We start from the raw sequence: 70,240 nt of genomic DNA, 5'->3' as shown, positions 1-70,240 counted from the left end.
CACAGAAAAAAAAACATTAAAAAGTAAAAAAATCATTAAAATATTTTTCAAAGGATAGGGTCTCATGTGGGGCAGGCTGGCCGTGAACCCATGTGGAACTGAGAATGAACCAGAACTTAGATCTTCCTGCTTCCACACCCTTAAAGCCAAGATCATAGGTGTGTACTACAGTTGCCCATTCATGACCTCCCGAGGATCAAACCCAGAGCTTTCACACTAGGCAAATGCTCAACTAGATAAGCTGCACCCCCCAGCATGGAAAGGCCATGTCTTAATGAGAACAGTAACTCACCCCTAAAATGTTCTGCTCAGCAACGGAGATTACCTGAGCACCTGCACCAGGGTTCGGGTGCAGACGTGTGTGTGTGTGTGTGTGTGTGTGTGTGTGTGTGTGTGTGTGTGTGTGTACAGGTGTGTGTGTGTGTGTGTGTGTGTGTGTGTGTGTGTGTGTGTGTGTGTGTGTGTGTACAGGGCAAGGCCGCACTGAAAGGCTAATGCACGCTTACCTGGAAATCCTCCTGGCCTAGGCTGGTCACGGAAGAGAAATAGGGATCAGATAGCAGGCTGCTTTTGTCACCTACCAGCAGGGACAACTGAACAAATGACCCAGCCTCATATTATATGTGTAGAACTAATGAGAGCTACTAATCACGCTGGCGTGAGGGTAAAGATTCGATGAGGGAATTTTCAGATGATGAAGCGCTCGGATGTAGCTGCCTTTGCACTTACTGTGATGGGCCGAGTTACCACTGCTGATGTGATCAGGCCATGCCCACGCGGCTCAGCCACTCCCCACCCACACCCCTCTCCTCGCACCACTCATTTCCTTCCCCATCCTTTCTCTCCCCTTTCTTGCGTCTGCTCCCCCTCCCTTCTCCCCTGCTGGGCCATTACGGAGAAAGGGAGAGAAAGGCGGGCCCCAGTGCCACTGAGAAGGCAGGAAGCCCCTCTGCAAAGAAGCCTATCATTTCTCAGAGGAAAAAAATAAATAAACCTGCTTCACCTGGCCCAAAGAAACAGGCTCCACCCAAGGGCTCTCGGGGCCCTTACACTGAGCAGGCGCGCTGAGTACCTGATTGTTCCGGAATGTCAGGAAAGGCAGGGGTCAGCCCTGGCCACCTGTGTTTGTGTGGAGGAGGAAACGGGTTGTGCCCAGCTCGGAGGAGTCACTGGTCTGGGACTTGGTGAAAAGGGTTTGCTAGCCTCTGGCTACAAAGACAGTCGGGACCCCAGACCAGGCCTTACCCTAGCAGCCAGGCCTGCTCATGAGAGAGGCTCCTTCAAGGGCTATACTTCTGCCGGGTTGGATTGGCAGTGGTGAGGAAGGGTGGGGTTAAAAGTGCCTGTATTCTTTTAACTTCTTCAGGAAGGTCACCACAGGGCTCCCATTACCAGCCATCTTGAGCTCAGGATAAGATTTTTCTCATACAATTTAATCTACTCCCTGGATGGCCTCCAGTGTGTGAGCCACTGATACTCAGCGGTCTTTACAATCGATTTCCTGGAAACAGCAGCCAGCCAGCAGTCGCGTGGGGGGAGGTGTGCTACTAGGACACGTTTCGCCGAGCCTGAGCAGACAAGAGAACCCGAAGCCACCCTCTCACGTTGGGGCCCTTGTCCACCAAGAGGGGTGAGCATGTGTTTGTGCCCACCCACCCGAAAACTATTCACAGGCGGGCAGATAGGCCTGAGCGGCATGGTCCCTGCGGAATGGTCTGTGTGGTAACAATTGGAGACACCTCGACTGCCCATCAGGCAGGGCTAACACATTCTGAGAGTGGGTGGTGGCCCCTGGAACTAGGCGGGCATGTCATTTACTATAAAAGCTGGTTCATGCTCCCCAGTGAGAGGAGAGGAGGAAGGCAAGCTACTGAACCAGCTGTCAGTGCTATATCCACACACCGCGTATGAGACAGAAAGCCAGAAAAACAAGCAAGGATGCTTTGCCCCGCCCCCACCCCAGAGGAAGTCCAGCTTGGTCTGTTCCCGACAAACAACGGCAGAACAATATGTCAGCCATTTGTGTCAAAATCACCGAGGAACAAAGATCTCGACCTCACACATGTGTGCCCACATGTGTGTTATATATGTAAACGCCTGGAAAGTCTGACATGCTACATGTACACTGCCTGCATAGGCTATCGCTGGGGACGACGTCAATGCAGGTCAGAAACAGGATTGGAAGGAACTGCATTGCTGTTGCTGCTGCTGTTTTTCACTGTTTATTTTGAAGCTGGTCTCACTCTGATGCACAGGCCCGCCTCATACTCACGGTGATCCGCCTGCCTCAGATTCCTGGGTGCTGAGATTACAGATTTGATTCAGGAGCTAGCGCTCTCTCTCTCTCTCTCTCTCTCTCTCTCTCTCTCTCTCTCTCTCTCTCTCTCCATTTATGGTTTCAAAACAAAGAGCCTGAGGGAGCTGGAGCACCCTGTCTTCTGTTTGTTCTGTCTGTTGTCTGATTGCTTCCTAAGGCCCGCACTTCTTGTGTAAGACAGCTCCCTCCCAAGTTTACCAGCTTCCACTAGGCAAGGAGGAACCATGGGCGAGATCACTGGATGTCACTTGAGCTGACATCAAAAGGCTGTCACAGGGGAGGGGCCAATGGCACCTCAAAGTCATGCTGACCTTCTGCTCCAAGTCGAGTAGCACCTGTGTAGAGACAGCCAGCAGAGAGGCAGAGGGGCATGCAGTGGGGGGAGCCCTCACTGGGGCCCTCAGGAGCCCAACAAAGCAAGAGTATAATGACATCGTCAAATCCAGCTGCTTTTTCTGGTCCTCATTCCCCACTACCCCGCCAGAAGGGTGGAAAGGGGGGAAGAATAGCTTTCTTCCTGCCTCCATGTTGGCTGCAGCCTAAGCTAGAGCAGTCTGGCCTCTGGCTGGTGCCAAGCCTATCTTTAATGGAGTCAGGACGCACTAATCCCCAGTGCTAGGCTAAGATTCCTAAACTTTTTCTCTTACTTAGCATAGAATTCCATAACTGCCCTGCCTTCCATGCTGGGCACAGGGGCTATCTCCCTCCACATCTCTTTGCTCTAAGGGAAGAGTCCTTCTGTTCTGGATGTCCATTTGGCCGCCAGGGCTATGATGAGCCCCATTTTAATTTCCAAGGAGTCTTTGCTTCCTCTTTCCTTGTTCTAGAAGGAAGAGTGAGGATGAGGTCAGGACATATGGGCCACAGGCCTATTTTGCACCTAGGTTTGGGTCACACCATCTCGTTCACAACTGCTGAGCATGTCACCCTATAGATGAGGACACAGTCAACAAATATACCAGTGGGTACTCGGGTCTGTCCCCTGCAAGGGAAACACATGTCACCGTACCTGATGGCAGTCTCCTTGTTGGCAAGCTTCAGGGGAGACTACGGTAGAGGAGTTGCGTGTGCCTCAGGCAGGGCAAAGAAAAGCTAGGGAAAATCTAGCCTCCAGGACCTCCTGAGGGCGCTTGTCACCCTGGCTGCCTTCAGGCTCTTCCTGCTCTTTGTCACCATGTTTCTCAGCTAGTGCTGGCCCTGCCAGAGTTGGGGGTCAAACAGGCTATGGCCCTCCTCTTGGATTCATTATTCTCACTTCCAGTGTTACCCTTTTCTGCCAGTTGGCAAGACCCCTTCAAACCTTACTCATCCCCCTGGTGGCAATCTGCAAAGGCTAGTGGTTAACCCTATTGGATCCCTGTCTCTGCTGCCCCTGGCCAGGTGACCTGGAACACAACTCTGAGTTCTCTGTTAGTTTCCTTGAGGCGCCCATCATCAGAGACCCTCCCTGGCTGTCTCTGCCTCTGTTGCCCTTTCCTCTGAGAAGAATGGATTATTCTGTCAGCACACAGCTAGGAGGAAATCAGAGGGGGCTAGAGAGGAGGCAGGCTGTGCCCCAATGAAATGCCAGATGGTACTCTTCCCAGAGCTGGATGAGAGAAGACCAAGTTCATATGCCAATAGGGATGATGGTCGATACCAGAAGTAATGGGGCGGAGCTTTTCAAATGCTCCATTTTCTCTCCTTTACTTATCTCTGGTATCTGTGCCCTCTGACACCCATTGTTCCATATTCCTTCAGGTGCTGTGCTGTCAGCGTCCTGTAGAAAGTCCAGCAACTGGGGCAGAGGAAGGACAGGCACCTTGACAGGCCCACCAGGCAGCAGATGACACACCAACCCCCGGGCAGAGGCAGAGGGTTTCATTGAAGCTGACTTCCCAAGCCAGTTTGTTTTCTCCTGTTTTCTCTTCCTTCCTTGCTTGCTTGCTTGCTTTCCTTTTCTTCCTTCCTTCCTTCCTTCCTTCCTTCCTTCCTTCCTTCCTTCCTTCCTTTAGAAAGACAGTGAAGTGTTTGCCTAGCACAAAGTCCTGGGTTCAATCCCCAGCACTGAAACAAAGAACCAGGTATGGAGGAACACACCTGTATTCCCAGAGTTAGAGGTCAGAGGTCTATCTCAATGGTAAAGCTTTTTTGACTGCATAAGTTCAATATCACCCATGAGCTCCAGGTGAGTCTGTGATTCACTAGATCTTGTCAGAAGAAGAAGAAGAAGAAGAAGAAGAAGAAGAAGAAGAAGAAGAAGAAGAAGAAGAAGAAGAAGAAGAAGAAGAAGAAGAAGAAGAAGAAGAAGAAGAGGAAGAAGAGGAAGAAGAGGAAGAAGAGGAAGAAGAGGAAGAAGAGGAAGAAGAGGAAGAAGAGGAAGAAGAAGAAGAAGAAGAAGAAGAAGAAGAAGAGGAGGAGGAGGAGGAGGAGGAAGAGGAGGAGGAGGAGGAAGAGGAAGAGGAAGAGGAGGAGGAGGAGGAAGAGGAGGAGGAGGAGGAGGAGGAGGAAGGGGAGGAGGAGGAGGAGGAAGGGGAGGAGGAGGAGGAGGAAGGGGAGGAGGAAGGGGAAGGGGAGGAGGAGGAGGAGGAAGACAACACTCAGAACCATTATACTTGGCCCTCAGAACACTTCTTCTCTGGAATGGCTGTGCCTCTCTCACCTGCTCATCCTGATGTGCTGCTGCCAGCTGAGATGATCAACTCACACTCTAGCCAGACAGACTGACAGGAGAAGGAACCTGAAAACCAGCTGCAGAGCTGACACAAAGGGCCTCCACACAATTTCTAGCCATGGTACGTGTCTTATAAATGCCATTAGACCTGGGAGCTCTTTGATTGTCACCCACACTGGATTATTTCTTGGCCAACAGCCCTGTGCAGTGGAGGAAGCCACACCCAGTCTGAGCAGTTGAGCCTGAAGACAGTGGGCAGCCAGCCTCCCTCCGCAAGCTCCTGACTTCAGCTGCTCATAGCAGCACTGATGGTTCCCCTTTGCAGGACGCTGCCTGCCTTCTGCTGGCCTATTACAACCACATCTCTTTCAGGATTGTCTCCAGAGGAGGGGAGAGGCCATCTCCAGAGATCTTGTGTCCAGCAACGAACTTCTGAGAACCAACAGACTCCTCTCCCCCAATCCTCTGCAAACTGTAGAGGACAAGGAAGAGCCATCTTTGGGGTCCTTTCTGGGCACTAGGAAAGAAACCTCCCCAGCAACTGAATGCATGGTATAACTGCTGCTTCCTGGAAACCAAAGTACCAGGCCTCTAAGTCTTTAGCCACTCCCACCCTCTTACCCACCTCAGACCTCTGAAAATTCAACCAGGTGACCTGCTGCTCCTCCAGGCTTCTCTCTGGCCAAGCTTCCTGGCTGAATAGATGACACAGGGCAGAACTGTCCCCCACACCAACTGTCCCCACACCAACTGTCCCCCATACCTACAGGCAAGTCCTTGTCTATGCCACCTCAGGCCCCTCTGCCCTCAACACCTGCAGGCTATGGTAGAGGTAACATGCTCTAAGCAGGGACAAGGGAAACTGGGGAAACTCCAGCTGCAAGGGTCTCCAGAAAGACACTGTCCCTGGCTGCCTTCAAGCTCTTCCTGTTCCTCTCTCCCCACAAGTCCTATCCCTGCTTCAGACCTGGGGTGAAGCTGGAGTCAATCTGACCAAGGCACAAGGTCTTTGCACAATCCCGTTTTATGGCAGGTCTGGGGTGGAGCCTGAGAGGTTCGAATTTCTTCTTTGACAGAGGGTCTCAGGTAACTCAGGCTGACCCGGGACTCTGGATACTCCTGCCTCCACTCCTGAATGTCCGGGTAACAAGTGTTCGATACCATCCCACACCAGCTAGGGCATCTGCTTTTCTAGCTGTTGCTGCTACTGCTGCTACAGCCACCACAGTAGCCACTGCCACCAATGTCCAGGCACGAAGACTGCACTGTGAGAACTGTCTGTCTCTGCTGCGTGTCATTTCTTCAAGGAAAGCCTCTGGGAGTCCTAAAGAGAAATGAGGAAGCCACCAGTACACGAAGCCACAGGGACTGCTTCTGCACAGCGTTCAGCGCAGTTTCCGTTTACTACAAATCCATGCAGATGTGGAATTAGTGCCGAGCTCTCCTTGAGCCTGTGGTCTATTTCATTTAGTCATTAGTCATATTGTCTCCCTGGTACCTAGTTCTGCGCCTGGTACACAGTCTGTTCTCAAAAAAACAGTTGTTGTACAAATGAATGAATGTCCTGTACATGTAAAAATATTCAGAGACTTTCTAGTGCTCAGGTGACGGGCGCAGGGAGAGCAATGGAGGCCAGAGAAAGCAGTGACTCGGGTCTCCTGATGTCAATACTAGGTGTGTGACCTTGGGCTGGTTTCTTAACGTCTCCATGTGCAACCTGCTCACCTGTAAATGAGGGGTCACATCTGTGACTAATCTGTAAGATTACATAAGGATCAAATGAGCTAATCTGTCTAGACTGCTTATATTTGTGCCTGCTAACACGCCAAACACCATCAAAGGTGACGTCATTGTCATCAAAGTGCCGGACACTGAGTCCTCTCTCGCTTTTTACCAGACTCTGTTCAGAAATTAGTTTCTAGAGAATTCCCTCTGGCAGTCATAAGACCTAGGAGGGAAGTCTTAACTGGCAAAGGAGGTGGCCCAGAATTTATGCCAAGTGATGGATGATGGTGGACAATGGGAGTTAGGGTGAGGGGCGTCCGGGTAAGGCTAAGACACCTGTGAGGAGCTGCGGCTTCTGGCGGGTCCTCATGGGCACTAGTCAAGGCTGCGAGCTGACTCACCGCCAAGAGGGGAGGTGATTAGCACGCAGGGCAGGTACCATGAGGAAAGCTGTCTCCATGCAACCGCCTCTCGATGTGTTTCTCTGATTAATGTGGCAGAGAGAACATTGCAGCTTTTTTTTCCCCCCTGAATAGACGCCACGTGGAACCAGAGTCATTAGCATTGTGCCTCCCGCTTGCCGTGACCCTGCTGACCACCCGAAGTAGATAAAAAAGAACGCGGCTGAGGCAGCTGTGAGGCTCGGAAACCCCACTTGGTAGCTTAGCAGCCACAGGAGCCTCTCAAGCAAAAGGTTTTCCGGGGCGGCCCCACCCTTGCATCCTCTCCCATTCCCGGAAAGCATCCCTTAAAGTTCTGCTTTGGAATCTGTGCCTCCCGGGGAATGGAAGTGGGTGGAGCCATTCCAGTTCTCAAGGAGGGGTGGGGCCCAGGTGGGGCTCCGGAGGTGATTGTTGCAAGAAAGAACAATAGGAAGAAAAAGTCGGGCTCCTCTAGGGTAGAGTCATGAGGGGACTGATGGATCAGATAAGACTCGTAGGGCCAGGGGAATACCTGAAGACCTGGACCTTATCCTGGGGGCAACAAGTGGCTTAAGCATCTAGGGTAGAGGGTTCCGTTAGGGATCTAGCCTGGAAGTGGAGAGGACAGTTAGGCATCCGAGGCCATGATCCAGGGGCAGAGACTGTGGCAGTGAAACATCTCTGCACATTCCTGGACGTGGTGTCCCTAACCCCACTCCTTCCCGTCCTAGGGGAGGGTTTATTTGTAGCCTATAGACTACAAAAGCTCAGGAAACCTGAGACAGCCATCAAGGACCTGCCAGCTGGCGGTGGCGGGAGGACCTCTGCAGCTCTGTTTTGTCAGCACACTAGTATAGACTATTGTGTGAGGACCTGTCCACAAAGCCCTACTTCCCTTCTACAGCTCTCCACTATTTCACGCTCCTGCTCTGGGGTGGGGAATGAGGGACCTACTTGCTTGAACAAGAAGATAGTGGGGACAGCTTTGGATCTCAGACAGCTCTTGCCAGCCCCATGTGCCAGCTCCCCTAACCTTGCTTTCAGCGCCCTGCCTGGGAGCGGGGTCTTCCATCCTGCCCTACAGCTTCTCCTAGCCAGGAAGCGGCTCTCTGAATTCTGCCTGGGCTGGGAAAGAGATGAGCAGTAGTGCTAATTGTGGAGCCGGCAGGAGAAGCTGGGAGGAGGCAGCTGAGAGAAAAATCATCTCGTGATGCACCAATTACCGATCAGCTGGGACGTAATTGTGGGGCTGCCATGCCGACTGCTGGAGGTACCAGGCCTCCCTCTCGTTAATCAACGGTAATCCAGAATTACGACCTTTAATGATCTGCAAAGGCACTTATGCACACATGCACACATGCTCTCCCATGGACACAAGTAATTGATAATCAACCATGTAATTGGAGGCAATAATTCTGTCCGGGCCAGATGACAGGCTCCACCCTGCCGGCAGAACAGAGTCCAAATCACAGGCGACCCTAACCACCAGTGGCAGTTTTAAGGGAGGAAGGAGGAGGCCCTTTCTCTTCTTCTCCAGGCAGTAAAAGGATGGCAATTTTTTTTTTGCCTCCTGTTATTGTATCTTGTATTTTTAAAATTTTTTCATATAACTCTGTATAGCATATAAAATTAAAAATACCATGGCAAGCTAGGTGTCGCGGCAGGTGCCTTTATCTTTTTTTTTTTTTTTTTTTTTTCCGGAGCTGGGGACCGAACCCAGGGCCTTGCGCTTCCTAGGCAAGCGCTCTCCACTGAGCCAAATCCCCAACCCCGGCAGGTGCCTTTAATCCCTGCAATCAGGAGGCAGAGACAGACAAATATCTGAGTTCAAGGCCAGCCTGGACTATAGCACAAGTTCCAGGACAGCCAAGGCTATGCAAAGAAATCCTGTTTTGAAAAGCCCAAAGGAAAAAAGAAAAGGAAAGGGGGAAAAAAAGAAAGAAAAGAAGTGTTGGAAGGCTGTGTAACGGCAGACTGATGTTCATTTCCGCAAAACCCACGTAAAGCCAGACCTGGAGTGTGTGTTTGTAATTCCAACACTCCTGGAAGTGAGACTCTAGAAGCACTGAATCTGACCATGGGCTGCACATCACCCGTGTGTGGTGTATGTGTGCGTGCATACACACAAATATAAATAAATGAGACGGCTGTTACAAACAAACAAGATGGCTGTTTTAAAACTGCATCCAGGCATGGGGATGCATGGAATTTCAGCACAAAGGAGGCAGAGATAGAAGGATCTTGTGGTGGTTTGAAAGAAAACGGTCCCCACGGGCTCATAAGAAGTGGCATTATCAGATGTGGGCTTGTTAAAGTGATCAAACCAGGCCCAGTGTGAAGGTCTCTTCCTCTGCCTGCAGAGCAAGATGTAGAACTCTCAGCTCCTCCTCCAGCGCCGAGCCTGCCTGCCTGCTGCCAGGCAGCCACCATGACAACAGTGGACTGAGCTTCTGAAACTGTAAGCCAGCCCCAATTAAATGCATGTGCCTCTTCACAGCAGTAGAAACCCTAAGTAAGACAGACCTCAAGATAGAGGTTGGTCTCAGCTGCATCTCAAGGAAAGTGTCTCTGGGAGAGATGGTGGACACTTTAATCCCAACACTCAGGAGGCAGAGACACCCAGATCCCTAGATATCTGAACTTAATTGAAATGGGTATATTCCTTCCCCAGAGTCCACATCTTATCTCCTCAGGTTTATTCCATGAGAATCAGTGGCCCCCAAAATACCCCCATTTTCTCACTGGCCAGCTATTTTCCATCTTGGGGGGTGGGGGTGCTCACAAAACTCCTAACGAAGTCCAAGAACTCAAAGGAGAGGTGCAGGGTCCTTGAGGTCCCTTCCCTCCCTGAAGTTCTGGTGAATGATCGATCCGGAAGAGGAGGATTCTTTGGTGGAGCTGCATCTAAGCTGTACAGGAAGCTTCTGGGGATGTGGATGACATGAGTTCTTACCTATGGGCCTTTTGGGGATGCGACTGCCTAGATCACCTTTTGTGTAACCCTAACCAATTCCCTCAGGTCACCAAGTTGACTTGAATAATTTCTTTGGTCTGTCTTCAGCACCACCTCTGAGGTGAACAGATGCTCACCTTCTTTTCCCCCAGGAAAAAACATGCAACGTCTTTATTTTAAGAATCTCTCGCGGGCTGGAGAGATGGCTCAGCGGTTAAGAGCACTGTCTGCTCTCCCAGAGGTCCTGAGTTCAATTCCCAGCAACCACATGGTGGCTCATAACCATCTGTAAAGAGATCTGATGCCCTTGTCTGTACCTCGTGTGTATCTGAAGACAGTTACAGTGGACTTATATATAATAAATGAATAAAAAAAAAAAGAATCTCTCGCTTTGGTCACCTCTAGTTCTGACCTGCATAGGAATCACGAGGCCTTTGCTAAAATACAGACTCTGGGTCAGGAGGTAGAGGTGGGAATCCGAATGCCTCCAGGCATTGCCAGGTGACAGGGACAGAGATGGTGAAGATATCTGGTCCTTCCTGCATTAGTAAGGTTCCTCAGGGTCCAAGGCTTAAGCATGTGTAGGTTGCAGCAAGAGAAAGGGCTGTGTCTAGGACTCCTGTTCTAGGCTGGCTACAGTGTGGGCTCTGGCAGCTACACGGGACAAGACATGCGACTTGGCTGTTGATCCCAGACAAGTTAAGTTCCTGTGGGATCCTAAGAAAAAGACATGGTCAGGGCAACTCAGGGATGGGAATTCAGGAAATTTGGAAACAGCAGTGCTTCCCTCGAGGAGAAGAGACAAACGAGTGTGAGCCTAATGCATGGCAAGGCACAGGGCAGGCCGGTACACAGGGCAGGAAGACGGAACAAAACAAAACATGACATGTGCCTTGTGGTGGAGGCCTTGTAGGCTTCAGCCACACCAGGGCTGAGGAGAGGACATTAGGTTACTCCATAACATGGCCACAAACGTGTTCTGCTATTTCAGAGATAAACTCCATTTTCCCAGATCCCACACCTGGGCCTGGCTTGCTTTTGCTGTTAGGAACAGTGTGACTGACACTGAACCAGCCCCAGGGAGACTTTCACAGTCCTGGGAAGCCAGAGCCATGGAAGAAATGCATCTGTCTGTCCCAAGAGTCCTGCACTGGCCATATGGAAGGAGCTATGAAAGAGGCTTTGGGGTGCCAGGGCTACAAGGGCACCTCCATAACCTCTTCCTGCCCATTCTAGCCACTAGCTTAGGCCATGTGAAACAGACTCCCAAGATGAACCCTGCCCTAATTCCCTTACCCACAAATGATGAGAAATACAAGTCTTTGTCTCTCTGTCTCTGTCTCTGTCTCTCTCTCTCTGTCTCTGACTCTCTCTGTCTCTGACTCTCTCTGTCTCTGACTCTCTCTGTCTCTGACTCTCTCTCTCTCTCTGTCTCTGACTCTCTCTCTCTCTCTCTGTCTCTGACTCTCTCTCTGTCTCTGACTCTCTCTCTCTCTCTGACTCTCTCTCTCTGTCTCTGACTCTCTCTCTCTCTCTCTGTCTCTGACTCTCTCTCTCTCTCTGTCTCTGACTCTCTCTGTCTCTGACTCTCTCTGTCTCTGACTCTCTCTCTCTCTGTCTCTGACTCTCTCTCTCTGTCTCTGACTCTCTCTCTGTCTCTGACTCTCTCTCTCTGACTCTCTCTCTCTGTCTCTGACTCTCTCTCTCTGTCTCTGACTCTCTCTCTCTCTGTCTCTGACTCTCTCTCTGTCTCTGACTCTCTCTGTCTCTGACTCTCTCTGTCTCTGACTCTCTCTGTCTCTGACTCTCTCTGTCTCTGACTCTCTCTCTCTGTCTCTGACTCTCTCTGTCTCTGACTCTCTCTCTCTGTCTCTGACTCTCTCTCTGTCTCTGACTCTCTCTCTGTCTCTGACTCTCTCTCTCTCTGACTCTCTCTCTCTGTCTCTGACTCTCTCTCTCTCTCTCTCTGTCTCTGACTCTCTCTCTCTGTCTCTGACTCTCTCTCTGTCTCTGACTCTCTCTCTCTCTCTGCATGCGTGAGTGCGTGAGTGCGTGAGTGCGTGAGTGTGTGTGTGTGTGTGTGGTGTTGGATAGTTTTATATCAAATTGACACAAGCTCAAGTCATCTGAGAGGAGGGAACCAAGAAAAGGCATCCATAATCTCTAAACTGTAAGCCACTTTCTTAATTAGTAATGAATGAAGGAGGGCCCAGCCATTGTGGGTAGTGCCATCCCTGGGCTTGTAGTCCTGGGTTCTATAAGAAAGCAGACTGAGCAAGTCATGAGGATCAAGCCAGTAAGCAGCATCATTCCATGGCCTCTGCATCAGCTCCTGCCTCTGGGTTCCAGCCCAGCTTGAGTTCCTGTCCTGGCTTCCTCCAATGAAGGACTATGATCTGAAAGTGTAAGCCAAATAAACCCTTTCCTCTCCCACTTGATTTTTGGTGATGGTGTTTCAGCATAGAGACCCAATTAAAGCAGGAGGTGGGTGAGACAGGGTCTCGCTATGTAGTTCTAGCTCTCACTATTGGCTTCTGTCTCAAACTTCTCATACTAGAAATCAACCTTTACGTGGTGAGAGATGAGTGAAGCACTCTACCTCTCATCTCCAGTTTTTATTTTTTAATTTATTGCCTTTTTAAATAGTTTTGAGACGAGATCCCATGTAGTAGCCCAACCTGGCCTCAGACTCTGTGTACCCAAGGACGACCTTGAAGTCCTGATCCTTTTGCCCCATCTCCTAGTACTGCGATTTCGAGCATCGCCGTACCTGGTTTAGCAAACCCAGGGCTTTGTACTGGGCCGACAGTCTGGCAACTGTATCACATTCCCCAGCCCCGCTCCCTCCATTTTGATACCCATAGGCAAGACTTGTGTTCCCATCAGGCCTAGGGCTTCTGGCCCGTAGGTAAGTTTAAATGAGATCCTAGGTCCAGTGCCCTATGTGTTAGGTCTCCAACTTGTCTCGTTGTTGTCGTTGCCTTATATTTATCCTTGGTGTGTGATGTATGTGTAAGTACATGTGTGTACACCATAATATGTGTTTGATGGTCAGGGGACAACTTGCAGGAGTCAGTTCTCTTCTTCCACTATGTGGGTCCCAGAGACCAAACTCAAGCTTTCGAGTCTGACAGTAATCGCCTTACCATGGGGGCATCTCACCAGCCCTATGCCTTGCTTTTACTTGGGCTGAGAATCTCTGATCATTAGCCAAGAAGTACCCAGGTTATTTGGGGGAAGTTTTAAAAAAAAAGTCAACCTTATTTTGTGTGTATGTGTATGTCTGGGGGGAGGGGTGTGTGCCACAGGCGTACAGGGGCTCCCAGAGACCAGAAGAGGCTCCTGGAGCCAAAGTTTCAAGTATTCAGGAGGAACAGAAGTTCAGGATCATCTCTGGCTACATTGGGTGTCTGGGGCTAGCCTGGGCTACACGAGACCCTTCTGCTCATAAAAAGGAAAGGGAAAAAGAAAGGGCTGAAGAGCTGTTCCCAGCTGTATTCTGAGCAGTGAATGCCCGACCCCCCGAACTACCTAGTTCCAAAAATGGGACTCTACCTGTTTCACCTCAAACTTTCATTCCTCCCTCTCGTGGACAGACGCAGGGATGGGGGTCGGGGAAGGGGTGAAGCTGGTGCGTGTTCTGTGGTTGCCGGTGGATGCTCTGCAGCTGTTTACCCCACCGAAAACGAATGGATGGGACTGTCACTCCCAGGCAGTAGGGGGCGCACGCGCATTGTGTTCTAGAGAGACTTCCCCAGCCTCCCCAGGAAACTACAAACACGTTCTCCTCCTCTTAAGGTGGGGGGGGGGGACCTATTGCTTTCCGAGAGGATCGGACCAAACAGCAGATTCTGCTCAAGGCCCTTGAACCCTGCTATCTCACTAAACATCTGAGATACTGACATTACAGATACGGATATCGTGGGAAGGTTCTATATACGGTTTTATAATACCTAGCTGGGGCCCTACCCTTTGATGCCCTCCCCAACTTTATCTAGGAGACCATGATTCTCAGAGGAACGGCTCCTGCCCAGTTATGCCCAGGCAGTGCCTGCCTCCTCCGGGTTTGTCTCCATCCCTAAACTTCTCAGATGGTAACCTTGAGGAGGTCTGCCTGGTCTTCATTGCCGCCCATCTGGGACTCCCGAGGGCATTTCCTGCTGGAGTTAATTCCAGTCACCTGGTACACACTGGGGTGTATCCTGGATTCTGGGTGTGAGGGTCTGCCACGGGGGAACGGAAGGCTTCACGGTCTCACAATGGGGACCAGCTAGCTCATGTCCTGCACATTTGACTTGGAGGCTTGCAAAGGCCACTATACTGCAGAGGCAAAGCTGGTTTGGAAGTCTTTCTTTGGGGCTCAGCAAATCATGTTCTGGAGGGATGGGGAAATACTTCCTCCTATCCCCCTACTCCCACCATGCCTTGCCCTGACCTGCTTCAAGCCAAAGTTCCAATGCCAACTCAGAGCCATTTCCCCTGAGTTAGAGTCATTGGATCCCTGTAATTACTTCCCAGGTCTCCTCTTCTCTGTCTGTTAACCACCTCGTCTCCAACTGAGCTTGGACTCCAGAGCTCAATCTGGGGACTGGCATGCCAGACAGCAGGATTTGAAACTAACCTTACCTCAGTTTCCCCTCTAGTCTAGACCAAAGATTTGTGGTCCTGTTGCCCCACATTCAAAGGCAACAGAGTCCTCCTCCCGCTTCTTTCCTTAATATTTGGACTTTTTTTTTCTTTCTTTTTTTTAAATATTTATTCATTTATTATATATAAGTACACTGTAGCTGTCTTCAGACACACCAGAAGAGGGCATCGGATCTCTTTACAGATGGTTGTGAGCCACCATGTGGTTGCTGGGATTTGAACTCAGGACCTCTGGAAGAGCAGTCGGTGCTCTTAATCGCTGAGCCATCTCTCCAGCCCGGACTTTTTTTTTTTTTTTTTTAAGTTCAAAAAGAAATTTAAAGACCATTCCGAGGCCCTTCCAACTCTGATCTTGCTCTTTGTGGCTATCTCGCCCCCCAGTGACTAAGAGGAGTATGGCATCTAGAGTGGAATAACTGTCAGCCTTGGGAAGAATTGAGTGTTGCTATAGGAAACCCACAGGACAGAAACCTGGGACAGACGTCTAGGCGCCATGCACTTTGAAAAGGCAGCCTCAGAGCCCCCCTCCTCCTAGTTGGTTCCCGACTCATGCACTGGGTAAGCCCTCTCCTGGAGGGTTCTTTGATTCCACAGCATCTCCTAAAAGGTGCCCATTTCCGTTAGCCATGGCTGTACCACAAGGCTGTGCAGGCACAGTGGGAGATGCTGAGTTCCAGCAACTGAGAAACAGAGACCGTGGAGCCGAATGTGGTCAGCCAGCCAAAGGCCAAGCTGCAACTGAACACAGGACACCCCGACATCAGGCCTCCTAAGCCAGCAGTGGTTTACAGGAGTCTCTGGGCTCAGTGGGCTCGAGAGTCAAGTTTCTGCATCTCCTCGGACTATTAGGTCAGCTTCCAAATTCCACCATCGGCTGGAACAACACATCGAATTTCCCCTTCATCCTGTGGTGGGCCTTCCATGCCCCAGGGTGATGAGGGACCACCCAGTTTCCAAAGTGGGGCGCCAGCAATTAGAAAGGCCTGTGCTTGGGATGTGTAGCTCTGGCCATGGTCTTTTAAAAGGCACAGAAAAGGAGGCTTGTTTTCTCAGCCCCGCTGGGCTCCACTGGGATGCTACCCCTTGAGTTTAAGCCTGATGTTTTCCTTCGTTTGTGTGCATTCGGCCCCTATGAACTGATGGAAGTCTCCTTTCTTGCCATCTGTCCCGGCCTTTGATCACTTAGCATAGTCTATGGGCTGACCATGTACCCAGGACTCTTAGGGGACTAATAGAGGGCATTTCACTTGATTTCACTTGGTCCTTAGATCTGTCTGTTGGGAGGACTGAGTAATCATAGCAACATTAGTGCTTCTGGACCGAGATAGGAAGTGGGGAGCCTTAACTGAACTATGAAGGAACCGAGGGAGCTTGGGAAACAGACCAGGAGTGAGTTAGGTTGCCGGATCCAGAGTAATCCAGCTGCAACAGGGACCAAGGAACTTTCCGGATTCCCTTCCATTTTATCTTGTTCACTGTGTTGGCTTGATATTCTTAGTAGCTGCCATTTTCACAGCAAGATGTCTGGTGTGGTAGCAGCAGTTAGGTCTCAAAGAAACCCAGGTCGAGTCTCATTCGGTACCTGTGACTTCTCTCAGCACTCCTTATCCTGTCCCCTACCCTAACCCCTCTAGCCTAGAGACTTCCCCCAGCTTCTCTTTCCTACACAATAAACTCAGTCATCTGGGTTATGCATTCTTTTGGGTCTCCTAGTTCTCGGATTCCCCCACCTCCTTCCTTCTCACCCCCCACCCCCAGGTTCAGCCTGGACTGGACCCTTCCAGATGCTTCTGGGTGTGTTCTCCCTTGTATCTACGATGAAACCTCCTCTTTAACCACCCCCGGAAGCAGTCATATCCCGTTTTCATTCACCAGCCCCCAACTGGAGGACCATTGTGCCTCTCCTGGTTTTGTTTGGCTTTGGGGTTTTTGTTGTTGTTTTTAAAGATTTATTTATTTATTATATATAAGTACACTGCAGCTGTCTTCAGACACACCAGAAGAGGGCATCAGATCCCATTACAGATGGTTGTGAGCCACCATGTGGTTGCTGGGATTTGAACTCAGAAATCATCTCTCCAGCCCAGCTTTGTTTTAAGACACAGTCTTATGTAGCCCAGGCTGGCTTGAACTCCATGATGATTTTGATCTTCCTGGTGCTCTTGATTCTACCTCCTGAGTACTGGAACTATAGTGTCCCAGCATGCCTGGTTTTCATAGTGCTGGGGAACAGAGGTAGAGTCCATTGTGATGGGTAGGTTAAGACAGCAGCAGTCTGAGGCAGCTGGTCACAGTGGTCAGCAGTCAGGAAGCAGGAAATGCAACGAATACTTCCTAGAAATTAAACCTTCCTGGAAATACTCTCATAGGTACACACAGGCATATGTTTCCATGGTGATTCTAAATCTATCAAGCTGACAAGAATATTAACTATGTCAACCGGAGTGACTATTAGACAGTGATCAACAGCGTCTGCCACATGGGTAATTACTATTAAAGCCACATACAGGCAGGAAACTGAAAAAGCAAAACAGACGTACTGCTGATTTTTAAAGCATAGCAAGAGGCCATGTTAGGATTTGAACTCAGAGCCAGCTCTTTCTACTGTACTGTTTCATTTATGATTGCTGAGTAAAATGTTACAAAGTTTTGCTGGGACAAAGGAGGGTACAAATAATACCTGTACCGTTTTACTGATAATAAGTATATTATAAAAGCTCACAATTATAAACTGGGTGTGGTGTGCAAGCCCAGTCGTTTAGGAGGCAGAAGTAGGAAGATCAGAAGTTCAAAGCTATCCTTAGCCTTATGGTAAGTTCAAGGCCAGTCTGGAACCTGTGAGACTCTGAAAACAAAGGTAGAAAATTATCTAGGCCCCACATGGTGGTGCATACCTTTTATCCCAGCACCCAGGAAGCAAAGGCAGGAGAATTTCTGTGAGTGTGAAGCCAGCCTTGTCTACATAGCAAGCTGTAGGAGAGGACTACACAGACCCTGTCTCAAATTTAAAAAGAAAGAAAGAAAAGAAACGAAAATATTACAGCCTGGTTCATTTATTTGAGTATTATTTTTGAGGTCCTTTTAGGTAGACTTGGTGATAGTCTGGCTTGCCTAGCCTCGAACTTCAAGGAATCCCCAGTGACAGAGACTCTTTGTGATGTTTGTGGATTGCCACTAAAGCACAAAGCCAGAAAATGCTGGGAACCAGTTTCACCAAAAAGGCTGAACAGCTGAGTCTTGAGGGATGTTTGGAAGTCTGCTTGGAGAACTTAAAGGGGAGAACATTCTTCCAGGCAGGGAGAAGTCGTGGAAAGGCAAGGGACAGGAAAGTTCACATTGTGCTCAAGGAACAAGAGGAATTTAATGTAGTCAGAAAGTAGTGAGGTGAGGAGGAGGAGGGAAAACAGAAAGAACTGCAGGAGGTTTCCCAGGAGCCCCGTGTTCCAGGCTGAGGAATCTGGAAGATTGCTAAGCAGATGGGTAAAGTGGTCTGCAGTGCATGGTTGGGGAAACACTGTAACAGGTAAAGCAGTCTGCAGTGCATGGTTGGGGGAAACACTGTAACAGGAGGAGTTAAAGCAGAAAGGAGGATCAGTCCAGGTCGGCTACAAAGAACAGGAAGACACCTGCCTGGCATTGACCCCAGGCCCCACTGAACTCAGAGCCAGTACACCTACCTGTGTAGGGTGGTAGGAAGACATAGGTGGTGCTTTATAAAGATGAGTACTTCCACCAACACACGGGTACTCAAGGGTCTACTGAGCGCTTACTGTATTGTAGCCGCTCTACCAATGGAAGCACGTTTCTACTTAATTCCTGCAGCAAACTTGTAACAATGCTAGCAGCTAGTTATAGGAAATGGCCTGCATTCCTCCATGCATTTAACATAGGAAATCAGCTGAGAAGAGCTGGCTGTGCACAAAACTTGCTGAATCACATGTCTCACCAATCAGGACTCAAACCCAGGTCTGTCTGCAATATTAACTCAGGATTAACTTGGCCTACCACTTACTGGTTGTGTGTTCTGAGTTCAGTTCCTTCATCATTCTTTTTATTCTTATAAGGCACACATTTAATTGGGGCTGGCTTATAGGCTCAGAGGTTCAGTCCAGTATCATCAATACAGGAGACACGTCAGCATCCAGGTAAGCATGGTGCTGGAGAAAAAGCCAAGACCAAAGAGTTCATAAGGCAAACAGGAAAAAAAACTATCGTCCTCCAGGCAGCAAGGAGGAGAATCTCAAAGCCTACTCCTACAGTGACCAGTTCTTTCATCACTGAGTCTCAGTGTTCTCATCTATAAGACAGAAGTAAGAACTGAACACTTGTTCAGGTGGTGGTGGGCAAATCTTTAATCCCAGAACTCGGGAGGCAGAGTTAGGCGGATCTCTGTGAGTTCAAGGGCAGCCTGGTCTACAGAACGAGTTTCAGGACAGTCAGGACTATCCAGAGAAACCCTGAGCAGGCAAGAAGTAACTGCCTTGCAAAAACCTGATTCTTCCTCCCCCTCCTGACCCAGTTCTGACTTTACTCTCTGACTTTTTCTGTCTCTTTGCCCTTGAAGCAAGGTACATGATGCATTCGTCATAGAACCAAGACAAGCCTTTCTTCTGTCTTTCGTGGGCCCTGCCACCTTGGGGCCTGGTGTGTGTGTGTGTGTGCTCACTGACTTGTAGCCTTCTGGTGTGGGCTTCAAGTCTCTAAAATGCAAATGCCCAAGACTGTATCTCTGGTCCACCTGTCTCTACGATGGCTTGGGCTTGAAGTTCTCACTCCCTCCATACCCAGCACCTGAAGTGACAATCCACAGTTCCCTGTGGCTCCAGGAGAGGCAGGCCACCTAAACTCCACGTTCGTCTCTGAGATTTCGGATGCTCTTAGATCCTTCTGACAGCATCTTCAGGCCCTCTGCCTTGCTGGCCTCTCTCACAGGACCTGGCTGCCCTTATTGCTGACATTCTAAAAAAAAACCAAAAAGCAAAAAACCAACACGTCTAGCCCTTGACCCAGACAGGTTCAAAACACTAATGTTGCTTTTCCATTTTCCTGGAAACTTCTATAGCCGCAGCCTGGAGAGCGTCCAAAAGTTTCCCCGAACTAAAGATAACAACAACAACAATAATTTTTTTAAACATTTAAAGAGGCGAAGGAAGAGAGACCCTGAGGCAAATGTCCTTGTTGATTACTGCTCCTCGGAAACAAATTCGGACTGTAGGAAAAGAAAAGGGAGGAAGTTTCCAGGTCAGTTTAAACATTCACACTAAAAGACGGTTTCAAAACAGTCCACCTCCCTGGGGCGATTTTAAAAAAAAAAATCTATCCAGAAGGCAGACACTTTCCCCTTCCCTCCCCCATCTGGAAGGATTTCTCAGCCGAGGCCCCAGCACATTCCTGGATTCTGGCTCAGGCAAGGACTTTCCCAACCTTCCAACAGTCCCTGCCCTCGCTCGCTCACCCTGCTGACCTACCAAGAGTACTGCTTTCTCCACCCCAAGCAGCTGTACTCCAGCTGTGGAGTTCTTAGGAAACTGCCAGGAATCCTAAGGCTGTAAGGTAAGGGAGGAATGCGCCTCCTGACATCTGAGGCCCTGCCGGAAGTCCGGAAACCAGGAAGCCCAGAAACCTGGAAGCCCAGGGGCTGACTCTGGCTGTCCTCTACAAGTCTATGATGCTACAGTAGGAGTGGGCTTGTTGACCTAGGGAAAACAGGTAGGATTCTAGGAGGTCTTACAGAGATTAAAGGCCAGCTGATTCTCCCCATCCCCACCCCTACCCTACCCAAAAAGTGAAATTCAAATATTTCTTTGGGAAGATTCAGAAATATTTCTGCTTATTTATGAATTCCGGGATTTTTTTAAAAGAAATTATTTATTTATTTTAGGTATAGGATACATTGTAGCTGTCTTCATACATACCAGAAGAGCTCATCGAATCCCATTACAGATGGTTGTGAGCCACCATGTGGTTGCTGGGAATTGAACTCAGGACCTCTGGAAGAATAGCTGTGCTCTTAACCGCTGAGCCATCTCTCCAGCCCAGGATTTTTTTTTTTCTTTTTTCTTTTTTTCGGAGCTGGGGACCGAACCCAGGGCCTTGCGCTTGCTAGGCAAGCGCTCTACCACTGAGCTAAATCCCCAACCCAGGATTTTTTTTTTAAAAGATGTGTGTGTGTGTGTGTGTGTGTGTGTGTGTGTGTGTGTGTGTGTGTGTTTAAGGGATAGGTATGTGCATCTGAGTATGCATGCCTGCAGAGGCCAAAAGGTCATCCCTTAGATGTCATCCCTTAGACCTTTGTGAGACATTTGATATGGGTGCTAGAGTTGAACTCAGGCCTTCTGAGTTCAGGGAACCAGCCCAAGCTCTGGGCTTTTTTAATTCAAAGCACAACATCTTGCTTGAATCAAGTCGTTGGGGCTGGGGAACAGAGCTCCAGTGTAGACTCTCCCAGCATGCCTGAAGCCCTGGGCTCACTCATCAACATAACAGAACACAATCCAAAACCCAAGTCTGTGCAACGCCACCGTAAACAGAACCTTAATTTGGGAATTTGCCCCTTTTGGGTGCAAAAGTGGAATTCAGGGACTGAAAGGCTGAGTTAGGAACCTGGGCTCCAGAGGAAGACCCTGTCTCAAAAACAACAGGACGGTAAAAAGTGATCTTGCTAGATGTTAGAATCTGTGGGAAGCGGAAGATTAGTTGAAAGCGAGACTCCGAGGTGCAGCTCCTGTGATGGGGTAAGGCATTGCAGTGATACAGCTCTTTGGGGGTCACCCACGCTCCCCAATGTCTCTTGCCTGTGGATTAAGAGGAGGAAGGGACCTGGGAGGCAGACCAGAGTCCTTTAAATATGTAGATGTTGGTCAGACAGAGCAGAAGGGAACAAATGGCATTTTAGACAGCTGAAGCCTCTGCTGCTGTCAGCACAACTGTCACCAAGCTGCCCTGGTTGGGGTGGCAGGGTAGGGGGTGCTGGACCTTGATATCATCGCCTGGGGCCGCATGGTGGATACTCAGGTTAATGGAGGTGACTTCACTACTTGGCTTTAGAACAGTGATGGTGGCTGGCTGCCTGGCTCCATGCTGGCTGATTGTTCTGGAGTTTGAGAGTCTGTGCCTTTTCATTAGGAGTGCTGGCCACCCAGACAGTGACAATTCATCGCTGTGATTTGGGAGTCCAACCTCCTCCACGGCTTCACTCTCCTGTATGTGTTCTGTCTAGGCAGGCATAGGACTAATCAGGAAAAGGACTTGGGACTCCATTTTCCAGGGGCCTTCTACATTCTTCCATCAGCTCCAGGGTCTAAAAGTGAGTGGGGAGAACAGGTGACCTCTGTCCCAGGAGACATCAGGCTGTCTCCTGAACTGTGTCTCTTCTTACTCCTTCCTGCTGTCTCTCCCACTTCAAATGCTCAATATATGCCCTCTTTAGCCAAAAAGGGGGGGGCTTTTGTCCCATTCCACTGGTCTAACCATCCACTTCCCATACTGGTCTTTTCAAAATACAGTCTACAGGTTTACCCATGGAAGCTACACTCGCCTCCACCCTCTGACAGTGTCCCCTGAGCCCTTGAGGCCCTAGAAGGAAAGCACCAGGAAACCCTAAAACATTCTCCTGACCGAAAAACAATGGCTTCCGGGGTCTGTGCCAGATACACTCACAGCCCCCAAAATGGCCTCATTGTCCTCTTGTGCAATATCCAGGAATTTGGTGAAACTCATCATTTTTCAGGTTACCGATAATGCAAGTTTGGAAAGCGAAACAGGAAGGAACACAGGCTGAGAAAGCTTTTATCCAGCCACAGAGTTCTCTCCAGATGCAAGATAGGGTTTTTTTTTTTTTCCCAGCAGTCCCTTGGTGGGGTTAAAATTAGCTGGCAGCATTCTGGTCACACGGCAGACAACAAAACAAAAGGGAATTGTTCCCGCAGACACCCCTGAACTAGCCCCACAGACCCTCCTAACCGGCGGATTTCTGGGAATCTGGCTCTCCCCTGGTATAAGAGAGGCCACCCCACAGGCTGCCCTCTGGGATGGTTCTTGCTGTGGCAGAGAGGAACACAGACAGCGTGGAGACTTTTTGGAATCCTGGAGCTTGCTTTGTCTGGGAAGTCGCTCTCTGGGCTCCAAATTGGCTTTTTGCAATTCTTCTCCCAGATGCCGGCAAACAAGCAAACACCAGGAGGATTTTTAGAAGGGTAGACTAGAAGGGTGAACATGGTCCCCTTTGCCTTTTGGGACACCTGGCTGCACCTGTCAGGATGACAACAGGCCCAAACTGTAAGTGCCAAGGACTTCAGACAGATCCTTTCTCCCTGGACCCAGTTGACAGAACATAACAGGATCTGCTTCCAGTTTAAAACTATCATCAACAGCCCCTGAGTTAAAAATACAGCTTCTGATTCACGCATAGTCAGGAAACATGGCTGTGCTCAGTACAGAAACGTGTCCGTCAACCTGGGAGAGGAATCACCACCACGAATATGCTCTTAGCTTGCCAAAGCTGAGCAGCTGCATGAGCCAAAATCCCAGCTGCCTGGACCGTCTGGGGGGGGGGGGGGATTCTGAATCACCTGATTTCTGCCTCAGCTTTACTGTAATTCTAAGCCAGAACCATTCTGAGATGCCTCAAGAGCCAATTGCTCCTTAGGATTGCGTTTGAACACTAACCCTTCAAGTCTGGATCTGCAGGAAGGTGAAGCAGATGGATTTTATAGCTTATTTATTTGGAAGGGGGGTGTTTAGGACTCAGAAAATTCCATTGAGACTAAACGCATGGCCCTGACCAAATAGCAAAGGCAGTCATGAACAGGTACCCAGAGAGTCAGGTTCAAAGACTTTGCAGGTAAACCCCACCAACTGGGACAGGTCTAGTCTTTTGCCTTTTGGGCTTCTGTGGCAGTGCAGACCAGGAAAAAGCACCTAGACTGACTGGTCCCAGGTTCTGTGGCATTCTCCCCATGCTTGAAACCAAAAAGGTCTCTGACTGTTCCTTCAACCTGAAACCACCGAAAGCACAGTCTGGTGTACAGCCCTCAACTGTGCCTCAGGCCAGCCAGCACCTAAAGTCCTCTTTAATGAACAAACACCACTCCCCATAAGCCCCAGAGGAATAGCCTCAAGGTGTTAGCAGTACATAAAGGTCTGAAGGCCGAAACTCTGGGTAAACAGTTCACTGGAATATATTTAGCAGAAAATATTGAAAACCACAGAGAAAAATATGTCCTCTTTCTGGGATGTTAACGAACGTTTATGTCTAGGAAGTCTTCAGGAAATAGTGAGCAAGACAGAAATACTGCTCACCTCTTCTACCCCAGTATAAATAAATTACTTACCCTCTTTGGTTTCCATAGGACTTGGCTGGGGTATTTAATTTTTTCTCCCCATTAAACAGGCCACCCAGAGAGTTGGCATCATGGACCTGAAAATATACCAGATCTTGAACACACTGTTTTGTTTCTGTACATTGAATCAGGCTGTGTTTCAAATGGTAGCTTGTGGAAGATGGGGGTGGGGGTGGGGGAAGGGAGGTGGGGTGAGGTTATTATCTGGGCTAGTGCACCCTCACTTGAAACTGCAGCATAAAAGACAGATCAGATTCACCTTGACTCACCCAATGTCTTGTCTCTGACAGGAACCTGTCCTCTGTCTTTGTTGCTCAGGCTGATGTCATGTTCTAAGGGACTGGGTTTGCTAAGTGGCAACAAGATGCCTTCAGAAGGACCCAGATTGCCTGCAGTGTGGGGCGGGGACCTGAGAAACAAGGCAAGGAAGGGCAACTACTCTCCCAAAGACGGAGGCTGCATGATGTAAGTGGCTGGCTAAAATAGCTGGCATTCTTTCAGTTTTAAGTTGCCAGCTAAATATTATTAAAAAGATAAAATACACGCAAACTGTGCAGAATGTAGGGCTGCTGTGTTTACATCCGGGTTCTGATGACTCAAAGCCTTACACATGGGCTTGCTGAAAAGCTCTATTAAAAACACAGCTTTCCGAAAAGCCTCCGGGGAACAGGAGGACTGACTGGGGGGGTTGGGAGAAGGATGGTAACCCACCCAAAGATGCTCTTTAGCTCTGTGCTCCTGGCAAGCATTTAGGGCCGGGGAAGTCTTAAGGGGTTAATTTCCTCGCTGTTTGCAAGCCAGAGCCGGGAGGGTTAACCTTTTTCCAGAACATTTATTTCACCATCTCACTGACTAGAGAGGGAGGAGGGGCTGGCGGGCGGGCGGGCGGGAGAGCCTGCCGCGTTTAGAGGCTGCGGATCACAAGGCCATTCTGATAGCCTCCTGTCCCCATGGCAACTGCAACGGCATTTATCAGTTCCTTCTGCGCACAGGCACCGCAAATCTGCATTGCACATGGCAGGCTTCCAGCATTTCAAATGAAAGAGCACTTTGAACGGCTGCCAAGTTTGGAAGGAGCAGAACTGTCAGGGCTGCTTAAACCTGGCAGTTTATACTGGGGAGGTTTTCACTTCCCAGAATCCTCCGGGCTTGGCAAGCTGCCAAGTACTTAGCGGAAGCTAAAAAGTAACTCGCTCCCTCCCCTCCTCTTTCTCCCCCTGCTCGCTCTCCCCCCTCCACACCATTCACCGCAGTGCTCTCAAAATTTTCCACATGTCCTGTGTCACCAGTGCAGACTGTACAATAAGAACCAGAACACCGGCTGCCCACGATCGGGCTTTTCTCAATAATGGAGGGTTTAGGGTAGGTTCAGACACTGACAGCGGGTTCCCGCTGTACCTGCCATAACCCCATATCGACTGGATGGAAACGCGTGGCGTGTGTGTCTTTCGACCTTAAAAAACAGCGCATTAATAAAAAAATAAAAAGCAGCTTCATAACTAGGAACACCCAAAGTACTGGGTGGGGTAGAGAATGGGGCCGTGGGGGTGCTGGGTGGATTGACGGGAGCTGCATGGGGTGCGGAGAGTCTTGCAAACCAATACAAAATGTCCACATCCAGCTCTTCTAAGCTGTGGGGAAGAGGGTTGTAACTGAGAGCTGAACTGTTTCTGGTGCTTTCTTGGTTCTTTCAGATGTCATGATGAAAGCTCACAAGCTGGAGATGAGGAGGGAATTGGGAGATGGTTTTTTTCAATGGAAAGTTTACCAGATAACTTTTGACCCCGCACCACCCAAGAGCACCCAGAGCACCCGGGGTTTTACTGGCAGAAAGTGGGAACTGGCACAATTTTCACTGTGCTAATTTTTTTTTTCTTTACATGAAAATCTACACTGAGATCAAGGGCTTGAGCTTTATTTCCTGCACAAATAGAACAAAAATTGTCTCCCGCTTAGGCGGTTGGATGGAGTTCAGGAAAACTATGTCTGGCATTAATTCCAAAGTGGAGGTTTTGGTTCAAGTGAGGCCCATTAATTTCAGTAAACTGTTTTCACTAGTCCAGACCCTGCTGTGGGAGCTCTATTTATTACCTTTTGCTAACCTGATGTCTGCTGAGTTGCAAAGCAGAGGGAAGGGGGAATCTGGGATGGGGATATCTCTATCTTGGATCAAATGGGTTTGCACCTTCCCGTTGGGGGTCATGCTTAATAGTGAGTTTTATACCCCTCACTTTTCTTTATCAGAGCCTTTACCAAAAAAAAAAAAAAAAAAAAGAAAAAAGAAAAGAAAAGAAAAAAAGAAAAAGAAAAAAATCCATCTTGCGACGAATTCCAGAAAAACAAATCTGATGGAGAGAAATCTGGTGAGAGTACAAAGCCATCCCTTACCCAATTCAGAAGGACACATCCCAGTCACAGGATGTTTTCAGTGCCCCCCCCCACCACCACCACTTCTTCCAGACTGCAGGTCCAGGGCAAAGCCCTGACAGGATTCACCCTGACGATTGGGTCTAAATCCACCAAGACAGTCAATTTTGGCATTCGTTCTCCCTTAGGAATTTTACTAGCTGCTGTAGAAAAGCACATAAATTACTCCCCCTCCCTCTTTTTTTCCATGCCTTCTCCTTCATCCCCCAGCACCCCCTCCCCGTCCATCTTGATGTCATTTCAAAGAGAAGGATGAAAAGAAGGAAAAGAAGGGATTTGTCAGGCAGTCCAGTCTGTGAGTATGTCTTGCCAGGCCCCAACTCACACCACACAGGCACACGCGCACGCACGCACACACACACTCTACACACACACACGTGCGCGTGCACACACACACACACCAGCTGAGAATGTTAATAAGAATTAAAAGCAAGTCAGTGTTATTAAAGCATCAAATTTGAAGAGTTGAAAGGGGAGGGGGACTTGGAGAAAGAGAGGGGGCAGGGTTGGAGGGGGAGTGGGAGTGGGAATGAAATACAATTCGGTCCTTGAAGCTGAGAAGGAAAGAGGTGTCAGTAGCCCCATTTGGTCTGCTTGTCAAATGTCAAATGTCAAATTCATTGGTCTCTCCTTTTAAACTACTCCCTCTCTCACTGCCCCGCCCCAACAGTCAAGTTTTGTGAGGTTCCCAAGTGTGATTAATCTTTGGCAGAGGCCAGAAACAGGAGTAGGCTTCTTGGCTGCCTGTCCTGATAAACAATCTGTTCTTGGGAAGAGTAGGTGAAGGGGACTGCGGGAGGTAATCTGCGGGCATGGGAGAGGGGGTAGGAATAAAGGGGGGGGGGTAAACCACAGCAAGACCTGCCCTCGGGGAGAAATGCCAGTGCCCCTCCTCCCGCACCCGTGGTTTAGGGGTAGGTCAGGTTTCCTGCCCTTAATAAGTGAGTAGACAGTGGATCCTTTCTTGCTGCCAGTCCCTAAAGTCCAGGGCGCGTCACTGGGCCACCGAAGGCTCTAAGGAGGGGAAGAGAGCAGAGCCGGTGCACCACGCGGTTTCGGACCATCTACAAAGCTGTGCTCTAGGCGCCACATCCCATCCCCCAGGGTGTGCGCGGAACCTGCTCGCGATAAAGGAAACAGAGGCAGTGGCAGAGAAAGCCGAGTTGGGGCGGCTGCTATAGAGCTTATTATAAAGCATAACGGGGAAAGTCAGACTGTGGGCAAAACAAAAGGAGAGACTATCTGGCGGAGTCCGAGGTCGCTAGGATCGAAACTCCCGAGGCAAGAAAGCTGGCTGTGGATTTTGCAGCGGGGATATTGTGTGAGCAACCAGGCAGAAATTGGCAATATGTAAAAGTGGGAAGGGGGAAGAGAGTGGGCGGAAAGGCAAATCAGTGCCTAGAAGGCTGCGCACGGCTGGGAAATGTCACCAAGGAGAGCGCAGTGGCACCGAATAAAAGATGAATGATAGACTACCTTTTGGAAAACGAATATAAAAATAGTAATGAAGGTGAGAAGTCCGCCTCTTCGCTGGAAAGCGGAACCATTCCTCACTGTTTGCCTTCAAGCCCCAACATCCAGGCAGCTCTAATCTCCCCTATATCCAAGAAGTCAGGGCTAGGCTCGCTTTCCTTCGGATTTAATTACACGAAAATGCTGAACAAAACCCTGTAATTACACCCTTAGTCCCTGCCACTCAGGCCCTGCGCACTTCCTGCCTTTTTTTTTTTTTTTAAAGAGGGGTCACTGCCTCTTTCTTTCCAAATTGGCCAAAACAAAAAACCTAAAAGCACCAAATAAATCTTTAACAGCTTTGAGTCTTCATGGTCATTCCCCCAACACCACACACACACACACACACACACACACACACACACACACACACACACAGAGAGAGAGAGAGAGAGAGAGAGAGAGAGAGAGAGAGAGAGAGAGAGAGAGCGCCAGCAAGCAAGAACTAAGGAGGGGGAGCCCTTGACTCTTGGAGAGTCCAGAAGGAAGGGCCCAACTGTTCTATATTGTCTTGCTCCAGCTCCTAAGCTGAGAAGCAGTCCTTCCTTATTTTGTCTGTTACTCCAGTACAAGGTGCTAGGCTGGTCACCTCGAGGAAACCTGCCAAGGACAAGACAAAGAGTGCGGACAGGGTGTAGCATCAGGCCTGGCTTTTCTCTTTCACCTGGAAGGGTTGCTCGCTGGAGGAGATCTGGGTCAGGATTGGCCTTTTTACAGGCCCTCCAGGCCTCGGCATTACAGACAGGAGCTCACAGGGATGCTCTGAGGGCAGAACATAATTTAAGATGGACAGGTGAGAAACCAAAGCTCAAGAGAATAAACAGATTGCTCGGGGAGTCAGTCATGTTGCTGCACGAAGTCTTGAATGAGTGTTGCTGCCTCTTCCGGCTTTTGGGGCTACTGCATCAGGAAACTAGGACACCTAGGAGCAATGGAAGCTGACTCCATTCTGGGCTTAAGATTCCTAGCACTGAGACAGAAAGAGTTAAGAACCAGGCCTGGTGGTACAGATCTATTAGTCCACAGTCACCGTGGAAGAAGGCGAGGCAGAAAGACCACACATTCAAAACCTGTCTGGGCTACAGAATTAGTTCAGGACAAGTCCGAACAACTTATAAGGACCCAATGTAAAAAGGAAAAGAGGCTGGAGAGAGGGCACTACTCAGCATGCTCCAGGCCCTAGGTGCTATCCATGGCTAGGGGCAGTGCTCTCTAGGTAAATCATTGACTAATTGAATAGAGGGCAGGGGGCTAACATGCTACAAACCTCCGGGCTTGGGGCAGCCACATTTCAACACACTTAAGTAAGAACAAAGTTACATTCAATGTAACTTTTGGGTCTGGAAAGAGACCTTTCCCACTATGTGTTGCCAATCTGTGTTTCTTCTTTTCCTCCTTTCTTACTGTTTTTTAAATTTATTTATTTTTATTTTTATGCCTATGAGTACACTGTATCTGTCTTCAGACATACCAGAAGAGGGCATCGGATCCCATTACAGACAGTTGGGAGCCACCATGTGGTTGCTGGGAATTGAACTCAGAACCTCTGGAAGAGCAGTCAGTGCCCTGAACTGTTAAGCCATCTCTCCAGCCCTCCTTCCTACTCTTTTTCCCTTCAGTGCTGGGGATCCAAGTCAAGGCCCTCCCTGCACGGGCTTGGGAAGGCTTTACCACTGAGTTGCTTTCCCTGGTCCCAGACTCAAACATTTCAAGACTGTCTTGAGGGCGACGGGAGAGCTTCCTCAGCCTTTCAGCAAGGTCGAGAGAACTTCGGATTTTCCTTTATCACCCCTGCCCGGGGGACAGGGCTAGGTATCCAAAGAAGTAAGAGAAAGGTATCTGGGGACTGCCAGGAAAGGGCGGTAACTCACAGTTGCTCAGAGCTCTAGCGTGATTGATTTTTAACTCCAAAACAAGTGGTGCTCATTGTCACCCTACCTGTCAACCTACAGAGACAGTGGGACCATTGACCAGTAAAGTCCTGTGGGCAGAGGGCTTTACTTCTTGTTTAAGCTTCCTAGAAGAATCTGGGACACCCCCACCCCACCCCAAAGGGCCTGTTTTTGCTAACTTCGGACTACCTCGGCTCAGCTTCCCTCACCTGTACAAAGGCTGACGAAAATAACACTCACCTCAGAGGCTTGTGTGGAGGTCGGTGAGATAATGTCTGGAAATGCACTTTTGGAGCCCTTGACAAATGTTGGTTATTGGTAATAATCTCTCACCTTTTATTAAACACACTATAATACGCTGTCATCCACATAGACCAATGAAACCTGCAAAGGAAGTGGAGTAATAATTCCACTTTTACTCAGAACATGAAGTGCAAATGATTTGCTCAAGGTCAGCCAAGTCCAAGGTGAACGGCATAATGTAAATATGTACCAAGTACCGCCCCTTCTCTCCCTCCTTTCCTCCCTCTCACCCCCCCTCCCCCGAGTTCCAGGTTGAACTACTCAGCACAGGCAAGCCCATACATAGACCATGGACCCAATTCAAGGAAAGCAATGAGGACTGCCCTGTACCAGTCTTGACCCAGGAACAGTGAAGACCTGGGAGGAGCTTCCTGCTCGGTGGGTGAGCACACTTTCTGGCTGCCCAAGCAGAAAAGTGCCTGCGGCCATGGCTCTCCGAGTCTGGCTTGTGGAAATCCCAAGATCATTGTAGACTGATGGGAAGCTCCCTTTAAGGCCCAGGTTCACAGATGAAGTAGAGGGCCAAGGGTAGGCACACCTGTGGTCTTCGTGGCCACACTGACCACCGCGACAGGTCCCGCCTACTCGAAACCTTTCTTCCTCTCAAGTTTCCTTGTTGGGGGTTTGAGAATTTGTCACAACTGAATCAGTGAATAGCACCCTTGTCTGGCTCTTACACCCTCTTCCTCTAGGCCCGGTTCCCTGGACAGCTCATTCCAAGCTTTTTTTTTTTTTTTTTTTTTTTTTTTGGAAGTAAGGAAACACCAGCTTTTGCTGAGAGCAGCGCTGGCCTCCCCCAAGCTCTGGCACGGTGGCAAGAAGTGGATGCCTGCCGGGTGGCAGGAACTAGACTCGACTACCCCCTCTCCTGAGCCTTTTTTCCCCTCCCTGATCTCCGCCCCTCCAGGAAGAAAACAGCCTGAGACCGGATCGGTTTTTCGGCCACTGTGCCAACCCCAACCACTATGCCCGCCCGCCCGCCCGCCCTTGCCTTCTCCCCAATTTCGCTCTGAGTGCCCGACTTGCCCATGCGCCCGAGGCTGGGCAGGTCTCGGCGGGCGGTGCAGGCTCAGCTCCCCAGGGCTTCTCAGCGAATCACGTTGTTCCTGGGATTTCATGCTCTAGTGGCTCTTGTGTAACCCTATGCCCTGGCCTAACTCAATACTTTTTTTTTTTTTAATACCAGGATTAATCCTTTAGGGAAAGGCGAATACTTCCGCCACGGATCCGACTGAGGAGTAAATGTGTAAATCACACAGCAGCCTCCAGCCCCCACAGCCCCTTTGCGCGGGGTTTGCAAGGCTCAGTAACCGGCCGCACCCCTGGGGTTACTGGCGCGAGGCGATTCCTGGCCTCGCTAAGGCCAAAGGAGGGCCCAGCCCACACGTTTGTTTTCATCTACTCCTTAGCGGCTCGCAGGCCAAAGAACAGGGCACTGCTTACTGCCGGGCTGTGTGTTACCAAAAAAGGCCTTTCTCTCTGCAGAGCGCTTGGCGGCGCGCTTTGCAGCGGGGTGACGCGAGGTTCAGTCTCGGCCTCGAGAGTCAGCAAGCCAAGAGCACCCCTGACCCCGCCCCATTTGAGTTCCAAATTGTGGGGGCCTTGGAGGGCGGGCCGGAGTCGCCGGATGCATGGAAGTGCTTAAGATCCTGACAACCCTTCACACGCCTAACACTGGGCTACGTTGTTCTGCAGAGGCCAAGTGGAAAGCTGACCTTTTGCTCCAGTTTAGACAGCAAGCTGAGGAAGAAAGATAGCCATTAAGATGGAACTTTGCTTCATGGGGTTAGGGCTAACACTTTGTACCTTGCTCTGCAAGTCTCTGCAGTGGGTGCGCCCCAGAACATAGCGCCAGAGCTCTGCGTCTCGGCTCCTCCATTTCTCACCTCACTTGATCAGTGCTCCTCAAGAGATCACAGCACTCCTGCAGGAGCCGAGGAATGTATTTCCAAACACTGGAATTCGCACCTCCCCAATTGCTGATGCATCCCCAAACAGGGCCTTCTGAGACAAGCAGTTAAGAAGCAATTTATCACCAAGAACGATGGTGATACTTTTTGAGGGGGTATGGAGAGTTGTGATTTTTAAATAAAAGGATTATGGGACTGTGGGCTGTAATGGGATTGTTTAAATGCATGCTGATGGCTAGCTCGCTATGTTCACAAATACCTCGTTTTTTGGTGTGTGTGTGTGTGTGTGTGTGTGTGTGTGTGTGTGTGTGTGTGTGTGTGTTTGGTAAAAGAAAGAAACAAGGAGATAGGAACTTATGTGTCTGTTTGTACCAAATGTAACATCGTGACATGGAATTCAACTTGCTTTTTCTAGCTGCCTGGCTGGAGGGTTATAGTTAAGTTGTTATTTCTAAAGTATTTTTGGTTTAATAAAGAGAAAGAGAAATAATGTAAAGAAATGGGTCATCCACCAAGCCAAAGTTCATGAGTCCCGGGCTGGGAGGGATTGATTGTTTTGACTCACTCAAGGGTATCTGTGAGTAGGGTGAGGTCTAAGGGTGCGGAGACACTCACTGAGAAGCTCTACACACAGGACTCTGCTCCAAGGCAGCCAGGGTGCGGAGAGGAGACACTCACTGAGAAGCTCTACACACAGGACTCTGCTCCAAGCCAGCCAGGCAAAGTTTATTATTGCCCTGGAGCACACAGTGAGCTCACTGTTTTTGCAAAAACAGAAACTGGGTTGCTCTGAGATGAAAGAACGACTCCCTATGTGCTCCCTTCTCCACGAAAGCTCCACCTGCCTTTGCACTTAGAACCCAGGATGAAGATCTCCATGCTGGGAAAACGCCAAACAGCTTCTGGAGATCAAATGTCAAAATAAAAGTATTTGTTGTTGCTTCAGCCGGCTGTAATAGTGGTCATAAATAATGATCACCATGCCTCGCACTCATTAATATTTTCACAGGTTAGCCAGTGACAGTATCAATATCACCAACACTGGTGCCCAACTGTGAATGCGGTAATGTGGTCTTCATACTATATGGTTCATTTATGCCTCAGTCTGCCAAACGGCACCGTCACAGCTTCTCTGTGTGGAAGAACTCAGTAGTACAGTCTGGAAGGGGATCCTCGGGCTCATTATGAAGGTGATTTGCATAGTACTTTATATACAAGGTTGTAAACAAAAAATGGGATTCTGATGGAAAAAAATCTCAGCCCCCTGCACCATCTCTTGGAGATGTGCTTGTGTGCACCCCCACCACTTAAACCAAACGTGCTGGATTCAGACCCCAGGCCAGCTGCTGCAGTAAGTTCAGTCTATTTTCCTAGTCTGTAAAATGGAGTGGAATCTACTTCACTTCATAGAAGACATTCTGGGTTTAATAATGTAAATGCCGTTTTATATAATGTATCTACTTTTTAAAAAAAATTTACTTATTATATATAAATACACTGTAGCAGTCTTCAGACACCCCAGAAGAGGTCATCAGATCCCATTACAGATGGTTGTGAGCCACCATGGGGTTGCTGGGATTTGAACTCAGGACCTCTGGAAGATCAGTCAGTGCTCTTAACCACTGAGCCATCTCTCCAACCCATGTATCTACATTATAATAAAAATAATTAGCTGAAGCAAAGGAACTACTTTTCCAATGCCCATCTTTGTACCTGTCTTAGAGTAACCTGTCACAAGCACAAGGCACAACCTGAAATCGACAACCCATCAAGCTGACAGAGATGATTCCATTTTGCAGAGGGAAAATATTATATAAGCAGAGCTCAAGGTTACAAAGCCGGTAGCAATAGTGAAGAAATTCCAATCCTGTAGGGCAAACCCAGCCTTATCAAATCCCCTCCCCTCCACCAACCTTCCACAGGGATTATGTTAATTTACGTAAGAAAAAAGCAAACTCAATAAATAGGGAAACCAAGTAACATGCCCCAGCCAGAGCTAAGACCAACTCTATCAGTTTTTACAGTAAGCAATAAGGATGGGCAGTGATCTTAGGAGGGAGAAGAAATCATGACCTCCCAGAGTGCACCGGGACAGTGTGGAATTAAATCACAACACACAGAAGGAACTTTGAAAACTGTGCTTTATTTGTTTACGATTCTGAGGATAGTGTTCTGAGCCTGGGTCATCCTGAACAAGCGCTCCCTCGATGAGCTATGTCCCAAACTCTAGCACACAGTGTTATTAAATGCCCCTCCCCGCCTTTATGAAACCCAGAAAACCACTCACCTGTTTGACCAATTCCTCACTCCCCCTTCCCTGCCCTCCTCTGCAGCTGTATTCAGAAGACCTCCGAGTGATCCGAGCTTCTTTAGACATTCAGTCAAAATATTTTATAAAGTTCGGCCAGGGAGAGGGGTGGCTCATTTAGTGATAGTCTCACAACTCCTATTCCATTCTTAGGCTGGGTCGCAAAAGCAAATCTGAAAGGTAATTTCTTGAAGATGGGAGAAATGCTAATTCTGCAGGTGTTTGGGCACCAATGGTGGCAAGGAATGTTAACATTAACGGGGGAGGGAGCTCTCGTCGCAGATTAAATAGGTAATACCCTTATATGAAATTCAAAGTGAAACTCGTCAAACAGGGCATTTAATTTTACTGCCTGGGGGTTTGGTGGGGTGGGGAACGGGAATCGGAAACAACACTCGTGGCTCTTAAATGTTTTGTTACTTGGGAAAGCCAGGCAGGAAAAGGAAAGGTCATCGCCTGTTTCATCCCGCCTCCTCGCCCGGAACCCCCCCTCCCCGGCACCCAAACCCTGGACTTGCAGCTTTAGCTCCCCGGGCCTCAGCTGTGGTACACACACAGCCGAGGGGGGAGGGGAGGGAGGGTGGAGGCGCGGAGGAGGGGCCGACAGGGAGGAATCTGGGCATGCTGCCGCGCATGCGCCTTTCGCAAGCAACAAGTGGGCTCCACAGACAGAGGAAGTGTAAAGGGGGGGCTGGGGGACTGGTGCAGAGCATGGTGGTGACGTCAGCGCTCCGCCCGGGCGGCATCCCGCGCGGCCAAGCCGGGGACAGCGCGAGCCGCAGCCGGAGCAGGAGCGCTGAGACGCGCCTCCGGAACGTAGAGTAACAATCACAACCCCACATTCCAGGCGAGCGCGAGCGGGAAGGGATGCGACCCGGGTGGAGGCGCCGAGCGAGCGCCCTGCAGCCAACGTGAGCGCCGCCAGCCTCTGTGGCCGGAGAGGTGGTCAGGCCAGGGGGTGGTGGGAGCCTGCGTGCGTGCGCTCCTCTCCTCTGCTCTCGTGTGTCTTGGAAACGGTGGCCGCAGCTGCTCTCTCCGGCGTGCAAACCCAGGCGCCGCCAGCGCAACGGCCGTCGCTGCGGAAGGGAAACGCTCCTCTTTTGGCAGCCACCTCCTCCCCCGGCCCTCCCGGGGAATCAGCGGCTTCAGCAAGATTGGACCTGGGCACCGGGTGGCAAAACCTTCTAACCCTCTCCCCGGGGCGCCTGGCGTAGAGAAGACTCAGATCGTAGGGAGGACCCCCTTCGCGTTCCACGCTTCAATCACTCCGGGGAGGGGGCCAAGAGGCCACTGGCGGTCGGCCCCGGACACCCTAGCCCCCTCCCCCCAGGCCCGGAGCTCGCAGCCCTGATCCGCCGCACCAGGAAGAAGGCACCCGGTGCTCTGCTCTGGACAAGACAGCCGCAGTAGGAGGTGGGGGCGAGGAGCGTGCGGAACCCGTCGGTCGCCTGGGCGGTGGAGCCCCCGCCGAGAGGCACTACTGCGCCGGCAGTGGAGACTCGCGCTCCCTCCAGCCCCTGGGGCAGAACTTTCTCGCCCCCCTCCTCTCCCCTCCCCCGCAGCCGGACTCCTTCCCCAGCCAGCTAGTCCTCCCGAAGGAGAAAGCGCCGCGGAGACAGCCCGGGCGGGGGCCTACCTTCCCCGAGGCTGGCATCATGTCGGCGGCGCAGGTGTCCTCGTCCCGGAGACAGTCTTGCTACCTGTGCGACCTGCCTCGCATGCCCTGGGCCATGATCTGGGACTTCTCCGAACCCGTATGCCGTGGTTGCGTCAATTACGAAGGCGCCGACCGCATAGAATTCGTGATCGAGACAGCACGCCAGCTGAAGCGGGCGCACGGTTGCTTCCAAGACGGCCGCTCCCCCGGGCCGCCGCCGCCAGTCGGGGTCAAGACAGTGGCCTTGTCCGCCAAGGAAGCGGCAGCAGCAGCTGCCGCCGCTCAGCAACAGCAGCAGCAACAACAACAGCAGCAGCAGCAGCAGCAGCAGCAGCCACAGCAGCTCAACCACGTCGATGGCTCTACCAAGCCTGCAGTGTTGCCCGCCCCGTCCGGTCTGGAGCGCTATGGCCTGAGCGCAGCGGCCGCCGCGGCTGCTGCCGCCGCCGCCGCGGTTGAACAACGCAGCCGTTTCGAGTACCCGCCTCCCCCGGTGAGTCTGGGGAGCAGCAGCCACGCCGCCCGGCTGCCCAACGGCCTGGGAGGTCCCAACGGCTTCCCCAAGCCGGCACCAGAGGAGGGTCCCCCGGAGCTGAACCGCCAGAGCCCCAACTCATCCTCAGCGGCAACATCGGTGGCTTCTCGGCGTGGGACTCATAGTGGGCTGGTGACCGGGCTGCCCAACCCGGGTGGTGGCGGGGGACCCCAGCTCACCGTGCCCCCCAACCTATTGCCGCAGACGCTGCTTAATGGCCCGGCCAGCGCCGCGGTACTGCCTCCGCCCCATGGGCTGGGGGGAAGCCGAGGGCCCCCGACTCCAGCACCTCCGGGTGCTCCTGGGGGGCCCGCCTGTCTCGGGGGTCCCCCGGGTGTGTCGGCCACTGTATCCTCTGCTCCGTCATCGACCTCGTCGACAGTGGCAGAGGTGGGCGTGGGTGCTGCTGGTAAGAGGCCTGGATCGGTGTCGAGCACAGACCAGGAGCGTGAGCTAAAGGAAAAGCAGCGCAACGCTGAGGCCTTGGCCGAGCTGAGCGAGAGCCTGCGCAACCGCGCGGAGGAGTGGGCTAACAAGCCCAAGATGGTCCGTGACACGCTGCTCACGCTGGCTGGCTGCACGCCCTACGAGGTGCGCTTCAAGAAGGACCATTCGCTGTTGGGTCGTGTCTTTGCCTTCGACGCGGTCTCTAAGCCCGGCATGGACTACGAGCTGAAGCTGTTCATTGAGTATCCCACGGGCTCCGGCAATGTGTACTCCAGCGCGTCTGGGGTGGCCAAACAGATGTACCAGGATTGCATGAAGGACTTTGGCCGGGGTCTGTCCTCTGGCTTCAAATACCTGGAGTACGAGAAAAAGCATGGCTCTGGCGACTGGCGCCTTCTTGGGGACCTACTGCCCGAAGCTGTGCGCTTCTTCAAGGAGGGCGTGCCCGGCGCGGACATGCTGCCCCAGCCCTACCTAGATGCCAGTTGTCCCATGCTACCCACGGCGCTGGTGAGTCTCAGCCGCGCCCCCAGCGCACCTCCAGGAACTGGAGCCTTGCCACCCGCGGCGCCCACGGGCCGGGGTGCAGCAGCCAGCCTGCGCAAAAGGAAGGCATCCCCGGAGCCTCCAGACTCAGCTGAAAGCGCACTGAAGCTCGGTGAGGAGCAGCAGAGGCAGCAGTGGATGGCAAACCAGAGCGAGGCGCTGAAGCTCACTATGTCCGCGGGGGGCTTTGCGGCGCCGGGACACGCAGCAGGGGGACCGCCTCCACCCCCTCCACCTCTGGGACCTCATTCCAATCGGACCACCCCGCCCGAGTCAGCCCCCCAGAACGGTCCGTCCCCCATGGCCGCGCTCATGTCAGTAGCAGACACTTTGGGCACAGCGCATTCGCCCAAGGATGGCAGTTCAGTGCACTCCACCACTGCATCTGCTAGGCGAAACAGCAGCAGCCCGGTGTCGCCTGCCTCCGTGCCGGGGCAGCGTCGCCTGGCATCACGCAATGGGGACCTGAATTTACAGGTGGCACCCCCACCGCCTAGCGCCCACCCGGGCATGGACCAAGTGCACCCCCAAAACATTCCGGATTCCCCTATGGCCAACAGCGGGCCCCTCTGCTGTACCATTTGCCACGAACGTTTGGAGGACACTCATTTCGTTCAGTGTCCATCCGTCCCTAGCCACAAATTTTGTTTCCCTTGTTCTAGAGAGAGTATCAAAGCCCAGGGGGCCACAGGTGAGGTGTATTGCCCCAGCGGAGAGAAATGCCCCCTAGTCGGGTCTAATGTACCTTGGGCCTTCATGCAGGGCGAAATCGCAACTATCTTAGCTGGGGATGTTAAAGTGAAAAAAGAGAGAGACCCTTGAACCGCGCAGGGCAGCGACCTCCTTTGCCCTAGACCACCTCCTCTTCAGTCTGGAGGGCCCTTCCCCCACCTGCCTCCACCTTCCCTATCCACCAAGATGTAGAATTGTGAATAAAACTGCAAAAAGTTAGTCTTATGTATAGACATTATTTTCGTCGGTATGTTTCTATATTTTGAAACAGGTATGTAACTTCTTCATTTGAAGGATAAGCCGATTTGTGTTAAGCAGTATAATATTGATTGGGTCTTTCGCATCATATTCGTTAGCATTTATTTGGTGGCAGAATGTTTGCCTAGGTACAGAATTAATAGCCCTTAGCAACGACTGCTGCTGGTGTGTGTGTATTTTTGTAAATGTTATGCACTCTGAAAGGATAAAACACACAAAAGAAAAAGATTTTGTTGTTTTTGTTTTGCCAAGGCCAGTGTTGCTGCCTAAAAAAAAAAAAAAAAACAAAAAACAAAAAACAAACAAAAAACAAAAAAAAAATTTGATGCTATAAAATGGTAAAAGCTTCTTTCTAAACAGCCCCAAGTGTTGAAGTCTTCACTTAATTTTGTTCTGTTTTGTTTTTCTGTTTTGTTTGCAAAATGGTAAGGGGGGTGTTGGGAGGGGATGGGTGTTTTTTTGTTGCAAGTTTGTGAAGGGGGTAAAAATGTTTTGGTTTGTTTCTACTGACCTGAATGTGTTGGATCTTCACGTGTTGTTTTGTTTTGGCTTTATTGATGCACGGATGCTTTTGAACAGTAGAGCGAAATGCTAGACATGGAGAACTTGCTCTGTTTGTCCTTTATACATTTCTGTAGTTAACAGAACACTGTAATGTGCCTTGGAGCTTAGTAACTTGTAATAAATTCAATTGATATTAATTCTGCCCTGAGTCAGCAAATTTGTCTTTCTAGGGTTGAGGCTATGCTACTCCAATTAAGGAGACACTGCTTACCTCCTGCCCGAATGGAACCAGGCATCCTGGTTCCTTTGAAGGCTCTCAGAGCAGACTGCCCCACCCCCACCCCCCACCTCATCCCCGCCCCCCCCACCAGACTATTTACATTTACCTCCCCTGTAATCTACAGATGCTGACTAAGCAATTTCTGTTTAGCCTTAAGCATCTCTGCCCACCCCTCATACAGGACCCAGCTGCAAAGAGCATTGTCAGGAATGCTCTTTGGTGGCTTTCCCTGGGGCGATGAGTATATCCTGGTGCCCAATGCAGCTGTGGCTTAACAAGTGGGAACAGAGGGTGTTTATTTGGCCTCTGCAGGCAGGGCAAAATTTTCTGCCATTGCACACTTGAAACAAAAGGTGTCTGGCTGACTGGGCTTTGCTTCCTGTGTGTATATGAAAATGTGACCAGCCAGCTTCCCACATCTCCTGCCCTGGATGTGTTCCTTGACTGTTACCATTTCTAAGCTACCCTAATGGACTATCCCTCTGGAACTATGGACTAAAATAAACCCTTTCTAAAAAATTAAAAAAAAAAAAAAAGCCTAGGTAGGAGTGGGGGCAGGGAAGGGTGTGAGCATCTGGGAGGCAAATGCATGTTGCAAAGCGGTTTTTACCTCTTTCATTATATCCCACCCCTTAATGAGTGTTTCTTAAGTCGGGACACAGCTGATCCGGAGCAGACTTGGGGGATGGGGGTGAAAGGGAAAGAAAAGCAAAGGTTCAGGCACCAAATGGAATCCATTTTACTCTTAAAGAAACAGAACTATCAACTTTGTTGCGAGCATTTGTGAGGCTCCGGCGGGTGGGGGCGTAGAGAAGTAGCCAAGGCGCCCCGTGGAGCTCAGAACCCCCAACAGACACCAGACAAGCCTTTCATCTGGTTTAGAACGAGGCAAACAGTCCTGGTTTGAACCGTGTCCTTTCCTGGAGGCAACAGAGGACTAGAAAACAGAAAGGAAGCAAAACAACAGGGGCGATCTGATCTGAAATTAATTCCTAGCCACTCCCTATTCCTGGCTGAGAGAACTAACCGGGTCTGGATTGCCTGTCCATGTTGGAGGAAATGATACCCCGAGGTGGAGCCAGAGTTCAGGAAGGTGGGAATTGGTGGCAGGAGGAAATCAAGTCATGGGATGATTCTGAACACCAGCAGTATGAAGATTTGATTGAGATGGGATTTGCAGTTAATAATACCCTTTGGGTTTCTGGTCCTGCTCGCTTTGCCACCATATTGAAGTGGAACTGGGAATCCTGGTGTGCCTGTGTGGGAGTGTATGTTTGGGAGTGGGGATCCATGGTGCTCTTGATGGCTCCGCAGCACGGTACTTGGGAGGTGCCCGGCTCACCTCTAAGAATCTCCCTACTTATAAATAGATGTTCATTCCTGTCGGCTCCCTGCAAATGTGTCCTTGCGTTTTCATCTGCTGCCAAGTGTTGTATTGGTGCTTATGAGTCATGAAACCTATTTTCATCCTCAGGGGTAATTAACTCGGTGGCGGTAATGCGTTGTAGACTGTAGGAAGAGTTAATTCTAAAACGCATCCTGGACCAGCGACCAATCACTTAAAGGTCTGGGCTGACTTTTCTTACAGCCTCATTAATAAAAACCTGAGCAGGTTTTCGCCTGGAAGATTCTTCAAGGTGCTCCCAACCCCCACACCAAATGTACATGCTCTTGAAATGGGTGAATCTAGGAGGGAAAGACCTCCCTCCCCCACCCCTCCCGTCAGCTAGGATGTAAGGATTGCCTGCCTGGGTGTGGACGCTGTGAGTGGTGTCTGTCTCGTTGCCTACCTGTGCACACACAGGCTCCCGCCTGCCACTCTCTCTTCATTGCCTCGGTGTTTATGTTCAGGAACTTTTAGGATTACAAAGCCCTTGATTACTAGTCCATATGGACAAGCGGCCTGTCATTAAAAGCTGAGAACAGTGTTGCTTTCTCCCCCTGTTGTTGCTGGGTGCTATTATTAGGAGAAGTGGCAGCTGTCTTGATGAAGCAGCTAGCAAAGGGGCCTGGGTTGGTTTCCCTTAAGGAAGAAGGCTGACTTGACAAGGCTCAGCCGAGAGCAGTAAACTAGAGGAAGCACTCGAGAGGTCAGGGCGGAACTCTGGCTGCTAGTGAATCACACATAACTGGTGCAGATAATCTAAGTTTACAATAGCCACGGGCCGCTCGTTAAATGGTAGCTCTCTTGGGGCGGAGCATGGGGAGCGATAAGACCCTTCTCTCTACTGGAATTGTTCAGCGCCCATGTGGTTGCCTTAACCAGTCTCTCTGTGGTTCTCAGGTTGATTCTCCCTTCCCTGAAGGGGTCCACATTGGACACCTAGGAAGCATTTTCCTTCTCTGGCCCCAAGGATCATTGTGTATTTCGGACACTCACAGCCAAGGGTCTAGCTGGCTGACTGACACTGGGATAAGCTCCTTTTATCCCAGTGTTACTTGGGAGTATCCCTCCTCCAGATGCCCATCCATCTCTTCTCACTTTGGTCTCAGAACCAGAGACAGTGGCCGCCAATTTACAGTCTACACTGTATTGTTTGTACGCCTTACCTGTGGGTCTAATCCAATCTTAATGATTCCTTAAGTGAAGCTGGGGTAGAACGGTGAAAATGGAAGAATAAACTGATGGGTAGATAAGCCATTCTTGATTCTGAAGGCAATACCATGGGCAATCCATCTGCAGGAGAGCTCATAATTTCAAAGCCTTGATAGTAAAATTCCAGATATTCCAGGTACATTCTCCCATGTTTCCAGGACTGGTGATAAAATGAGATTCGGTATTTGAGTACTTGGGACCATCTCAGGTAGCCAGTGCTAGCTGTGAACTTTCCATCATCCTCCTGACTCAGCCTCTGGATGCTGGGCTATGGGAATGAGCCCCCAAACCCAGCTTTCTAAAATTCACTTTAGTTCCTTCCTAAACCTCATCAAGAACAGGAAGCTGGGCGCAGGGATGACCCTGAGGCCTAGTGAAAGACATTGTTTATTGTTTATTTGGCAACCCTGGTGACTGAACCCTTGGACTCCACCAATGGAACCCTGTGCTCTCTGGCACAGCCACATTTTTTAGCCTGTTTTTACTCTTTATTTTGAGACAGGGAACTCACTAAATTGTCCAGGACGGCCCAAACATTTTTTGTTTTGTTTTACTTTGTTTTCTGAGACAGGATTTCTCTGTGTAGTCCTGACTGCCCTGGAACTTGCTTTGTAGACCAGGCTCACAGAGATCCACCTGCCTCTGCCTTCCAAGTGCTGGGATTAAAGACAGACATCACCACTCCCTGGCTCCAAACTATTTTTTTCCAGGCGGGGTTTCACTCTGTAGTAGCCCTAGCTGGCTTGGAATTTGCCGTAGACTGGACTGGCCTTGAACTCAGAGGGACTGACCCATCTCTATCTCCTGGGATTAAAGGAGGGCACCAGCATGCCCAGCATGGCTGTTTATAAATGGGTTTAAGAACGTCTACAACCTGTCTATGAAACTTGAGTTTATAGCTCAGGCCTGTGTATTATCCAGCTTTTAAACTCAAGGCAGAGACTTAACCTGTGATCACCCAGTGGCAGACGAAACCAACCAAACAAAACCTCTAAAGATCCTTGGTTTAACTATAGCTATCTACCAAAAGGAAGGACGCTGGGTGGGCGAAGTCCCCAGGGAGTAGGGCACATCGTCTTCATTAACTCTTGGAAGATGGCAACCAACATTAGTCCGTGGTCTTCGGTCATACCTTAGCAACGTTTCTGGGTTTCTGACTATAAATGTCAGGCAAGCTTGAGTGGTAAAGTCTTTCCTTAACCTTTCATCTCTGTACCGCCATACTCCTCTCCATTTGCTAATTGGAAACTTCTGGAGGTTTAAAGACAGACAATGGACTGCAAAACCAAGAGGGACATCCATCTGGGTGAGCGAGGAAGAAGGGAGGGGTGGAGGGAGAAACACTGGGGACTCTTTCTCGGTCTCTCAAGCTTGGGGGTTCTCCGATCTCTCATCATTCTTTTTTGCCTGGCTGATTCTCCCACTGCAAAGGGGGAACTGAAACAGTAACGAACCAGGTGCCAGGTAGAGAGAAGCACACTGAGTTGCCAACCGTCAGGCCAGCCTGAGGGGAGGATGTGTCATCCGGTTTTATACTAAGATCAACCGAACACAGAAAGACTGAATCGCCTCAAGTTCAAGCCCAGGTTGGCCTAGATCCTGCACTCTTCTTAAACCCGTTGTTCAGCACCTAGGACTTCTGCCCTAGCCTCTGAGCACCTCTGAGCTCAGCCATCCCCACTGTCTTCTTGCCCGGGTTTCCAGGTGAACCTCAGAGTCAACTTCAGGAAGACTGGAGGTGACACACTGTCCCAGCAAAGCTCAATGGGATCCTGAAGTAATGGTGTTTTCCTGGAGTCTCCTACTGTGGTGTCTGAGAAAACAGAGAGGTGGGCAGGGAGCAAACGATAGGTCTGGACGCTAATGGCTATTGCTCCTGTGAGGAGCATCGACCCCACTGACCATCTCGATCCCTGACATTTTCAGTTGTGTTAGTGGGAAATTGGCTCATTTATTCTCGGGCCTTGTTTGGTCGTTCTCCCTCGTTAGTGGGCCTCAGAAATGCACCCATGAGCAGGACAGTCCATGTTCTGACGGCCCTGGGAAAGCTTCCCTTTCTACAAGAGCTGTTAGTCGTGAGTCTTTGGTTTAGACACTACTAGAGCGACATGCCCCAGCCTCCCCTGAGCTTCTCGTGGCTCTGTTTGGTCTCTCCCCACTTCAGGCCTTGATTTTGTGGCAATGACTCTCTTTCCATAGTAATGTCTCACTCCCTTAGAAAGGCCAGTTGATACTGGGCGTGGTAGCACGTGCCTATAATCCCAGAATGTGGTAAATACAGTCGGAAAGATCAGGAGTTCAAGGTCACCCTTCGCTATTTGGCACTTAGTGGCCAGCAAGGGCTATAAGAGACCCTGGAGCGGGTGGTGTATAGAGTTCAGTTAGTAAAGTGTTTGTCTAGCGTGATGGAGGTCCTGGGTTTCTGCATCAAGCCACATATGGTGGTGAGAGCCTGAAATCAGCATTTAGGAGAGAGAGGAGGATTAGAAGTTTAATGTCATCTTTGGATAACCCTGGAATTCAAAACCATCTTGGGCTACCTAAAAGTTAGTCTCAAAAAGAAAAAAAGGAAATAAAATTAAAGTGGAAAGTTCCAGGTCAGCCAGGACTACATAAAGACCCTGACTCAAAAGAGCGAGAGAAAAGCTACTCAGAACAAAGTAGGCTGTTTTCCTTTTGTTCCAGATCTTGGGCTCTCCGTGGAAAGCATCAGCTTGCAGGCCCGTGTGAGGGCATTCTTTAATACTAGGTGCTCAGAGGAGCTGAGGTCTATAGTCTGTAGACCTATACTGAGGTCTCTACTACAGCTCTCCTGGGGCTTAGCACACGCCAGAGGCAAGGAGAGCAGTCCAGGATAAGGACCTGGACTTGGGTCACAGAGATCCAGGAAGTTTCCATCCCCACAGCAAAGGTTAGCTTATAGTCCTTATAAAGTTCTGGACCAAGGGTGAGTGTGCCCAAAAGCATGTGTGGGTGCATGTATATGATATGTGTGTTTATGTACATGTATGTATGTATATGTCTGTCTTTGGCTCACATCCGGTGCACTTACCTGTCACCTGCATATCGTATGGTCCAGCTCCTTAAGCTAGCCTCTCTATGGAAGCTTGACTATTCATTGGAAGGAATGGTCAGGGATTGCATGAAGCAGGCCAGGAATCCCCTGCAATGCTCCAGAGACTTTCTCATCAACTACTGCACCCCTCCTCCAAACACACAGGCGCACACACACACACACACACACACACACACACACACACACACACACACACCAGCAGCTGGCAGAATTGTACCCCAGAGGACAACCTGAGGAGCTTGGCTGAAAGGAAAAAGAAAAAAAAGGACAGGGAGGGGGTAGAGAGCTTGCCTAGCAAGCATAAGACCTTGGATTCTACCCTCAGCACCAATAAGTAAATATGTAGATAAATAAGCAAAAAAAAAAGTATGACATTTTATTAACTAAGATTATTAGCTTGTGAATTGGGTCTATCTGCCTCAGTGTTAACTGTCATTATTACTATGAGGATTCTTACACGAGGAACTAGATGAGATTGACAGTCAGGAAAGACATACTATAAACAAATGAATGAATAAAAATAAAAATATACAACAGGGCTATCGAGGAGAGGTAGTATACGCTTGAATCCTAAGCGCTTGGGAGGCAGGAGGATCAGGAGTTCAGGGTCAGCCTCAGTTCCATAGAAAGTTCGAAGCCAGTAGGGGTTATGTGACAGCCTGTGTCAAGAACAACAAAAGGAAAACCAGGCAAGAAAGAATCTAATGTAACCTTCAGACCTGTGGTGGAATAACATTGTCATATGTAATCTCTCCATTATTATGACTCGTCTTCGAGGTTGGACGTGACTAGTATTCTCGACAGAAAAACATCCCTAGTAGGTCCTGTCGCCCGAGGCCTACCCTCACTCCTTTCTGACCCCCTCCCCTAGTTCTGCTCCCCAGCCTAGCTCACCCATCTTCCAGGGAGCCAGGTGTTTTGGTTGTGAGGAGCACTTGAAGTCCCATGCTAGGGCCCAGGCTCTGGACCACCTGTAGCTCTAGCAGCCCCAGGAGGCCTGGCCACAACTGAGAACAGGTTTGGGTGGCTGATGGTGCCTGAAGTGCTGATGGCCAGCGCCTTGGGAGAGGCGGCTGTGGAATGCTGGCCTTGTGAACCTGAAGGAATTAACTCAATGCCCCTGGGTCTCAGCCCAGACTACCATGTGACTACCTCCCACGAGCTCCCCTACCCCTAACCTCTTGTCTTCCTGGAGTCTAAGCTTGGAGCACTACTAGTCTTGGATCAGAGCTGACGGCAGCTGATCGCTCCTTGGGGAGTTGCCAACAGACTCACTCCTGTTGGGGTTGGGGTGGAGTTCTGGAAATAGAGTTTCAGGGTGACAAAGGGCAGTGGCTGGGAGCATCTTCAAGGTAGAAGGAGGAAGGGGGTTGGTAGGAAGTCAGAAAAGCAGCAGGGGGTAGCAGTACTTCTCTTCACCAGGCCCCCTAATAGGACAGTCCCAAGCCTCTTCTGCCCAGCTGGGCCCCCAGACAGCTCTGGGAAAGAGACCTGGGAGAGACAAAACCACCCTGGGGCAGGAAGCCAACACTATCCACTCCAGGTCAGCCCCAGGGACCAGCCCCTAGTCTTGTGACTCCCGCCTGTCCTCAGATTCCACCCATCCTGTGCCGACAGAAGTATGACTGAACCTGCTTCTCCCACCTCCAGCTTCGGCCTTCTAGCAATCCGGGGCAAGAGGGATGTTTAGGCAATCTCCACCATTTCCTTCTTTGTTCTGAATGGTTCAGGTCAAGCCCAGGTCGATGGAAACTAGCTTAGTCAGGACCTGTGGCTTCCAAATCTGTCAACTCCTGTCCCACCTGCTGCTGAGGCCTCTTCGCAGGATCTCCTCCTGCCCTGCCCTGGTTGATGGCCTGGAACAAGGCTGGAGTCCGGTAGTAAGGCAGAGGTGGCCCTCTCAGCAGACAGTGAGAGTGCACAGCCCAGACAGTTGCTTCCGCTCTAATCCTCTCCCCCACTCTCATTCCTCCAACACACTTCAAGGGGCCGTCTTCCAACAAATAAGTGTTGGTTGGTGTCTGAGTTCGAATTCTGGCTCTGAGCAAGCTACAGATCTCTTCAGGCCTGTCGAGTCTTCCTTTGGAGCCGAGATTGCCTCCTTACAACACTGCGGGAGAAAAAAGTAAAGTTGGTACTCATTGCAGTCTAGGATCTGTGGCTGACAATGATGATTAGCTATGACTTTTCGTTTGTTGGTTTGGGGTGGGGTGTGTGTGTGTGTGTGTATGTGTGTGTGTAGGGATAGGGATAAGAGGTCAGGAATAGGGAAGGCTGGAGAGATGACTCATGGTTTAGTGTACTTGTTACTCTAGCAAGAGGACAGGGTTTGGGTTCCAAGCTCCAAGTATAGTGGTTCACAGTGGTCTGTAACTCCAGTTCCAGGGGCTCTGACGCCCTCTTCTGGTCTCTTCAGGCACTGCATGCATGTGGCACACATACATGATTGCAGGCAAACTACTCATGCACATAAAATAAAAATTAACAAAGAGAAGCTGGCGTGATGGTGCACACTTTTAATCCCAGGACTCTGGCGGCAGAGGCAGGTGGATTTTTTTCTAAGATTGAAGCCAGCCTGGTCTTGTTAGTTCCAGGGCAGCCCAAATTATATTACTCCATCTCAAAACAAAAGCAAAAAGAAAAAGAGGAGGAAGGCAGGCAGGCAGGCAGGCAGGCAGGAAGTTAATACATGGCTGGTATAGCAGCACATACCTTTAGTCTCAGAACTCAGGAGGCAGCCTGATCTACACAGTGAGTTCCAGGCAGGGCTACATAGAGAGACTCTGTCTCAAAGCAAACAAACAAGCAAACAGAGAAAATCAATGATCAGATTGGTAGAGCAGGGGGAGGAAGAAAGGGTGAAGAAGGCCTTTTCTCACTTGCTGGATCGCAGTACCATCCATCCCTTGTGTCATCCAACACTGACCACAGGCTTTCAGGGACCCCCAGGTTCCATATGGGATCTGGAAGAGGCGAGGGAGGGAGCATGAGGCCCTGTGTACCAGGAGAAGATTTACTCCCTACGCCGTGTTCTCTGGCCCTGGAAGCCAAGCCCACTTGACTTGGTCTAGTCTACATGGTTTCCCAAGCAAGGAGCTCGTTGGGAACACTGTGAGTTCCAGGAAGAATTGGCCTCATGGTTCTCCGTTCTGTGGTCACACGTCCAAAGGGACAGCTTGACGGTTTGCTGTCTTAAGGTAGACAAGTGCTTCACAGTAAACCATGACCCAGCCATCTTTTACTTCCTGAAAATCTTAGGTTATTTTATATTTTAGAGACAGACTCTCTCACTAGATAGCCCAGGCTGGCCTGTATATAGCCCAGGCTGGCCTCAGACTCACCATTTTCCTGCCCCAGCCTCCACACTGTTAGAATTATAGACGTGCCCCACTATGTCTGACCCAGCTGTTTTTTGTTTGTTTGTTTGTTTGTTTTTTCTGTTTTTGTTTTCTTAAGACAGGGTTTCTCTGTGTAACAGAACCCTGGCTGTCCTGGTACTCACTCTGGAGACCAGGCTGACCTCAAACTTCTAGAGCTCTGCCTGCCTCTGCCTCCTGAGTGCTGGCATTAAAGGTGTATACCACCACGCCCGGCCATTTTCTTTCTAAAGAAGGTTTTATGTAAGTTTGTATGTATATGCTTCATATGGGATTCCGAGCTGATCTATAGGGCTGACCTTAAACTTCTATGTAACTGGTAACTTTGAACTTCTGATCTTCCTTCTGGAGGATTGTAAAGTGCCTAACTCACCTGGTTTATGTGGTGCTAGGGCTGGAACCCAGTGCCTCGTTCATGTTAGGCACTCCCGGACCAACTGATTTCTGCCTGCCTGCCTGCCTGCCTGCCTGCCTGTCTGTCTGTCTGTCTGCTTTTCTTACCAGTGCACTCCTCTTCCCCCAAAGCTCCAGTCCAAGGGATAAAGGCAGGCCACATGCTTCTCTCTCCTCTATCCTTCTTGTCCTCACCCCCATTATTAGCCTTGAGTTTTCCAAGATGGATTAAGACTCTCAGCATCCTGATAGCCCAGAGGTCTTGATGCACCTCCTTTCAAGGGCAAAAATCAAAGCAGAAACACCTAAACTTTAAATACCACAGGGATGGCCCTCCAGGCGTTGATCTCTCAGGATGGAAGAGGGTGCTTCCTCGACATTTTTTGAAGCACTAAGAGTTTGCCTATTTAAAAAAAAAAAAAGGCTGGAGAGGGGTTGGGGATTTAGCTCAGTGGTAGAGCGCTTGCCTAGCAAGCGCAAGGCCCTGGGTTCGGTCCCCAGCTCCGGGGGGAAAAAAAAAAAAAAAAAAAAAAAAAAGGCTGGAGAGATGGCTCAGCGGTTAGGAGCACTGACTGCTCTTCCAGAGGTCTTGAGTTCAAATCCCAGCAACCACATGGTGGCTCACAACCATCTGTAACGGGGATCCGATGCCTTCTTCTGGTGTGTCCGAAGACAGCTACAGTGTATTTATACATACATACATACAGACATACAGACATAAAATAAATGAAATTTTTAAAAAAAGAAAAAAAAAGAAAAAAAAAAAGAAAAAAAACCATCCAATTAAAAAAAAGGGGTTGGGGAGTTAGCTCAGTGGTAGAGCGCTTACCTAGGAAGCGCAAGGCCCTGGGTTCGGTCCCCAGCTCCGGAAAAAAAGAACCAAAAAAAAAAAGGAAATTCAAATGCTCTGATGCCTCTCTTCTTCCAGCACCATAGGTCTGTGTATCCTCTGCCTTTTGGGTAGCCTGCCCTTGCCTGCCTTGTCTCTAGTGCCAGAGGCTGGCCTGAAATACCAGGGCATTGGGCCACTCTGCCCAGAGACTTCCTGTGATACACGAGGCCCTGGGCCAATCAGCCTCTGCTGGAGAGGTTACATCAGAAAAGCCCAGAAGGTTCGGCTGACTCCACCCCACCCCACTAGAGCAGCCGGGGCCAGCAGGAGGGTGCGCGTCAGAGAAGAGCCGGGCAGAAGTGTTCAGTCCTCTAACTGGCAAGGCCAAACAGGCTGCCCTTTACCCAGACCTGCTGGCCAGGCCCCCCTGCCTCTCCCAGAACGGTCCAGCTACGTACTCTTCAGGTGGGGGAGGGAAGCAGAAAGATTAGGAGCTGCCTCAAACTGGCTTTTCCAGATCCTGCCGGTAAACTCAGGTTAAAAATAAAACCACGTGTCCAGGAAGGAGAGGGGAGGGTGGAGGCTTAGAGTCCCCTTGAGGCTAGGACAAGCTGGCAGGAGGAACAAGCTTCCGCAGCACGGTGGTGGTAGTGAATCCTAGAGGAAAAAAAAAAGATGGGACCATTCTAGATAATTACAGTGGGTGTACCTTTCGGGTTGCCACCCTGAAAGAGCGACCCTGTCTGGAAGGTCGTTGTCCGGAGGAATTGGGTGGGATCTTTCTTGTCTTTGTTCCCTCAGGCCTTCTAGTGTGGTTTCCAACTCCTACCCTGGAGTGATCACCCCCCCCCCCCCCCCCGTGATCCCTGGAGGGTGCTGATCCCTCTCTCCTTGCTAGCCTCTGTGAGTACCATGCCTCCGTTCCTCTGACTAACTAAAGGCAGGAAGCTGGTTGTTGTCTGAGGGAAACACTACCTTTGAGGAAAAGGGAAAGAATGTATGTGCTGACCCCTCATGTTGGTTGCCTCTTACAGGGGCTGCTAGCCTCGGCGGTCCTCAGTGAGAACACCTCACAGCCTGAGAAACACCCATAGCATGCGCGGTTGGTGCCTGTGGAGGTGTCAGATCCCTTGGAACTGGAGTTAGAAAGAGTTGTAAGCCATTACATAGGTGTTAGGAATTGAACTGTGGTCCTCTGGAAGAGTAAGTAGCCAGTGCTCTTAACCCCTAAGCCATCTCTCCAGCTCCCCCATCCCCCATTCTTCTAGGGGATCATATCAACCAAGCTCAAGCCCAGACTAGAATTGGAGCACAAGGCTTCCGGCCTAGAGGCCTAGGCTCTTAACCGCTGCACCATCTAGAGCCCAGACTCGTCTGCCAGCCCCACTCTATGACCTCTCATCTCTTCTGTCCTGTGATCTCTCCAATGTCATTCCTCTGTCCCTCATCCTTTCTGTCTGTCAGCCTTGGGCAGGAGGTTCAGGTAGAACTGGCTGGCAACTTCCTAAGGAGGACAAGGCTGTGTGTGGGATCACCTGGAAGTCAGAGCAGATGGGAAGGGGTTTAGCTAAAACAGCTGACTGGGAGAAGGGGAGTGGGGTTGAGAGTCAAGCTTTTGAGCGCTCTCGCCCTCCCTCAGAGCTTATGAGTACCTGTCCCCTTCTTGCACCATTTACAATTTTAATTTTATCACTACTGGCTTGTGTGCCTCCTCCCTAGGCAAATGCTCCCAGAGAAGATCGGAAAGTATTGTTAGATTTTAGGGGGAAATGTGACGAATGGAACAGGTTCAAATTTCCTCTGTGCTGATGACCTTGGACAAGTCACTGTGGCTCCAATTTCTTCTCGATCAAGTAGAAAAAAGAGTATCCTTTGAAGAAAGAGTATCCTTTGAAGCTTTGTGAAGGGACCAAATGAGGTTACAAGTGGAATAGTCTAGAATGGGAAGCCCTCTACAGTTGTGAGCTGGGAGAAACCAGACCTCTGTCCACATTGTCCTCCCTCCCTCCTCCTCCCCTCCCCCCCTGTTTTTTGAGACAAGATCTCTGTAGTCCAGACTGTCCTAGAACTCACTGTGTTGACCAGGCTGGCTTCAAACTCAGAGATCTGCCTGCCTCTGCCTCCAGGAGTGCTGGGATCAAGATATCCACTACCACATTCAACCCTGCTGTCATCCTCTTAAAGGACAAAACTATCAGCTTCATGCAGTTGCTGTCCAGGGCCTGACTGTCATCCTAGCACTAGGAGACTGAAGCTCATCCAACAGAATGCTTGCCTAGTGCGCACAAGGCCCTAGGTTTGATTGTTAGCACCACCAGGTTTGGTGACACACATCTGTAATCTCAGCACTTGGAAAGATGGAGGCAGAGGGCTATAAATTCAAGGTTATCACGCTCCATAGTGAGTTTGAGGCCAGTCCAAGATACATAAGACTTTCAAGAGAGAGAGAGAGAGAGAGAGAGAGAGAGAGAGAGAGAGAGAGAGAGGAAGATGCGGGGTTTGAGAGATGGCTGAGCAGTTAAAGAATCTTTTAGAGAATAGTGTTCTTAGCAGCCACGTGAGACAATGGCTCTTTATTGCCTGTACTGTAACTCTAGCTCCAGGGGATCTAATACCTTTTGACCTCTACAGGCACCTGTACTTATGTGCACATACCTACACATAGGCATATACCCACACATATACATAAATAAAAATAAGACTTTAAAAATGAAGAAGAAGAAGAAGGAGAAGGAGAAGGAGAAGGAGAAGGAGAAGGAGAAAGCAATAGTTAGTGACAGAGGAGCTGGGGAGTGGGGAGAGCTCCGTGCTATAAGGAAGTAAGGACAGTTACAGTTGCTTCCCTGGTTTGGGTGTGCTTTGCTGTGTTCTCGCCCAGCTCCTGCAGAAGGAAGGGGGGGGGGGCATCCATTGCCTGAGGGTTCACTGCACTCATGTACCTTCCCTGGGGCCGAGCCACAGGGCCTAGGATAGCCAGGAGCTACTAGCACTGAATTCCTTGACCTTAATTTCCTCCCCACTCTACCCCACCCTGAAGACCTCTAATCCAGTCAGCGTGGGAGACAAGGGAAGTCAGGTGGCTTGGGAAGGGCTGAGAGACCTGCATCTAATAGAGCCAGGGGTCCTTGCTAATGACCGGGACTAAATTCCAATCTGTTTATGACTGGTCATCAAAATCTAGGCTACCCTTGCCAAACAGGACTGCCCAGTCCCCTGAGCAGAAGCCGACCCCTGGTTTACAGGAGAGGAATGAGGAAATACCACCAGGCTGTCAGTCACACTGAATAGACTGCCCTTGAGTTGCTGGGCCATTTGGTTAATTATCATTTGTTCAGCATTGGAACTATGGCCATAAGCAAGCCCAAATCCCCATTGTCCTGCTAAGGTCTAGAGAAGGAAGAAAGGTCTACAGATATGCAACTTGGTAATGGAGGAGGATGGGGGGAGCTGCTTCAATTTCTCTAGTTTGGCCTGGGGTTTTGATGACTGAGTAGGAGCTCGCTGAGCAGGAATAGGAGAATCCCGGAACTAGATTATCTAGCTGGCAGAAGGTAAGGAACTGCCCCTGCACATTTAGGGGTGGTGGGAGGTGCTCTTAGGCAACGGAACAGCATGACTCAGACATGAGGCCATTCTGAATCTGATGATATGATAATGTGGCTTCTGCCCTCCTGGTCGGGTCTCCAGCTTTTCCTTAGGCGCAACTGAAGAACTTGACCCAAATCACATTTCTGTCTTTGACTGAATCATCCAGTGTCTAGGTGGCTGGGAACCCCTGAGGTGGAAGGCTGGCAGAATCTGTAGTCTGGGTACCTGCCCCACTCTACTCCTGTCAGCACAGAGGACACCTATTCATCTTACGTTTAGTGGGCCTACAAGCCCTCTCCAGCCCCCTAGGCCTGCTACAACCCCTTACGGGGCATGCTTATACCTTTCCCTGGTTAGAAGCACCCAGCAAAAGCCAGGACCTACCTTTATCTGTACTTTCAGCTTGGTTCCAGACTCAAACACAGGTACTGACCTTATGCCAACATTCTGAGCATGCCTGTGGCTGTCTTTGGGTCTCTAGGGTAAGGTTTGTCTGGTCCCTCAAGCTGGCTGGTGTAGCCATGGATGGGCACTGCTAACCTGGGCATTCCCAGTTTAGAATTTCTGCTGCAGAGAGAGGCCATGGATGGGCAAGTCCTTTGCTTTGTCACCTAGGTGTCAGGAGAGCACAGGCATGTGCACAGGTTTGGTCTTAGCTGAATCAGTGTGCACCTCCAGGAAAGGTAAAGGTCTGTCCACCCAGTTAGTTTCCCTACATGGCAGTGTCTTAGCGTTTTACTGCTGTGAACAAACTCCATGACCAAAGCAACTCTTATAAGGATAACATTTAATTGGGGCTGGCTTACTAGTTCAGAGATTCAGTCCATTATCATCAAGGTGGGAGCATGGCAGCATCCAGACAGGAAAGGTGCAGGAGGAACTGGGTTCTACATCTTCATCTGAAGGCTGCTAGCAGAATATTGGCTTCCAGGCAGCTGGGATGAGGGTTTTAAAGCTACCTTGACACATTTCCTTCAACAAGGCCACGCCTACTCCAACAAGGCCACACCTCCAAACAGTGCCACTCCCTGGGCCAAGCATATACAAACCATCACAGGCAGGTAGATAGGGTTCAGTCATCACCTTACCGAAGGGACCACTAAGACACAAGTAATTTGCCCACGTGCTTTTCTTTTTTGAAATTGTGGGCATGGAACCTGGACTCTTGCTCAAGCCAGGCAAGCCCTCTGCCACTGAACTGTATCCCCAGCCCTCTTTTTGCTTTTATTTTGAGACAGGATATTACTAAGTTGCCCAGGCTGGCCTCATACTCACTCTGTAGCCCAGGCTACCCTTGAACTTTCAGTCCTCCTGCCCCAGTGCTCCCAAGCAACTGGGATGACAGCTCTGAGCCTTTTGTTTAACTCTCCCTGCATATTGCTTCATTTTGGGGGACTCAAAGCATTCCATGTTCCCCCATTTCTGGTATAATACACAGCTGGACTGCTACCTCAGAACACTGAGCCATGGAGGTGGGAGGGGCTTGGTGACACAGCCTGCTCAGAGCAGTTAGCTGTATCTGCCCACAGCTGACGGTGGCTTTGGTGGCCTGCACTCTGTGTGCCTGGCAAGCCCAGGGACACCTGTCTTTCCCTGCCATGTGACCCAAAGTAGTTTCCCTGGGAAGGGGACGGTCACGGGATTCTTGAAGGTAAAGGGAGAAGAATGTAAGCTGACATTTCCCCCAGTGACCGGCAAAGGCCTGACGCATGAGGCCAAGGACCAGCCTGGTAATTAATGTGCCTGGAGTTTCATTGACAAAGCAAGAAAGCAAACAGAAGAGAAGGGTGGGTGTGAGAGATGGGAGGGAAGGATAGGGCTGTAGGGTGACTGTCTTGGGGAGGGCAGCAGTCAGGAGGAAGCAGAGAGGGAGGAGGCAAGGGAACAGAACCTGCATCTGTGGCTGTATGTGAGGATGTGTGAGAACGTGCCTGGGAAGACCTGTCTAGGAGGATGTGTGGTGGGAGAGAGGTGCCTACTCTGTGTGTGTGTGTGTGTGTGTGTGTGTGTGTGTGTGTGTGTGTGTGTGTGTGTGTTGGGGGCAGACAGATAAGCAAAGCAGGCAGACAGGCAGGCAGACAGGCAGGCAGACAGACAGGCAGACAGGCAGGCAGGCAGGCAGGCAGACAGACAGGCAGACAGGCAGGCAGGCAGACAGACAGACAGAGGAAGGGATCAGATGGAGAGTGGCTTGTGCTTCCTCTGCTCAGCCATCCGGCTTCTGGCAAGCCTGGCAGAGCGCAGTGAGGAACCTGCTACGAGAAGGGAGAAGACTACCTTTCTGCGATCCCTTTCCCTTTGTGTGAGATTTTCCTGTGAAAAACCAAGTCTGGGGCTATAAATAAATCCAGGCACAGCTGCGGCATCCTGGAGACTTAAGGAGCATGCTGATACCAGGCAGCCAGGGCTTGGGGGGACAGGTTGCCTTTAAAAACCAAGAAGCAAGGCTTTCTTTGCCTCTGTGGTCCCTAAGCCCCAGCTGGCTCCCACACTCTTGGGCTTCTCCTCTGACCATAAGAGGCTTGTGGCAGCTCTTAGGGGCCCTCACTGGTGAGACTCCAACCTTGGCTTGGACAGACTAAACTGGTATAGTGTGGCACAGTAGCTGGGGTAGAAAGGCAGATCAGGACGTCCGGGGACAGAGGGAATAGCAGGTGCCTTCCTCTCCAGGGGGCCCATTTGGTTCACCTGCTTCAAGAAGAGGCATGGTGTTCCTGGCTGGCATACAGGTGGCTAAGAATCCAATGGTCTCAAGGACTGGACTGTGAGCCAATATCACCCTCACTCCTATTCTCATTTACATACTGTCCTGAGCCCTTTTCAAGGTCTCACAGGGGACCAGGGACGGGCAAACCGGCTCCACACAAGACTCATGGGGAACCCGGCTTCTTAGGAGAGCACGCACATCTGGCTCTTGGGATGAGGTCATATATAAGCAGCTCTCCCAAGATCAACTCCAGCCTGTTTCCAGTTTCATTTTCAGGGCAGAGAGCAAGCAGAGGTGAGGCATTCTAGAGCTTAGGCCCAGTCTTTAAGATCTATGGACTCTGGAGAGTGAGAAGGAGGGAGGTGAAGGAGAAAGGGGTGCCTCCTTTCTTTCTTTTTTTTTTTCTTCTTTTTTCTTTTTTTCGGAGCTGGGGACTGAACCCAGGGCCTTGTGCTTGCTAGGCAAGCACTCTACCACTGAGCTAAATCCCCAACCCTGGGTGCCTCCTTTCTACAGCACCCATGCACCGTGCCTGTGCCTCCCTCCCTCACCCACCATGTTCCCTATAAGTTCCAGGATTCCCGAGGGCAGAGAGCAAACACTCAGGCTTTCTCTCACTCTGCAACTGTGTGTGCTCAGGCCCCTGACCATCCTCCATTGGCTGTAGAACCTCCAGCCTACTATTTCTTTGAGGGGAAAGGGGTCAGAGCCACCTGACTCTCTCCCAGTCCCATCTCCTGTCAGGCTCTAGGCTCTACCTTGGGCTAAGGACTTCCACAACCCCCTACTCCCATCCTCTCCTGCTCTTTCCCCAAATTCCAAACCCATGGGCCCAAGGGGACTTTCTAATTGGCTGGGTTTAGGTCATGTGCGCCCATCCTGGTTGCTGGCAGATAAAGAACACAGAATTCCCAGCTTTTGCCCAGGCAGGTGGATCTCCAAGTTTGAAGCTAGTCTGGTCTACAGAGTGAGTTCCAGGACAGCTAGGGCTACACTGAGAAACACTGTTTCAAACAAACAAACAAACAAACTTTTAGAACTGTAAGCAGTTGGCACTAAAAGACTACGAGGTAGGGGGCTGGAGAGATGGCTCAGCGGTTAAGAGCACTTCCAGAGGTCCTGAGTTCAATTCCCAGCAACCACATGGTGGCTCACAACCATCTGTAATGAGATCTGATGCCCTCTTCTGGTGTGTCTGAAGACTGCTACAGTGTACTCAAATACACAAAATAAACCTAAAAAAAAAAAAGAGAGAGAGACTATGAGGTCCTGGCAAGATCACTCAGTGGGTAAAGTGAGATTCTGAGTTCAAACATCCAGCACCCATAAGAAAAATGGCCACAATGATCCTTCAGTAAACCCAGTTAGGAGTTCCAGGTTTCAATCTGAGATCCTGTCTAAAAAGGTGGCCAGGTGGTGGTGATGGTACTTGGGAGGCAGAGGCAGGCTGATCTCTGAATTTGAGGCCAGCCTCAAATTGGTCTACAGAGCAAGTTCCAGGGCATCCAAAGCTACACAGAGCTTTAATGAGTGCACTGCTGCTGGCTTCAGACACACCAGAAGAGGGCGTCAGATCCCATTTCAGATGGTTGTGAGCCACCATGTGGATGCTGGGAATTGAACTCAGGACCTCTGGAAGATCAGTCAGTGCTCTTAACCGCTGAGCCATCTCTCCAGTCCTAGAAACCCTGTCTTCAAAAACAAAACAAAACAACAACAACAAAGGTCAGGTGGCTGGAGAGGTGGCCCAGTGGTTAAGGGCACTCACTGTTCTAGAGGACCCAGATTCTATTCCCAGCATCCACAGGGTAGTTCACAACCATCTGTAACTACAGTCCCAGGGGGATCTGATGCCTTCTTCAGGACTGCAAAGGTACCAGGCACGCATGCACACTGCACAGATAGACTTGGAGGCAAAATACCTATATATATTTTTAAAAATTAAGTTAGAGAGAGAGAGCCATAAAGATACCTGATACTGACCTCTGTGTTACACATGTAGACTATCACACACACACACACACACACACACACACACGCACACACACACACACACACGAGCCACACCATACATGTGCACATGACTAGAATAAAGATTCCAACTAGGCCAGTGATAGCCGAAAGGATCTGTCTGACAATAGCTCTTGGTGCTGGTGCCAAGCTTCCTGGAACACTATGCAGAGGCTCCAACACCTTTTCCTGGCCTGGAGGTGATGGAGACATTCATGTAGGCTGGCAACATTTGTCCTAGGCATCTTTAGCAGACGCCTTCTATAGGTATTGCTTTTCCTGTCTCTTGGCCCCCTAGGAGGGATGCTTCTGGAGACAGAAAGGCCAGGATCTTGCTTGTCCATTCCTGACAGCACTGCCCAAGTCCTGAGTCATCCAACCACCTCCCCTGGGTCAGCACCTCCTTTTCATCAGAGTGGATGCCCTCCAGCCCTTTCCTTAATCAGCAGTCAGCTCCAGCACCAGTCAGGTTGTTTAAGGTCTTCTCTCCCGGGAACTTCTCCAACCTTCTCAAATCCTCAGATGCCCTGGCTGATGCTCCCTGCCATTACATATCCACACCAGACACACACGTGTGCGAGTGCATGTGCGTGCACACACACACACACACACTCACTTGCATTGCCTATGCTGTCTCTGCAGAGTAAGTTATAAGCAAATACATACACACAGTAACTTGACTCACTCTACTCAATATGATCTCCCATTCCAGGTCAGGAAGCCTGACAATATTCCAGCAAGATGCTGCCCAGTTGGTCAAAGGTATAGAGGTAGAAGAGGAATGGAACCCCAGGTACTCTGTGGTGGATGCTAGAGCCTTAATGATCTCCACAGGGCCTCCTGGGTACAGAGAAACCTTCCCCAGAGCCAACCTGTGGTCTTCTGCCTGCAGTTGTAATTTAGTGGTACGGAGCTTGTCCAGCGAGAGTGAGGACTTGAGTTCAACCCCCAATACTCCATCTTTCTAGCTTCACTCACACACAAGAGCAGCCCTCATTTATTCATTCACAAAAGAACTATTTAAAGCATCTGTTCTATGCTGCCTCCCAGAACAGATATGCTCACACACTGAAGGGAGACAGAACCTAGGGAGTCTGGGCAGTGCAGGAAAATGCCAAGGCCGCGTGAGCACAGGAGGGACTCTAACCAGGGTACCATGGTGGGGCAGTCATGCAAGAGACCGACCATCCTGCAGAGATTTGAAGGGATGCTTTCCAACAGCTGCTATTCGCTGTGGCTGATCTATGAACTAGAATGTGCGAAGGAGAGACAATTGTGGAGAAGTGTGAAGAAGACCAGGTCAGCAGTGCTCTGGTCCTTTCTTGACCTGGGGCTGTGGCTTAGTGGATAAAGCACTTGCTCCACAAACACGGGGACTGGAGTTCAGGTCCCCAGCACCTGTATAAAGCTGGATACAATAGCAGGCATCTGAAATCCCAGTGCGACTTTGACGAAGTGAGAGTCAGAGGCAGGAGGATTCCAGGAATTTTGCTGGGCAGCTAGCTAGATACACGGCAAGATCCCCATGATACAATCGACCCCACCTCAAATAAAGCAGAAGATGAAAACTGATGTTTGAGGTTGTCACACGTCCACACACCCGCCATGGTCCCGGCAGGTGTGCCCTTGAGTACACACACACACACTACTCACATCACACACCTAAGTGAAAGAAAGAAGAAAAAGAGAAGTCCATTTCCATAGGTCTGGGTTTTTCCAACACAGTCCCCAAGCCATGACAGCTTGCCTGATATTGCAGGTGGGACCTGTTAGGAAGCCCCTGCCACCCCTCCCTTCCTGTGTGTCCTATGGCTTCAGCTGCCCTAGAAGCCAGGAGCCCAGAGAGAGCAGGTGACAGTTATGGATGGGGCTGGGTGGCAGAGCTGAAAGAGGAGGAGCTGCAGAGCAGGACCGCCCCTCCCCCTAGCCTGCTGAATAAAGGCTTAAATGCTCTCTCCCTGAGACCTGGCTTGCTCAGGAAAACAGGCTCTCTGGAATCTTCTAGCTTCTCTGACCAGGTAAGAAGTAGCTTTGCCACTACCAATTCCTCTCCTAAACTTCCTAACCTCCTTTTCCCAGTCAAACCCCTGGTAAATCCTACTTCCTTCTGTATAACCAGAAGCGCACAGAGGAGTGTGGTTCTGCATGTATGTGTACTGCTTTGTATATGTGTGTGCATGCATAGAATCCTATATAGATGTGTATGAATACACAGAATACATAGGGGGAGTTTATATGAGTGCAAAAATAATCATTGCTGGTACAATGTGCACACGCAGACATGTATGAGACGTGCATGGTTCCCAGAGTATGTGTGGAACATGGATGTACAAACTATCACAGGGATACTTATGAGTGCAGTCAGAGGATATGAGGCATGTATGTACATGTGTGTGTACATGTGTGCATGCAGCTTTGCAACTCCAGCATCATGAGTATCTTTGCAGAAGAGAAGTTGCTTAGCTGGAGTGTTGACACCCATCAAAGCTCTAAAACACATAGTGGCTGCTACTGCCCTTGGGCTCCTTTTTGATTTGTCCCCCCATCCAGCAGCCAGTACAAGCTTTTCAACAATGCAGAATAGCCTGTGGCCTGGTGGCGCATGCCTTTAATCCCAGCACCCGGGAGGCAGAGGCAGAGGCAGGCAGAGGCAGAGGCGGGAGGATCTCTGAGTTCAAGGTCAGTCTGGTCTACAGAGCAAGTTCCAGGACAACCAAAACAAAAGCACCCCCCTTCCCCCAAGTCCCCTGTGATACTGCTAGGCTGCAACCCTCTCATGGCTTCTCTGAATAAATCAAACCTTTGATTTTGGCCTTCAGGAATCCAGTGTTTGAGATTTGTTTTTGGTTTTTTTTTTTCCTCTCCTCACCCTTCGGCAGCCCCCTGCCTCAGCCACACTGCCAAGAGCTTTATTACCCATCATTCTCTTTCTTGGATTTCTTTGATGCGGACTACTCTCTTCATTCCTGCTCCTGGCTTCTACCCAACATATTGATGTTGTTAGTGGGCCTTTATCTGGCCCCCAAATATCTCTCTCTCTCTTTCTCTCTCTCTCTCTCTCTCTCTCTCTCTCTCTCTCTCTCTGTGTGTGTGTGTGTGTGTGTGTGTGTGTGTGTGTGTGTGTGTGTGTGTGAGAGAGAGAGAGAGAGAGAGTATGTTGTGTTGAAATGGTCTCTCTCCATAGTGCAGTAGTTCAGGCTTCAAACTCTGCAATCTTGCTGCCTCTGCTCTTTGAGTACTAGAATAATTATGGCATGCACTACCCTATCTGGGTTCTGGGCTCCCAGTTTAAATTGGCGGCCCCGGTCCCTCTCCATATTACCTCTTTAAGTGAGCTCCTCCTCAGGACTAGACCGGCTCTTGGACCAAAACAGAGTATGAAAAGAAAGGAGGGGGGTTGGGGATTTAGCTCAGCGGTAGAGCGCTTACCTAGCAAGAGCAAGGCCCTGGGTTCGGTCCCCAGCTCCGAAAGAAGAAAAAAAAAAAGAAAGAAAGAAAAGAAAGGAGTGCTTGGCTGGATGGGGTGAGTCCTCTGAATACAGTGCCCATCCGATTAGGTTACTGGAGGATCTAAGGTTGTTTGAGAGAATGAGCGACAGCCGGGAGGAACTAGTTGTAAAAACACATCTGAGAAAGAGCCAATATCCAGAAACATGCGAAGAACTCTTTTTTTTTTTTTTTTTTTTTTGGTTCTTTTTTTCGGAGCTGGGGACCCAACCCAGGGCCTTGCGCTTCCTAGGTAAGCGCTCTACCACTGAGCTAAATCCCCAGCCCCGAAGAACTCTTAAGGCTCTCCCAGGCACTGTAATCCCAGAAAATTGAGGAGGGAGGTGTAAGGATTAAGAATTCAACATAGGAGTTGGAGCTCATCCTGGGCTTTATGAGAACCTATCTCAAAACACCAAAAAAACGAGCTGGGCAGAGTAGCACACGCCTTCAGTGCCAGCTCTCTGGAGGCAGAGGCAGGTGGATCTCTGTACAGGAGTTTGAAGCCAGCCTGGGCTACAGAGCAAGTTCTAGGACAGCCAGGGCTACACAGAGAAATCCTATCTTGAAAAACCAAAAAAAAAAAAAAAATTGATTGATTGATTGATTAATAAAAAGATATAATAAACACACCCTCGTCACCCAATCCAGCCAACATGTTCCTTGGAATTTGCCCAGATAACTAAAGCACCTGCAGGGAAGACGATGCTTGTTGTCATAGGAGCCCTTGGGAAGTGGAGGCAGGAGGAGCAGGAGTTTGCCATTCTCAGCTGTGAACTAAGTGGGGGACCAGCTGGGCTACATGGGACCTCAGCTCAAAAAAACAATATAGAACACTTGTCTGCAAAAATGCACATGTAGATGTTTGTAGCACAATCGACAGAGCTTGGAAACAACCAAGACGTCCTTCCGTATGTAAATGGATAAATAAATTGTGGTAAAGCCAGACAATAAAGTCCTATCCCGTGCCAAAGAGAAATGAGCTATCAAGTCCAGAAAAGACATGGAACAAACTTAGATGCATGTTACTAAATAAAAGAAGCCAGTCTGGAACGCCGACATACTACACAAAGCCAACTAACTGTATGACATTCTGGAAAAGGCAAACCAGTGGAGACAGCAAAAAGATTGATGGCCAGTGCTGGGGGACAGACAGATGCAGCTCTCTTGTGTAGACAACTGGTGAGCTCTTGGTTCAGGGAGAGACCCTGTTTCAGAAGGAAAGGTGGTGAGTGGCAAGTGAGGCTTGAAGACAGCTGATACCAACTTCTATCCCCACACACGAGTACACACACTCAAAAGCATGTATGTGTACACATACACACATGCACACATATACTACACCGTCACATACATATATGACTCCCAGAGAGAGAGAGAGAAAGAGAGAGAGAGAGAGAGGCAGACAGACAACACATGCACACAGAGAGAGAGAGAGAGAGAGAGAGAGAGAGAGAGAGAGAGAGAGAGAGGCAGACAGACAACACAGAGAGAGAGAGAGAGAGGCAGACAGACATCACACACACAGAGAGAGACAGTCAGACAACACAGAGAGAGAGAGAGAGAGAGGCAGACAGACAACACAGAGAGAGACAGACAACACACACACACACACACAGAGACAGACAGACAGACAACACACACAGAGAGACAGACAACACACACAGAGAGACAGACAGACAGATAACACAGAGAGAGAGAGAGAGAGAGAGAGGGAGGGAGGGAGAGAGAGAGAGGTCTCAATGGCCACCAGAGGTGGGGATTTGGAGGAATGAAGAGATGTAGATAGGCAGAGCACATGAAGTATTTTGTAGGTTGCTACAATGGAGGACACAGGCCATAACGCATTTAGGGAAACCCACAGAATACACGTCTTCAGGTGAACCCCAATGTCAGTTATGAGGTCTGGACAATGACATTTGTGTTCAGATAGTCTCATCGACTAATAACAAGCACATACTCCTGGAAGGGGGTGTTGGCACACGTGAGGGCAAGGGGCACAAACTTCCTGCTCAGCTCTGCTGTGAATCTGGACTGCTCGAAGCTCGTTAAAGAGAGTGAGAAAAGGCTGGCCATGTGGCTCGGTTGGTGGAGCACTTTCCTAGCATTCCTAAAGCCATATAAACTGGGTGTAATAGTCCACACTAGTAATCACACCGTTAGGGAGGTAGAGGAAGGAGTATCAGGTGTTCAAGGCCACCCTTGGCTAAAGAGTGAGTACTCGTGAGATTCCTGTGTTGTCTAAAAGAAAAGAAGTGGGGCATCGTGGTGAACTTGCTTTTAATCCCAGCACTAGGGAGAACAAGTTAGGTAGACTTCTGTGGGTTCTGGGACAGCCTGGTCTACATAGAGTTCCAGGCCAGCCAAAGCTACATGATAGACCCCGTTTTAAAAACAAAGGGCAGTGAGTAGAGTTTGGGAGGGAAGGATGAAGGAGAAGAATCTAGACACCCCCTCCCTGGGATCCACCCTCATTCTTCCTTGAGCTCAGAGTGCTTGGCTTCCCAGCAGATGGATACATTCACAGGGCTTGCCTGTCTGTCTGTCCTTTCTTTCTGGTTTGCTGGATCCCTTGCTAACATTTGTTCTTCCACCTGGAAGTTTCTGGATTTCTGTGATTCTCGTGGCAGGCAGCCTTGCAGCCACCCCATCCCCAGCTTCCTGTCAGCTTGCTGGTTTTCTAGAATAAATTCCAAAAGCAAACGAGAGCTCAAAGCTGTGCTTGCAAGCCTTGCCCTGAGATGAGCATGTACCCCCACACCCACCCAAGGCTCCTGCTTCCAAACTGGGAGAAAAAAAAATCCCAGAGAAGTCATTAGCGCCCCTCCAGCCAGGCTTCATTTGGCCTCGTTTGGAGTCAGGCATTATTGAGGGGAAAAAAAAGATCTTCCCTCTCCGAGTAGGGATGGGGTTGTCATGTGGAACATATTTAAGGGGAGCCCACCGGCTGTGCCTGTCCCACTTCTATTACCCAAGGCTTTGATTAAGACTCAGAAGCATTAAGCTTTGAAAAGACTGGACCATTTCTCCACAGCCAGAAACAGAACGGAATAAAATCAATGCTAAGTTACAAGTAATCATATGAGGAAATCCTTCAGAACTTCAGATTATTTCTGATGACCATGTCAGGCCTTTTTTAAAAATAAAGATTTATTTTATTTTATGTATATGAATGTTTGATATGTGTGTACGCATGTATGTATACTGGATGTAAGCCTGGTGTCTGGGGAGCTCAGTAGAAGGAATGGAATCCCCTGGAACTGGAGCTATTAATGGTTGTGAGTCAGTACATGGGTGTTGGTTATTGAACCTTGCTTGGTCCCCTGCAAGAGCAACCAGGGCTCTTAACCACTGAGCCATCTCTCCAGCCCTTCTCTTTGTTTTTGTTTTTCAAAGAGACAGTATGAAATTCTCAGATGATTCCCTCCTTTGATGACTGCCTTTGCATGGGTCAAATACTTCACATGCCCTTGTCATCTGTTAGGAATTCTCACGCCTGGCTGGTCTTCCCCATCCTGTGCTGGGGCTGTAACTTGGTGGTTCCCGAGATGACCTTAAAGACCTAAAGGGCATTTCTGTCAATGCAAGGTTACTCAGAGGGTCAAGTTCCTTGTCAATAAGAATAGGGGGCTTGCTTCATACTCCAGGGCAAACTGATCGGGCTCACCAGAGATGAGTTGAGCTGCAGCTGTCGGGGGAGGGGGGGCTTGCAGAGTCCTGCATGACTGGACTAGGAGAGGCTAAGGGCAGTTCAGCTTGGAAACCAAGCTTGGATAAAAACAGTGACTACTAGGTACCATCCACAGGCAACAAAAATTGGGCTAGAACGGGAGACCAACGCCATATCCTCTGATGGCTTAGGAATCCTCTGATCTGGAGGCAGCCCAGGGAGTAGAACACAATGGTCAAGCATCCTTTCATGTGCTGGCTTCCTATTGCCTCCTGTTAGCGGTGGAGTCAACTCTGCATTAGAAATAGAATCCAGGGGCTGGAGGGATGGCTCAGCGGTTAAGAGCATTGATGGTTCTTCTAGAGGGCCTGAGTTCAATTCCCAGCATCCACATGGTGGCTCACAACCATCTGTAATAGGATTTGACGCCATCTTCTGGTGTGTCCGAAGACAGCTACAGTGTCCTGATATAAACAAAATAAATAAATCTTTAAAGAAATAGCATCCAAAGTCATAGATACAGCCAGAGGATTGCTGCATCTGCTAACTGGGTCAGTAATTGAAGGTGTGGCTAACGCTGGTTCCCCGGGGACTCTGTGCTCCTGTTCCGCCATCATATGACACTTCCCGATGCTGAAGGAAAAGGTGAGACGCCTGCAGGCTCTGGTGCCATGTCTGCGTGTTTCTTACTTTGTGCAGTGCATTGTTGGTAAGCAATGTGGATGCATAAATGAATGAGCGGCTGAGTGGCTGATGGATTCTTGAAGCTCTGTCCCAGTGTTCGCCTACTCTGGATTGTTGAAGGATGAGAGCTAGAAGCTGGGACCGGCCTGGTTGAAGAGACTCCCTGGGCAGAGCTGATGAGAACACCACAGGTTAGAGGTGAGCGCAGAGCCAAAACATCTGCCCACCTAGAGACACATACCCTCTCCCTCGACCGACCGGCACCGTAGCCACTGCTGGAAAACATGTGTGGTGGCAGATGATCCACTGCAAAACAAACGCATGAACTCTACATACAGCAATTCAGAAGATACTGTTGTGCTGGCCTCCTTCATCCCCAATCCGTCCTGTTCCCATAGCAACTGGCCTCCCTCCAAACCAGAGCTTGCTGAGGGCATCCCAATTAACTCCTTCCGATGCAGCAGGGTCTTTTGTCCACACATGGCCCAGATGCTTAGAGCACTAATGTCTACTCTAAGACAGAGACACAGTGACATTCTGAGTATCAAAGGCCCGAGTGACATCCTTAGGAGTCGCTTACGCAAACTTGAATATTCCAAGAACACTTTTGACCTCCGTCTTCTCGAAATATGGCTAGGAGAGTATAGTTGTTCCTATGGTACCACAGGGAGAGGAGGGAGTGCATATTGATGTTTGGGGGATACTCAGCGTGCAGCAGCTCCAGTCACTCGGAGCCGGGTGCATGCAAGATCACTGCTACTGTGCTGGCCCTGCATAGCAGAGAGGGTCTATCACAGATGTACAGTGCTGTGGTTCATCTGGAAAAGCAAAGACCCACGACCACTAAGACAGTACCAAGCCTGCAGGTTGTCCAGGGGGAGTCTTATCAAATCGCCTAAATTGATTCCATCTTGAATGGAGTCGCATCTGAGCTTTCAGGACTCCGGACTTCCAAACAGAGCGGTTGGATGAAATCCGGAAGTGGATGGAAAAACAGGGACATAAGAGATGATCTGGCAGAGAGAAGCTAATCGGTGTTAGATTAGCTAGAATCATGGGGCAGGCTGAGGGTACGGGGTCACTGCTGTCACTGCCAAGTGCTGTGTGCTCAAATCATACAAAAAGTTCCAAGGCCCTGGGTTCGGTCCCCAGCTCTGAAAAAAAGAACCAAAAAAAAAAAAAAAAAAAAAGTTCCTTGGAGGAAGGGACAGCAGAGCCAAGTGGACAAGACAGAACCCGTGACCCTGTTTTTGGAGGGCCAGGAAGAGTGAACAGGGATGCAGGCCAATGGAGCCATGACTCCTGTTCTGATTACAGGGCCCTGATGGCTTCTTCTGCTGTGGGCTCAGGGACTCAAACCCGCGGATGTCCACAAACCATGGGATCTTTTCTTGTCTCTCACCATCCCCTATACCTCTCTGCCCCACCCACCCAGCTTTCCTTCTGATGTCTTCAGTTGAATCTTCCTTCTAGACACAGCTCTGCCTGTTCGGAACAGGAGCTCCTTCCTAAGACGATCCTGCCCTACTTAACCTATTCCATGCATTTCATCAAACCGTGAGACACGCTTGTAAAAATCCAAACTTCATCTTGAAACAATTTCAATTTTTGTTTTTAAAATTTTCATTTCGATGGCTCTGAGTTCAAACCCCAAGCACTCTGATGTTATCTCAGACAGAGCTGAGGCCGTAGCCCAATTGGTAGAGTGCTTGTCAAGCATGTATGAGGCCCCAAATTTGACCCCCAGCACCACATAGACCAGAGGAGACGTAAAAATGGTCGAGGTAGGAGGATTGGAAATCTAAGGTCATCCTTGGCTATACAAGGAGTTCATGGTCAGCTTGAGTCACATGAGACCTGTGGAAAGAGGACAGGGAGAGAGAGAGATAGAGATAGAGATAGAGAGAGAGAGAGAGGGAGAGGGAGAGGGAGAGGGAGAGGGAGAGGAGGAAGAAAGAAAGGGAAGAGGAAAAAAGGAGGAGAGGTAGATTGGAGCAGCTTAGAGGTTAAGAGTACTTGTTGCTTTTGCAGAGAGAACCCCAGGTTCTGTTCCCACCATCATCAACCCTAACTTCAGTTCCAGGGACTCTGATGTCTGAAGGCCTCTGTTAGTCAGGCGAGGTGGTACACATCTTCGATCCCAGCAGTTGGGAGGCAGAGGCAGGCAGATCACAGAGTTCGAGGCCAGACTGGTCTATGTAGAGAGTTTCAGGCTAGCTAAGGCTACATAGTGAGACCCTGTCTCCAATCCCAAACCAACCAAAACCAACCAACTAACCAAACAAGCAAACAAAAAAGACATCTGTGGCCACCAAGCATATGTGTGGTATAAATGGACAGTGCAGGCAAAACAGCCATACACAGAAAATAAAATAAATCTTGAAGAAGAAGAAGAAGAAGAAGAAGAAGAAGAAGAAGAAGAAGAAGAAGAAGAAGAAGAAGAAGAAGAAGAAGAAGAAGAAAGCAGAAAAAGGAAAAGGGGAGAAAAAGAAGAGAGACAGGGAGGGAAAGGAAGAAACTCAACTCCATAAAAATTGCAAATTAAACTCAAAATAATCCCCAATTCCCTCCCCTCTGGTTTTGCAGGCCTCAGCTTGCGCTGAACTTGTGTGTGTGCAGGTGCGCTGAGTCCTAGAGTGGAGGGGGGTGTGCTCTCCTCTCGACTCCACCTTTAGGATCCTCCCTCTGCTAGTGCGAACTTGGCAGTGGGTGGGAATATTTACGGCACAGAATTCTCCTCAGGACCTTTCTCCTCTGGAGGTTTGGATGCTCAACAGTTTTCAGCACACAACCATCTCTTCTATCCATCTCTTCGGAGTACTTTTCTCTCTGTACACTTTGGGGGTATAGATACACGTATTCTTTTCTCTTCCTAGTCTGAGAGTGGGTTCTCCACTCCACCCAAGTCATTTTACCCTAACTACTTCCACATGTATTTTTCAAAAATAAAGGCATCCTCTTTTACAATACCACAACTTATCTATCAAAATCAGAAAAGTAAGCGTGACCACAGTTCAGGAGATGCACAGACCTCATACAAATGTTGTCAATTGTCCTTCTAATGCCCTTCACAGAAAAAGAAAAAAATTGCTCTAGTCTAGGACTCAATAATATCATTTAGTGTCGGAGTCTCTGGTTTCCTTTAGTACTAGTTAGCATTGCTCTGTCCTCCATGACCTTGACATTTCCTGAAGAGGACACATCACTGACTCTCTGAATGTACTTAGGTTCCTTGGTCTGTGTTCCCTCATGGTCAGATTCAGCTTCTCCATTTTGGAGGAGTAATGACAACATAGAAATCCTGCCATGGCTGGCTCGGTGAATCCCATTCCGAGGCCACAATGCTTATTTATTTATCCCACTCCTGGTTTCAGATCTGGGATCACTTGTTATCTGCGGATTTTCCCTATTGTAAAGATTCATTCCTCTCCCTCTCTCCCCATCACTTTGTGGTTATCTTCTTTCTTGTGTGGGGATGGATACTTCGAGATGGAAACTATGTTGCCTCCCATAGCTCCTCACTGGTTGTGTATCCTCTATCCAAAAAATGCTTGGGACACAAAGTGTTTTGTTTTTTTTTTTTTTTTTTGGTTCTTTTTTTCGGAGCTGGGGACCAAACCCAGGGCCTTGCGCTTCCTAGGTAAGCGCTCTACCACTGAGCTAAATCCCCAGCCCCCACAAAGTGTTTTACATGTCAGAGTTTTTAGTCATAAACTTTACAGGTTGAGTATCCTTGTATGACTTTCCTTGGAGACACTTGTGCACGCATCTGATCAGACCAGATAGGTTACTAATGACAGCCTAAAGACCCTGCCACTCCAGTGGTACTTAGCGAGCCACTGAGCTTGGTGCAGTCACCTGTGGGTGTGTGGGTGACTCAGGTGGAAAAAGCCAGATGTAGCGTGAGTTCTCACTCCCCAGGTCTGTGTCACAGCACCAAGGAGGCTCAAAGCAAAGGTTTCCCCATTAACTTCACTTTCTGGAGGGACCTCGTGAATCGTGTAACTTTCTTTTAATTTCTTGGTACCTTTCATGAGTTCCATCATCCTTCCCAAACTCCCTCCTTTAGAAGTAGTCTGCAATATTCCAACATCCAAACATTTCTGAACATTGATGTGACATTTAAGACATGCTTCTGGTGGTGTGTGCCCTCAGGAGGCCCTCAGGAAGCAGAGGCAGGCAGATCTGGGTACCTTGAAGGCTAGTCTGGTCTATAGAGTGAGCTCCAGGCCAGCTAGGACTACACAGTGAGACCCTGTCTCACTCACTTTCCTGTTGTGAAAACTCCATGACCAAAGCAATTTATAGAAAAATTTCATAGGAATTAAAAAATTCATGGGAGTTTCAAGTGGTGAGACTATGCCATCATGGTGGGGAGCATGGCAAGTGGCAGGCCTTGGAGAGAGAGGGAGAGAGAGAGAGAGAGAGAGAGAGAGAGAGAGAGAGAGAGAG

At 49.8% G+C, this 70,240-nt stretch overlaps 1 protein-coding gene and 2 long non-coding RNA genes across 13 annotated transcripts; 1 reads left to right on the top strand and 2 right to left on the bottom strand.

Annotated features, from left to right (window-relative positions):
* Positions 1-16,785: 16,785 nt before the first annotated feature.
* Positions 16,786-31,281, bottom strand: LOC102555554 (uncharacterized). 9 transcript variants are annotated; one of them, XR_015623246.1, is made up of 5 exons: positions 24,328-24,456; positions 24,050-24,135; positions 19,502-19,676; positions 18,730-18,874; positions 16,786-16,939 (listed from the first exon to the last, which is right to left on the bottom strand). It is a non-coding gene; the product is annotated as an uncharacterized LOC102555554 (long non-coding RNA). The 9 variants fall into 9 exon arrangements; XR_015623250.1 differs by lacking the exons at positions 16,786-16,939; positions 18,730-18,874; positions 19,502-19,676; positions 24,328-24,456 and adding exons at positions 19,837-19,926; positions 30,130-30,273; positions 30,731-31,046; XR_015623245.1 differs by lacking the exons at positions 16,786-16,939; positions 18,730-18,874; positions 19,502-19,676; positions 24,328-24,456 and adding exons at positions 20,929-22,967; positions 30,130-30,273; positions 31,219-31,281.
* A 3,891-nt stretch (positions 31,282-35,172) lies between these two features.
* On the top strand, positions 35,173-39,291 carry Irf2bpl (interferon regulatory factor 2 binding protein-like). Its single transcript, NM_001012470.2, is given in 1 exon segment — positions 35,173-39,291. A coding segment is annotated over 1 exon segment (2,352 nt). The 5' UTR covers positions 35,173-36,065; the 3' UTR covers positions 38,418-39,291.
* A 6,097-nt stretch (positions 39,292-45,388) lies between these two features.
* Positions 45,389-49,805, bottom strand: LOC108351280 (uncharacterized). Of its 3 annotated transcripts, XR_015623241.1 has the most exons (5): positions 49,641-49,805; positions 48,920-49,085; positions 47,921-48,004; positions 47,754-47,824; positions 45,389-47,151 (listed from the first exon to the last, which is right to left on the bottom strand). It is a non-coding gene; the product is annotated as an uncharacterized LOC108351280 (long non-coding RNA). The 3 variants fall into 3 exon arrangements; XR_015623239.1 differs by lacking the exon at positions 48,920-49,085; XR_015623240.1 differs by lacking the exon at positions 49,641-49,805 and having other exon boundaries at positions 48,920-49,235.
* Between the last annotated feature and the right edge of the window lie 20,435 nt (positions 49,806-70,240).

This window comes from Rattus norvegicus, chromosome 6, assembly GCF_021556685.1.
Source record: "Rattus norvegicus strain SHRSP/BbbUtx chromosome 6, alternate assembly SHRSP_T2T, whole genome shotgun sequence".
In the NCBI taxonomy this organism is placed as follows: Eukaryota; Metazoa; Chordata; class Mammalia; order Rodentia; family Muridae; genus Rattus; species Rattus norvegicus.
This window is presented reverse-complemented; position numbering and strand designations above follow the sequence as displayed.